A 63,582-nucleotide genomic window follows, 5' to 3' on the forward strand; every position below is an offset into this window, starting at 1 on the left:
CCTCGGTCAAGACTAGAAGATCACCGGACGGCTGAAGTCAACAGGAAGACGTACGGTCAGAAATCAGGAGAAGCAGACAAAAGATAGAAGACAACATCATCAAGGTTAGTCCTTCGGTCCCAGTAAATTTACACCGTAACAACAGTCGATGTCAATGTGTTTGATCCTTTCATGAAAGATAAGATTATAACTAATATGAAGAGTAACATGATTGTCCCATATAAGTGTTATTCGAGTGACATCTTCAAATTGTAACTCTCTAAGCAAACAAGCTCACAAGTGGCTAAGGTCATAACTCTATATTATGCTTTTACACTAGATCTTGTCACAACACTCTATTTCTTGCTTTTCCAAGAGATCAATTTACTACCAATGGAGATACAATATTCGGATGTAGACCTTCTATCAGAAGGAGATCCCGCCCAATCAACATCTGAATAACAAACCATTCTTGTATGGTTATTAGAACCATATAACAATACTTTTTCATAAGATCGTTTAATGTACTTTAATATATGAATAATTGCATTCCAATGATCTTCACATGAGGAATTAAGGAATTGACTTACCACATTAACTGCAAAAGAAACGTCAGTACGGGTAACTGTAAGATAATTCAATTTTCCAATTAGTCTTCTATATTTCTCGAGGTCTGACATATGCTTCCCTGTTTTGGTAGAAGTTTAGTATTAGGATTCATGGGTATGTTAACAAATTTTGAATTCATCAACCTAGTTTCCCCCAAAATATTCATTGCATACTTCCTTTGAGATATAACAATACCATTGTTGGATTGTTCCACCTCAATACCTAAGAAATATCTAAGTTTACCAAGATCTTTGTGTAGGGAGGTTCAACAATCACACATACACATAAGTCTCCACATTTGATAAGATATTGTCCGCTTTAGGCCAAGCCTTCACGAATTTACTTTTGGTACCATTCCAAAAGGCCTCTTACCAATGAAGGTATCTTATGTGTATATAAACTCATGTCTATCTCTTATTTTTTCTGATGTGGGACTTTGTTTGTACCCAACATCCTCCCCTCAAACAAAGGACCACCTCCACCTCCCCTACAGCGGAAGTCTTTTCTTATCCTCGAGTACACCATGGTCAACACTTCTCTCTCACAATCCATGGTCAAACACTGAGCACCTCTTGCTCTCCACCTCTCATGATTCACTTCNAGGCTATCGGCCACTGGCCCACCTTCCAAGGCTTCACCCGATCATAGAGGGACGTAATCGTCTGAGCCCGGTCACCAGACCTGAACCATGGGCTCTGATACCATTTGTAGGGAGGTTCTACACTCACACATACACATAGATTTCCACATTTGATAAGATATTGTCCGCTTTGGGTCAAGCCCTTACGGATTTGCTTTTGGTATCACTCCAAAAGGCCTCTTATCAATGAAGGTATCTTATGTGCATATAAACCCATATATATCTCTTATTTTTTTCTGATGTGAGACTTTGTTTGTACCCAACACTTTGGTTTGAAAATGGTTGCAAAAATGTTGTTTAATCTGAGGGATGTCATGACTATAACTGCCTGTAAGAATGAAGTCATCTACATGTACTATCAAGTAGACACAATTAACACTCGAGTGACAGTAAAAGATTGAATGGTCTGCCCCACACTAAGTCATACCAAATTATTGAACATCGTTACTAAATTTTCTAAACCAGGTCCTAGGAGACTATTTTAAGCCATATAAGAATTTGCGAAGAAGACATACCAACTTAGAAGACTCCCATTGAGCAATAAATCCTAGAGGTTGCTGCATATAAATATTTCTTGCAAATCTCCGTTGAAGAATGCATTTTTGGCATCCAATTGATAAAAAGGCCATTATTGAAGAGCCACCATGACTATAAATAAACGAACACATGTCATCTTTGCCATTGGAGAAAAGTATCATCATAATCCAACCCAAAAATTTATGTGTAATCTTTGGTCACAAGACGAGCTTTGAGGTGATCAATATTCTAGATGATAATGGGACAAGCTCCCAAGTTCCAATATTTTGAAAAGCACTTAGTTCATCTAGTATGACCTGATGCCAACTAAGATGGGTTAAGGCATCAATAACAAATTTTGGGATGGTTACAGAAGAAATAGATGAAAGGTAGGTATAAAAAGGTGAAAACAATCTATGATAACTTAAAGCAATATAACATGGAGAGAGATTATGGGTAAAACGTATACCTTTTCGGAGGATAATTGGAAAGATAAACTCAGTTGTCGGAATCGAAGGAGACAAAGTAATTGACACTTGAGTTGAGTCACTTGGTGGTTGTTGGAAAACATCGGGTGGACTAGGTACAATTGGAGGAGCACAAATAATAGGAATATTGGTAGTATTAGGAAAAGACATATCAAAAGAAGAATGATCCTTAAAATAAAAGGAAGACTCATTGAAGGTGATATCTACAAAAATAAAACAATGATTAAGAGAAGGAGAAAAACACATATATCCTTTCTTTGATCTAGTAAAGCCTAAAAAACACATTTGTGTGATCGAGGAGCTAACTTATCAAGACTTAGATTAAAATTATGAACAAAACATGTAGACCTAAAAACTTTTAGAAGTAAGGGGTGAAGGGGTTCATGAGGAAATAAAATCGGATGAGGTATTTTATTATCTAAAACAGAAGAGGGCATACAATTAATGAAATAACATGTAGCAAGAAGAATAACATCACCCTAAAAATATTGAGGAATGTTACCATGAATTAAAAGAGTACGGGTTGTTTCAACAATATATCTATTTTTATGCCCAACCACCCTATTTTGTTGAGGTGTATAAGCATATGAAGTTTGATGGAAAATACCATGAGAAGCCATACATTATTTAAAAGAATGGGAATATTAACCGTTCCAACAATGGATAAAAAAATATTAACAAAAAAACAAAAAAATATTAACAGTTCCAACACCATGAACTAAAACTCTAGATCTATCAGTCATTGTAATATAAGGTAAAGGATTCAGAGAGCATAAAGAAGAAAATAAAGATTTGTTACCAGTAATGTGATATGTGGCTTTTGAGTCAAGAACCCAAGAGCCAAGAGAATAAGATAGAGTCAGACCCAAAAAAGATGTACCTGATGCACAGTGAAACTAGAATGTTGTTGATCCTTATACCATTTGAGAAATTTACTGAAAATAATAAAGTTGTTGATAATATAAAATGAAAAAGGATCCCTAATAGATGATTGTGAGGAAGGAGCAGTATGAACAATAACAACAGATCTAGGAGGACGACCATGTAATGTTGTCAATCTTGTGGCCAAGCTTGCCACAATGGTCACACTTGACACGTCCTTTTCCTGACTTGCGAGAATGATTGCAATCATGATGTTGGTATGCCAACATAGAGAAAACATGTGTATCATTGATGACTTTACTAAGTATATGCAAAAGAGTGGAACAAGTAGAAGTCAAAGTGGGAACAACGTTTGAACCCAAAGTTTGATCACGAATATGAGAATATTCATCAGCAGGGTTGTGCAATGCCAATAACATGAAGAACTTTGACCGTTGCTCTATTTCTTGAGTAGGAGTAGAGGCAGGAGACAATAATTCATTAAATTCATGAAAAAGAGCATGAATTTTATCCATATAATCATCCATAGAGTCTTGATGCCGAAGGGTAAGAACATTGAAAATATTATGACAAATACCATAAAGACGTTGAGTATTATTGGTGCATAATAATTTGGTGTGTTCCGAGATTTCAAAACATGTTTCGTAGGAATGAAAAATTTATTTTAAAGAAGAGTGAAGGGTTTTGAAAACAATACATAACTGAGCATCAATTTTCAACCAACAGGTAACCGTAGTGGAATCAATAGCTGCATATATGGAAGCGAGCATGTCTGGACTTCGATGGTAGCGACTCAAAGGTGTGGTGGTCGCTTGGCTGAGACGAGCAAAATTGTGATCGCCGGTTGAAATTGATGCTTTGGTGATGGTGACAACGACAATGACGAACATTTTTCCAAAGAACCTTAGACTCTATATACCTTATTAAGAGGTAGACTTTAAGTCTAACTCAAATCCACAAACCAACTTGTAAAATGAAATTTGTATCCACTTATATATTTTAAATTGATTTTATCTCCAATCAATGTCTAACTTTCAAAACATGTAAACAAAACCCTGTTCATCACAAACAAATCACGCTCAAACCCACTGTTGATCATATGGTTGAAAAGGATGGTATTCATAGATTCACTGTCTTTTGTGTTTTACAAAGTTAAAATACGTGGTAAGGGTTGCTATAGGCTCTATATTATCATATCAGTGGTGTCTAAAACTATCCGGTACATGTATTTGTCTAACAACAATGTTATAGTAAAAAACATCAAGTCCTCAAGTACAAGCAATCCAATGAATTTAGAAAGAATAATTGCTTGGATTAATGGTTGGGAATTTTGAATTCATGTCCTTTTTTGTGTTGCTACGGTTTTGATATAGACTTTAATCAATGGACCGGAGTTGAGAACATTAACTAATACAATTTTGATTTTAATTTATGAAAAAGCATAGTACACAGCAGCCAATGATATCACAGAATAAAAAACCACAGAATGCACAGAAAATGTTGCACCAATGCGAGAACTTTGGAAACAACGTCAATGTTCACACGTGGTTCATGTTGTTGCAACTGTATGTAGAGGTTAACGACCAAACCTACCTGGGCGGAAACTTCAATGTTTCTGACGCAGACTCCTTCCAAATCTCACTTTTTGCAATTCTTCACATTTGCATCCATGTTCAAGTTCCCTTCCTCACTACGAGGAATTGGGGGCACTCATTCTAATCCTCCCTCCTTGTTCACAACATTTGCTATTGCCTATGGAAAATGCACTTTCTCTTCACAGATCCCAAACCCCACTTATGGGTTCTTCATCTCCTGGGAACCTTTCTTCTTTGGGGCGTTGCTTTGCCTCAAAGGAAAGAGATCGGTGTCACCTGTTTTCCTGGATATGTTGTTCCTCCATGGAACGAAGGCTGAGACCAAAACCAAAGAAAGGGGGCCATGTTGAAAGACAAGTCACAGTTTTGGAGGATACCCCGATCTGGAAACCGTCCTCTTCTGCGATTTGTCGTCAGATAGAGCAGTTGGTTTTGTGTAATAGGTACCGGGAGGCAATGGAGTTGTTTGAAATTTTGGAAGTTGGACATAATGGTTTTGATGTGGGTGGTAGCACCTATGATGCTTTGGTGAGTGCTTGTGTCGGTTTGAGATCGATTAGAGATGTTAAGAGGGTGTATAATTATATGATCAACAGTGAGTTTGAGCCTGATTTGTTTGTGATGAATAGGATATTGTTTATGCATGTCAGATGTGGTCTCATGCTCGATGCACGAAAGCTGTTTGAGGAAATGCCTGAGAGAGATTCGGCTTCGTGGATGACCATGATTGGTGGACTTGTAGACTCTGGGGATTTCTCTGAAGCTTTTAGGTTGTTTCTGTGTATGTGGGAAGAGATTAATGACGGAGGATCTCGCACGTTTGTCACCATGATTCGGGCATCGGCTGGATTGGGTCTTGTTCAAGTTGGAAGGCAAATTCATGCATGTGCTTTGAAAAGAGGGGTCGGTAATGATAATTTTGTGTCTTGTACACTGATTGACATGTACAGTAAGTGTGGTAGCATCGACGATGCTCATTGTGTATTTGATCAAATGCCAGAGAAGACAACTGTAGGATGGAATTCCATTATTGCTAGCTATGCTCTTCATGGTTATAGTGAGGAAGCTCTTAGTTTATACTATGGCATGCGAGATAGCGGAGCTACAATAGATCACTTTACTATTTCAATTGTGATAAGAATTTGTGCGAGATTGGCGTCATTGGAACATGCAAAACAAGCTCATGCTGCTTTAGTTCGCCATGGTTATGGCACTGATATAGTGGCAAACACTGCACTTATTGACTTCTATAGCAAATGGGGTAGGATGCAGGATGCCCAGCATGTTTTCAACAGGATGCGCTGCAAGAATGTCATATCTTGGAACGCATTGATTGGCGGATATGGTAACCACGGTCAAGGAGAAGAGGCTGTAAAAATGTTCGAGCGGATGCTTCAAGAAGGGATGATTCCTAACCATATCACTTTCCTTGCTGTCTTATCTGCGTGTAGCTATTCAGGTTTATCAGAAAGAGGTTGGGAGATTTTTTACTCTATGAGCAGAGATCACAAGGTTAAGCCCAGAGCAATGCATTATGCATGTATGATTGAACTATTAGGTCGGGAGGGCTTATTAGACGAGGCTTATGCACTAATAAGAAGTGCTCCTTTCAAGCCAACGACAAACATGTGGGCAGCATTGTTGACAGCTTGCAGAATGAACGAGAATCTACAGCTGGGGAAGTTGGCTGCTGAAAAGCTTTACGGGATGGAGCCGGAGAAGCTGTGTAATTATGTAGTACTTCTGAACCTATACAACAGTTCTGGTAAATTGAAGGAAGCTGCAGGTGTTTTACAGACCTTAAAGAGGAAGGGTTTAAGAATGCTTTCAGCATGTAGCTGGATTGAAGTCAAGAAACAACCTTATGTCTTCCTTTGTGGAGACAAATCTCACTCCCAAACAAAGGAAATTTATGATAAGGTAGACAGCCTGATGGTTGAAATATCTAGGTATGGTTATGCTGTGGAGAATGAAACTTTGCTTCCTGATGTGGATGAAGAGGAGCAGCGTATACTAAAATACCACAGTGAAAAGCTGGCTATAGCTTTTGGACTTATCAACACTCCATACTGGACACCTTTGCAAATCACTCAGGGCCATCGTGTGTGTGGTGATTGTCATAATGCAATTAAACTTATAGCCAAGGTTACAGGGCGGGAAATAGTGATAAGAGATGCTAGTAGATTTCACCATTTTAGAAACGGTAGTTGTTCATGTGGCGATTATTGGTGATAACAAAATTTTATCATTCACGTTACAGTCCTATACACTGAGTAGCTTGTTGTTAGCTCATCTTAGCCTCACATTTACTTAGGATACAACTATAATACATGTAATTTATTATGTGATCAGTTAATAAAAGTCCTATCTCTTTGTTGCACTTTAGACTTGCTTGTCATGTTTAATTTGTGTTTGTTACTGCCTTGGTTTGCTGAGGACTGACTAGCTGAAGTTTGCCTGATTTCGCTTTTGTTATTGGATAACATCTTTAAACTCATAAAAACTTAAAATAAACTCAATATTTTGTAGTGTTATATCTGTTGATGCCACAAATTGCATCCTTGCACATATAAAACAACATTACATTGGGCATTTAATAGACTATTCTGAGTGCTTAATCGATTTTAAGTATTGACAGATTCTATCGGTCGCCACAAAAATTTAATGTCGTCAGTTTAAAGTCATTTAACAATTTAGGAGGATTAACGTAATATTTTTTCTTTTTATGGACTAAAAATCCGTATTTCTGGAACATAAATAAAATCGAGTGTAGTACTTAAGAGCCCAGAGGAAAAAAAATGAAAGAGTTTAGTGAAAGAAAGATAACAGTCTAAAGCTTGATGTACTATTTTCTTTGCTTATTTTTGTTTTTGTTTGTCAGGATTGAGATTATGGGTTAAGAAAATCGTGCGTTGCTCAAGTGCACCGATCCAATGGATCTTTGTGAAAGAAAGTTCCTCACATTTACATGTGTCAAGAAAAAAAAAAAACTCAGACCAAGTTACTTTTGTTTACTTCATCAGTACGTCTAGAGAGTTATTATTCCTATTAAAAGAACAATAGGTACAATTGCTTTACCTTGGTTTGTGCTGAAATCTATGTCTCTGTACCAAAACCAGGATACAAAAGAAAATTTATTTGCAAAAATCAATACATCTTGATATACCAATTAATTTTTAAACATAAATGCGAATAGCTGATTACAAAATTACAGATCTAAACAGGTTGATGAACAGGATAAACTGATTTCGGCTTCTACATTAGGCCATTAACTGGTGATGTGCTAAAAACTGGTGACTCTTTGTTGTTAGCTGCATCATTGCCACTGCTCTTTCTTCGAGGCTTAGCCTCTCCAAGCATCATAATGACATCCCTCATGGTTGGTCTGTCCTTGGGGAGCTTGGCAGTGCACAGAATTGCTATTCTTAGAACTAAAAGCATCTCTTCTACAACATGCCTGCTATTTCCTACACTGGGGTCTAATGCTTCTTCCAGTGATTTGTTGTCTCTAATCTTCATTCTAATCCACTCTACAATGTCTATTGACTCTCCAAAGTCTGGATCTAAAGGCCTCTTTCCCGTGAGAAGCTCCAACAAAACTACTCCATAACTGTAAACATCAATCTTTTCATCTACCTTCAAGGCATATCCATATTCTGCCAAATAGTAAATCATAGAAATGTCATGAATTTGTACATCTAAGGTGGAGAAAATATGAAAGCAGACAATCTTCACAGATATAAACATTTCATGACATGCTAATTGAAAGATACTTTCTCTAATGTGTACGCTACATGTCCTGTTTGATCTAAAGTGGCTTGGAAGCTAATGTAGCTATGAACTGATAAAGTAAGATGTATAGAACTAATAACTCACCAGGGGCAATATAACCATAAGATCCCGCAACCATGGAGACTGTTTCATTCTTCTGGATCATCATCTTGGCCAAACCAAAATCTGCTATCCGTGCCTCAAGATTTGCATCAAGCAATATATTGTTTGACTTGATGTCTCGATGGATAACGGGAGGATGACAGTCATGATGAAGATAAGCAAGTCCTTGAGCAACTCCTAGAGCTATGTTGTACCGTGAAACCCAGTCTACAAGCAATCTTGTTGCTTGTCTACCGTGCAAGGCTTCTCCTAGGTTGCCATTGTGCATGAATTCATAAACTATCATCACATCAATGTCATTATGAAGAAATCCTAATAGTCTAACAATGTTTCTATGCCTTAGTCTCCCCAAAAGATTCACCTCCCCCACAAGGTCATCACTACTTCCAACTTCAATATCAGTTCCTGATCTCCACAATTTTTTCACTGCCACAACTGTGTTTGATTGCGGTACCTCAGCCTTATAAACAATCCCAGTGGCTCCCATTCCAATCACATTTGTTTCCTTGATGCAAGCTAGAATCTCAGTACTAGTAAAACCAAGCCTCTGAAATGCCATCAATCTCCAGGGCCATCCTTTGCTACCCTTGTAAAATCTTTCTCGGAAGCAAAACCCATCAGTGTACCATCTTATGTACAAAGATCTAGCAACCACAATCGCTATCCCAATAACTAAGATTGATGATATTCCAGTGATCCATGCTGTAATCATATGCTTTGTGCGCAAGCTTCGTTCCCTTGAAGAGTATGCAGAGTTTTGGTCACATGGAGGGAGGACACCACCACATAGGCCAACATTGCCGACAAGGTCATTTGGGTTTACAGTTCTTAGTATTCCGTTCGCTGGGACTGGGCCTTCTAGCTTATTGTATGAGACGTTGAGTGCTTCAAGAGCTGGAGAAATTCCAAAGCTTTCAGGTATTTGGCCTGTCAGAGAATTGTTGGAAAGGTCAACCATGGCCAATGAAGGCATCTTAGCTAATGATTTTGGGATTTCACCAGTCAATTGGTTGTTTTGGAGGTTCAAATTTACCAACTTCTGACAAGAAGCAATGCTTGCTGGAATGCTTCCAGATAGATGATTTGATGAGAGATCAAGAACTGCAAGTGATGGACAGTCCTGGAATTGGTCTGGGATTTCTCCTTCCAAGTTGTTGTTGGAGACCATGAAAGCTTGCAGGTTTGGAATGGAAAGGACGGTGGAGGGAAGAGAAGAATGGAGTTTGTTTCTTGAGAGATCAATGAAGGAAAGGGATGTGGAAGAAGCAATGTCATCAGGAATTCCACCAGAAAGACTATTGTTAGCCAATTCTAACCTTTGAAGCTTCCCAAGCTTGCCAAGACCCACAGGAACTGTCCCAGAAAGAAAATTGTTGTGAACTCGAACACGTACAAGTGAAAAGCACGTTGATAGGCTTGATGGAATTGGACCAGAGAAAGCATTGTTGAATAGTATAAGTTTGGTGAGATTGCCCTGGCTGCAAAGAGTTTCTGGAATCTCTCCAGAGAATGAATTGGATGACACATCTAACCATTGCAATGGTGAATTCTTGCCAAGGTTACTAGGCAATGGCCCTGACAAGGAATTGTTCCATAGCTCAAGTACCTCCAGTTGTGGCAAATCTCCAAAGCCAAGAGGCACAGGACCAGACAACTGGTTGCCCATCAAGTTCAGAAGTTTTAAATTCTTCAGCTGACTTATTTCAGCCGGAATTTTTCCTGACAACATGTTATCAGAAAGATCCAGCAACTGCAAAGAAGTCATATTGCCAATTGCTGCTGGAATTCTGTCTTCAAAATTGTTGTTGTAAAAGAAAACCGTATTCAATAACTTGAGCTTTCCCAATACACTTGGAATCTCACCACCAAGATTGGCCACTGCTAAATCAAGATACTTAAGATTGGTGAGGTTGCCAAACTCTTCTGGAATGACACCTTCAAATTCATTATATCCAAGGATCATATACTCCAGTGATGAAAGTTGTCCCAGCTCTCCAGGAATTTTACCAGTGAGATTGTTCCCTGATAGACCAAGGAACTTCAACTTATGCAAGTTACTGAACGATTTTGGAATTGACCCTTCAAAAAAACTGCCTCTGAGATCAAGCATCTCTAAGGAAGAGGCATTTCCAAGATCCTCAGGAAGAGAACCTGAGAATTCATTGCTGGATGCATTTAAGGTCATCAGTCTCCATGCTCTTCCAAGGCCTAATGGAAAGTCACCATTGAAGAAATTTTGGCTGACATCAAGTTTGTTAAGTGTGGTGAGATTGGCTAAGGATTTTGGCAATGGTGATGAAAAAGCATTGCAACACAAGTTGAGAGAGGTAAGACTTTTAAGTCTCTGTATAACATCGGATACTGTACCACTGAGATTCTTGTGGGACAGATCAAGCTCCTCTACGGCTCCAGCTGAGTTGCATTTGATGCCAGTCCAGCTACAATGAAATGCATCCTTTACCGGTGCTTTGTCATGCAGTTTCCAATCCCGAAGAGTGTTCAATGGATCAATGAGACATGCTTTCATGGAAAGCAAAGTCGACACTTCATCATTTACAGCAGCAGAAAAACCATAGGAGGAACAACCAATGTAGCAAAAGAAGATGAAAAGCTGGATTTTCATTTGGTTCTTGATCTTCTTCATGCTGTTTGATTAATGGCTCACTTGTCCATCATTTGCATTCTTGTGAAACGAGGCAGAGAGTAATATGTGCAGTTTGTGAGAAGTGGTTGAAAGAAGAACAGCATATGCATGTGATTCTGTATATTATATGACCAATAAATAAACTAGAACAGTAGTTTCGGTTTAAGAACTAGTCAGGTTTATGAAGTGGTATTTCAAAGAAGCTAGCAGTGTGCGACAGTGCATGTAAAGACAGGTGAAGCTTTGGATCTATTAGAAGTTTATCCGACATAAAACATGGGAGAATATGGCTCTTAATGCTGTTTAAGTTTCTACTTCTTCCTCTATTGCTTATCCTTGTCAATTTCAAGAGGGATAATGCAGTTAATTTTTTTATTTAAAAATGTTTATCTCTTGTTTGTTTATTAGGAATTCCTTTTACAGTAATCAAATTCTTGCTAACAAGATTGTGAGCGAAGGAATGTGAGAATTTAAAATCTTCTCCAAATAATAGATCAGAATACTAATCCACAATGGCCTTAAGATTTTATATTTCTTTTCTGGCAGTTAATGTTAATAAATGTAATCATAATAATTACTGACCCCATCTCAGAGTTACTTTTCAAATTAAACTATCCGAACACTAGATCTTACAGCTTCACAAATATAGACATCAGCTCCACAATCTATACTTGAGATCAACCAGATGCGGGAAACGAGAAAAAGTGAGGTAAAAATATACAAGAATATGACAACCACATTAACACAGTACTACAGTGTTAAAGTGTTAAAGGGAACTTTATTTTCAGACAATAAGCATTGTCTAAAGCATCTTTCTCAGTACATTAAATAGAACTTTTTTGTTAAGCCGCTTTAAGTGTGTTTCATACTATGAGTGTGAAAATGCACTTTCAAGTTCGAGCTGATTGAAGGGTAACTTGTAAGTATGACAAAGATTCAGAAATGATGCATTAGTGGGCCAACTAACATATGGTTAATGTAGGATCCACCAAAGAACATTGATGTACTTGTGATTATCTTAACATCAAATTCCAAACCAGTCATGTGATGATGAGAATAGCTTTTAACAGAGAGAAAAATCATGTCCCTGTATATTTTTTTAAGTCCACTAGTAAGGGCTAGAAAGAAAAAAAGACACACGGGTGGGAAAGGGAGAAGATGAAAATAAAAAAAATAAAATATAAAGATCTGAAACACCACCCATCATGCACTTGATGGTTTTAGGCTCATCAATGTTAATTATTCATTATGATTTTGATGAGGGAATCTTTCCATGTTATAAGGTGAAAGGAACTTGAAAATAAGACAAGTTCTACCACCCATTAACTTAAAAAAATTAAAAAGAATGGGCCACAAAAATAGTGCATAGCTTGTACACTCAATTGACCATTGGTGAAATAGTAGAAGCCTGTGCATATGCACCAGAATAAATCCTGAATTGCATCCGGGAATTAATGGTCCTTGTTTTGTCTAGACTTTAGGGTAGGTTTGTTTATTTGATTTTTTATTTTACAAAACAGAAATCAGTCCTTTAGATGAAGAAATGAACAAGTGTTAGATGAAGATAGGAACATGTTCATAATAATGAAGAATAAAGAAAAGAGGAGAATTTGCAAACAGAAGAAAATGGGAGAAAAGTGGAACTCTTGATCAATCATGGTCTGAGCCTACCAACTGCCACTTCTGATATAAAATATATATTTCTTCTTTTCCTTTCTCTCTTTCAATATTCACATGCACACATGGTGTGGACTGCTATAACAAGAAATTAATTTAGTGGCAATGTTTCTGCTCTTCCTATTGCTTAGATCACATCTGATGCTGAGACAGATGGAAGTCATGTGAAATAGCAGCTTCCTAGTGAAGTACATCGTTCCTTATTATTGGAGAGAGACAGATGAGAACTTCAAACATTTTTAACTAAAAAACTGTTTCTGTTGAATTGGTCTGATGATTAATGCATCTAACATTTCTATGGTTAGAAGTGAAAAACTTAGATTACTTGTGTCCAAATGCCTTGGTGACAAGGAAAACCAGAACCAGCTTTCAGCATTTAATAAAAAAATCAAAAGAAAAAGAGAACCATTTTGCAGACAGCCAAGAGATGCCACAATGGGATCATGCTGCTCCTAATTGCACATGCAGCACGTGCATGTGACGTGGCTCAGACTTTAATTGCTTTGGAAAATCATTCCTAGGTTTTACTTTGGTTGATCAAAACCAAGAATTTGGGTTTTGGGCTTCCATTATACCAAGAACCCTCAATGCAAACCAGCTTCCAATTTCAATTTTCCAGTTATGGAGTTTCAAAGTTTTGATTTTTATTCATCTCATATAAAAATGCTCAATTTTGCAGTATTCTATCAGTGGAAAATACTTGAAAATCTGGTGTACTCTTGTGATTGGGTAATTCTACTCATTGAATTCAAAATAATCTTAAGTATTATTTAATACACTATTCAAACAAATATGGTTTAAAGCCGATGGAAAAAGGCCAAAAGTATAGGATTTGCTGTAACTTCAATTAAAATCTTCATCAACAAAAAAATTAATTGAGATCTTTTCTGATCGAATAAAATCTCAGTTTGTAATAAAAACGAAACAATATAAATGATAAAAAATGTAAATTTTGATGATAGAGAATTTCATTAAAGGATTCAATTCAAAGTCTCCCTAAAACATCCATTCCCCACTTATGATAACAAAAAAAAATATTTATATAATTTATTTAGTTTAAAGGCTATTTAGGAAAAAAAAAGTTAATATTTCTAGTCCAAATCAGATATTTATATGTTATGGGTGGAAATAATCAAAAGCCAAATGCTTAAACTTTAGGTTAGGTTTATGGATAAAAATGATAATTTAAATTTAGCTCATTTATTTATGAGTCAAAGGTAAAGCTTGAATTTGAGTTGACTAAAATCAATATGAAACTTAGATTTTATTCATTTAACAAATTCATGACCAAATTATATGTTCTCATTTTTTTTCCCTTTGAATAAATTTTATTTATTAGCTTAGTTAAAAAAAATTAGTTGATAATAAGTCATGAATTTCTTTTAAAAGATTTATTTGTTTCAAAAGAAATCCTACATCAAACTGATTATGTTTATATTCTCCAAAAAATTTGAAGTGTTAAAAAAAATACTAACACATCTTAGCATAGCTAAAGCTCTCTCACGTTTCTATCCCCCACATTCTTAACAAATTTTTGGTAGTGTTGTTATCAAAAACGTTGTTTATTTATTTTATTCGCTTTTATCTCCAATTAACTGAAATAAAACATTTTAAACATAATAAGACATCACATTTTTATAATCTTAATATTTCTTTTTTATATCCTTGTATCCATTTACTTTACAATTTTTTATAATTTTAACAAGACATCAAATTTTCATAATCTTAATATTTTTTTTCTATTGTATATGTTATAACATCTTATTTTAATAATATAAAAATTATTAAAATAAAACCCTATATAATTGATGATATGCTTAGTTCTTCTATTTACTCTTTATCTTTGTTAACTATTATTACATACAAAATCCATTACCGCTATCATACATTTATCATACATATATGTATTTATAATACAATTTCAATATCACATTTAAAATAATAAAAAAATATAATTTGATTACTGTTCAACACCAAAAATTCTGCCTAATAAAATTCTAATAAGGTGTCCCTAGAAGAACTCATCCAGTGTCAGTTATCATCATCTTCAACGCCGGCTAATTCTATGGACACCTAATAAAGACACCACTAGAGTTCCAATGATTTAATTCGAATTTCTTACACTAATAGCCCTAAGTGATACCCAATGGCGCCAAGTCAATGAGATGGTGTCTCCTAACAAGAAAATCCCTCTCCATATACATAATCTTCCTTTTTGAAATTTTAATTGAATAATTGGGACCCCCTTGAGATAATCTCCACTCAATAAACTTACAATTACTTAAAATTATATAATCTTATCTTAAATTCATAATTAAAGACATTTCAAACCAAAGACAAAAAAAATCACATTCTTTCAACATTAAACAAAATTTACCAATATAATTGCTATAACAAATTAAACACATAAGAAGGTTCAAAACACCTTTAATTTTATATGATACTCTATCTATCTACACATAAATATTACAACAATAATCACCACGTATCATCATGATCATTGATTAGCATATACTCATGAATAACTCAAAAAGTACAAGTAAAAAATAACACCCACATAAAAGACTAAATACTTTATAATTTAGTTTACAAATAAAATGTAATTTTATTTAATAGTTTAAAAACCAAAAAAAAATATATATTTAACTCAATAAAAATCAATAATAAATTATTTGTAACCACCTATACAAATATACCTTATTTTATATTCATACTTTTGTCTTTTAATTATTTTTTTAAAACCTCAAAACTATCTTGTTTTTACATATAAAAAAAGAAAAAAAAAAGTAATGATAAACTATTCATCCACTACAAATTTACTACTCCGCAGTTTCATTACACTTAAAATTTTTCCTTTACGTAACTATGTAATCTATATTATTTTTTTAATTTTTTATAATCATAAATTATAAATCAAATATGAAAAATAATAATACGTATGATTTTAATTAAATAAATATGTAAAAGTAAAATTGATATGAATACTAATTTTAACTCAGATAAAAAACTGTTTTCCGCTAGTTTAATTAAAAAATATAATGATTTGTTTTCTTCATACATACTTTAAGAAATAAAAAATAAATAAAACGATTTTTTTCATAAATTAAATTAAAATTCAAAACCTGATTGATTTTAGACAAATTAGTTCCCATATAGACTGATTTCAATCTATAAATGAATACATTTATTTTTTTTTCCTATTTTTTAAAAGATTTTTCTTTTTCAAATATGCGCACACATTCCATGATTTTGTATACTTTTATAACATTTATTGTTTTTAAAACATAACAACAATGATTTATAATTAATTCAAAAGTTTTTCTTTTGTTTTCTATTACATTTTTTCTGCTGTAGGAACGTAAATTAATTCTTTTACATTATTATAACTGATCTCTCTTATGATAAGTTGGCCAAGATTGTAAAGTTTATTTCAGCTTTAAATTAAAAGTACACTGTAAATGAGATTCCATATAATAAAAATAAAACATTATGTTTTTTTATCTTATTTATATATATATATATATATATATATATATTTACAAAATAATATGCGTCATAATGAAATCTACAAAATTTAAATCAAATTAAAAGATGTTAAAATGAATCTCCTACACACAAAAACACAATCATTTTCCAAAATTCCAAATTTTGTTTCATCAACCGAATGGCTGTCTTTGTTACACATATACCATACATACTTTGTTCTGTCAATACCCACACAACACAATGATACTTCTCTCTTCCATTTATAATCACAATTCATCAATGGCAGCTTCTTTCCATTCCCTCACATTCTTCTCCTCACTTTCATCTTCAGGTACATTTATCTATCTCCACTAACTGCATTCTTTTTTAAAGGATTTTTCATTACCGTTTCATTACATTCATGCCTTTGATAAAATTCACAATTTTGAATGTTTTCGGACTTTTGAAGTAGTATTCTGCTTACATGGTCTGATGATGTTCGTGGCTAACATGATAATGTTGTGTTTCCAGTCCCACCTATGATTTTTCGTCACAGTAGCACACACTCTTCATTCAATGGCCAATCTGTGAACCTGCCACGTTTGAGGTTATCCAAGCTAAAGCAAAATCCTCCGAAACACTTGCCTGCCATGATGATGGCCAAACCAACCATACAGTTCATTAGGGGAACTGATGAACAGACAATACCAGATGTGAAGCTAACTACATCACGTGATGGAACAAATGGTATGGCCATCTTCAACTTTGATCAACCCTCAGTTTTTGATTCATCTCGTGAAGTTGCTGATATCACTGGTTTATACATGATTGATGAGGAAGGGGTTCTTCAGTCTGTGGATGTGAGTGCTAAGTTTGTCAATGGAAAGCCCTCAGGAATTGAAGCCAAGTATGTGATGCGGACTCCAAAGGATTGGGACAGATTCATGAGATTTATGGAACGATATTCTGATGCAAAGGGTTTGCAGTTCATTAAAAAATAAGTTAATATGGAATACCTTCTGCCTTCTACCCTTTGTCATGTTAATTTTTTACGTTAATTCTGATTCAGAAAACATGTAAAGATGAGAGTTTTGACTAAATCTTGGCACAACCAATTTATTTAGCATTTATAAATGGGCTTACTCTTAAAGATTCCTATCGAGTTTTTTGTACTAAAACTCGTAACACCAACTTCAGTATAAATTCTGCAATCATAAATAAACCTATTGAACCAATAATCATAATGATTACTCCACAAGAGAAACTTAATAATCTGCTACTTTGACTTCCAAGTCACTGCCACAGGGCTTCTGACCCTGTTGGAACCATTTTGGGAGTGTACCCATGTTAAATTCCCTTCTGCATAGGTCACCAAACCATCACCTTTTTTAACCCTTTTTCTCGATATAAACCATACCCTGTAAGCCAAGCTTTGATTCACTTGCTTAAATACAAGCCGCTTGGGTTTTACTATCACTTTTACTCCCTCAGGTGCCTTGACCTCCACTGAGTAGACGGAGTTTGCATTTCCCACATTTGTTAGTCTCCTGATGAACATCTTTCTCCTCTCCCCAGCCTTAAATATCACTGAGAATGAGGGATAGTTAAGGCTGAAGCCTCTATTCATCTTCAAGACTCCATTGCAACTCACATTTCTGTGTGTGATGCTGAATATTTCTGACTTTGTGTATCCAAGGCTGCAAAGGTGGATGATATAATCATCTGGCCTGATGTCATACACAAGTCCAGGGTTCAATGCTCTCTGTGGATTCACATGTCCAGCTCCCATGTCAAAAACTCCTGCTGGTTGGTTTTCATCAAGAATAGGCCTTCCGGTGTGGTCGGTTACCTCGGCTGTTGTCATGATTGCAGATTTGATGGCTGCAGGGCTCCAACTCGGGTGAACCGAGCGAATGAGAGCAGCAATTCCACTAACATGAGGGCATGCCATTGAGGTACCAGACATGACAGAGAAGTTAACTCTTCTAGAATCTTCTGGAAGGCCTGTAGGACCAAGATTCTGAGGCCATGCAGCAATGATGTTCACTCCTGGAGCTATAACATCTGGTTTGAGGATTGAAGGGTTTGTATAACTTGGTCCTCTAGCTGAAAATCTTGCCACTGCTGGAGCTCTAGACTTCCCTATCACAGTTCCTCCAAATTCAATCCTTGCAAGAGGCCTTCTTGTGGAGTTTATGTAATCTTTCAAGGTAACTGCTTCATCAAATCCAATCAAAGTTGCAGGCAAGACATGAACATCAACTGAATCCTCTCCCAAGTTTATCTCCGTGTTGGCGAGGATCATAGCAACACCACCAGCCTCCTTCACCACTTGCCCCTTCTCTGCTCTTCCGTTCACGCCTCGATCGCAGACTACCATTTTGCCTTTAACTTTGTCCCTTGGAAGAGACCCTCTGAGGCAAAATTGACTCTCGGTGTCCCCTTCAGACAGATAAACCAGTTCAAGTTCTTTTCCATTGCTCATCGGATGGTTCAGTGGGTACATGGACTCTCCATAGAGCATTTGTCCATTTCCCATGCGAACTGTGGCTGGGAATTTCCTGTCTAGTGTGCTTGCACCGATGGTGGCAATCCAAGGAGCCTCATTGGCAACAGACATTGCCGTAGGACCATTGTTTCCCGCCGCACATATCACCGAAATCCCATGCTCCATTGCTCTAAAGCTTCCAATGGCAATGTTATCATCATATAGAGGCGTAGAGAAGCCACCTAGAGACAAGGAGAGAATGTCCACCCCATCTCTGATTGCCACATCCATTGCAGCCATGATGTCTGAGTTATAGCAGCCATTGAACCAGCAGACTTTGTACACCGCAATGTGGGCACCAGGAGCCATTCCTCTTGCCACGCCAGAGGCGTAACCAAAGACACTCGCCAAAGGCACAGGCACTCCTCCAGCAGTGGACGAAGTGTGTGTACCATGTCCAGAGGAGTCTCTTGGAGAGAGATATTCCGGAATTCTAAAAGGTGACACTGAAGAATGACCTTTGGTGAAGTACCTTGCACCAATAAGTTTCCTGTTACAATTGGAAGAGTTAAAGGCCTTCCCAGCTTGGCATATACCCTTCCATTTCTTGGGAACTGGGGGCATTCCTTGATCATTGAAGCTGGGACTCTCAGGCCAAACTCCAGTATCAAGCACCCCAATTATGGTTCCACGGCCGAAACCAGATTGGTACCAAGCATTTTCTCTAGCAGGGTTCAGTCCCAAGAACTTGTAAGAGTAAGTGGTCTGCAGCGGGAGCATGGTATCAGGCCTAATTGAGATAACATCAGGCAAGCTCTTGAGGCACTCAAGCTCAGACTCGGTTAACTGAGCTGCAAAACCGTCCATGGCGGAACGGTAAGAGTAGAGAAGGCGCGAAGAAGGGTCGTCATCGGAGGAAAGGGTTTGGTGGATGAATGAAAGGTGCCATTTGAGCTTGGAGGTGAAAGAAGAGCTGGTGATCCCATGAGGGTGTAGCTGAACTATGTAAGTTCGAAGCGTTTCTGCGTTGATGAGGGGGAGAGTGAAGAGGAAAAAGAGTTGAATTTTGGAATTGGATTCCATTGGGTGTTGTAGTACGAGGTTGTGTTGTTGTTGGTTGGTTGTTGATGCATGATATTGTGGAGGGGTATTTGAAGGTGCTGAGAAGAATTCAAAAGTGGAGAAGGTAAGCGTTGTTGATAGAAAGCTCGTGAAATATGAGAGCTCTTCATCACGAGGATCCTTTGTTGAGAGAGAACTCCCAAACTGAATTTGACTGAGAATTGGAGCCCAAAGCTCGCTGTAAGTGTCACGAGATGTTTTACTTCCCTTTAATAGGAAAAACAAAAACTAAGTAGCCGTTTCTTTCAAATTCTCTCAATTCCATCTTACCAAAATCATTTATTAAACTTTTATGCTTTAGATTTGTTAATTTGGCTCCTTCTCTTCACTCTCTCGTGCTGCCTGTATTAAAGTTCATCAATAAATATACCATAATTCTCCACTTTAATCATTTTCTTATTTCGCTATTTATTCTCTTTCATGTATAAAAATAACTTAGAATCTTTATAAAACAATTTAATCCTATTTTCTTTTCAATTATAAAACAACTTATTTATATGGGATTCGATAAACACTCATTTTTATTTTACTCAACGGTGTAAGAGCCTGAAAAATAATAAGGCTATTGAGCCTTATGTTGAGGCAGTCAACCCATAAGCTAAGGACCCATAACCTTAGGAAGGAGTTTTCTAAAAAATCAGACTCTCTCCATTTGCCAATTTTCCCTTCTCTCTCTAAAAACAGAAACCCTTCTCCTAAATAATAACTCTGCCTTCTCTCTAAAATATTCCAACGTTGAACCGTTTGAATTTTGAATCGAAGGTGCCTAAACGATCGCGGTGGCATGGGCTTCACTTTGAACCGAACAATTTCTTGTTCCGATAAGTCGCTTTCCCCCTTTTTCTTCAACAGTCTCGAACCTAGGGCATGCAACTTTGCTAGTTTCATTTTCCTCATGTGTTTTTCCTTCCATTCTCCGCCTATTCGAGTTCTAAGAGCTGTGTTCTATCACCAATTTGGTGATTTGTAGGTTCTATAATTTCAACGCTGAGTGAGTTCCTGTTAGGGCGTTTTTAATTAACTGCTCTTTGAGAAAACCAGGTAAGGGGAGCTCATTATTTTGTGTGAATTTATTTTATAAAATATATGCATGTTAAATTTGAAAGTGATGTACTGTTTGATCTGCATTTTCTCATTGTTTTATATATATATATATATATATATATATATATATATATATATATATATATATATATATATATATATATATTGAGTATCAACTGGACTGTGAGAATGATGAACCTGTAATTGATTGTCTACGACGTGTTTTGATGAACTTGATTGTGGTAATTTGGACTGTTAAGGAATGTATGTAGTGGTTATATTTTGGGTTCTGCATTGATGGAAGAAATGCTTTCTCTTAGTGTAGGAGGGTGCCTCCTTCATTCACAAAGGTTGCTGCTCCTTTTCATTTTTACTAGAATTTTATATTAGAAAATCTTGTCAGGTAAAAGATTGGGTTTTGAAGGTTTAAATGGTGCGGATTCGTGAGAGAGGTGATAGAAGGAAAGTTTTATCTTTATTTAATGCTATAAAATTTGGTGCAGAGATGTGTGTGCTGTGAAAGTAGAAAAAAAAAGAAAGAAGTTAAGAGTGCAGGAGATGGTTACGGGTGAAGGGAGAAATTATAGTGGAGAGAGATAAGGATTTTGAGTGGAAGGAAGAAAGTTAGAGATGATGGTGTGTGTGGGTGTGGTTAGAGAGAATGAAAGAAAGAAGAGGAAGGATGAGGGTTAGGAGGGGCGGGTTGGATGTGTGTGAGAGTGTGTAAATAAAATGATGGGTTTCATTTACGTGACAGAGAGAAAAAAAAAAGGGGTTTGTTTAATGTGAGAAAATAGAAGGAAGATGGGTTGTGTGGAACCAAGTAAGTAGTGGTGTGTTGGAGTAGGTAGCAGCAACTAACACAAAGAAAAGAGAAGTAGAATGAAAAATAGAGGAATTATTGATTTAGGAATTGTTTTGTTAATTTAGAACAAGGAAAGTTTGGTTAAGTACTTTTGTTTTACTAGGTTTTTGTAACTTTTATTTGGTCTGAAAGTCCAATGAAATATCTTAAATTTATATTAATGTTATCAAATAATATTTTTTAATCATGAAATGGTAGGTTAATTCTTGTAATGAATTTTTGTAAAATATTAGTATAATAGGTGGCATGCATAATATAATAATGTTATTAAATAATTGTTATCATGAAGTGATATATATACTTGGTAGTAAGTATTCTATGCTTTTAATTAAACTATTTACGTTATTTCTTTTGGTTTTTATTTTTATTTCTATATAAAGATAGAAGAAACTTAGATTCATTATGATGATAGGAAACATTGAGAATTATGCACAGTAATTTTATGGAAAAGGGCGAGTGATTATTAGAATTTAAATGGGTTTAGAAACATAAGGTTGTAGAAAAGAATTAATAGGTGCAGCACCAAATTCTTTGATATGGTAAATTCAGTGTGGGTTCCATTTTGAATTGGAAGAATAAGTAAAATTTAGAAAGATTTATTAGGTGTCGATATTAAGATTAAAGATGATGTGAAACANTAACTTNTATTTTTATGAAGGTAATNTATAAGTTTTATTTTTATTGGATCCGTGAGGTCCACTTGTAATNTTATGAAGTNTGTTTTACTGGATATGGCCCTACCCTTTTAACTTCATCCTGTATGTTGGTCATGATTAAAAAATATGGGGTTTGAAATATGAGTTCAAGGTTATTCGTGGTGTGCATTAAAGTACCGAATCTCTTGGTGAGATTCTTAGTGTTTTAGAATGAAAGTAGGAGCTCAGTCTTGGGGGTCTTCTTGACACTCCAATGGTCTTTCTTCTCACGTAGAGAGGACTGAACCATGTGGTGAGGAGTAGCAGGAGGTCTTAGTCTTGGAGGCTTCCATCATGCTCCAGGGCGCGGAACAGACTAACCTCGTGAGTGGCAGGGCGGGGGAGCCCAAGGCGGGGGAGTCTAAGTATCACAAGCCACCACGGGTGCATGGCCCGCCATAGCTCGACTATCATTCTAAAGTCCGGACGAGTCAAGTCTAGAAGATAATATGTTAGGATTTGTGTTGTATATATTGTCTTGCTTGTATATACTTTACTTGGGTTGAATCCAGTATGTTCATGTTGGTATAATTGCATGNTTTTTATATAATTAGCTCACCCTTGCATTTGTTTGTGTTTGTGCCATGTTGTATGTGTTTTCGTTTGCGATGATCATCCACTTGGATGGGAGCAGATGACGAGGAAGTTACTTTGGAGNGAGCCTTGGAAGGAAACAGAGATGTTGCANCTTAGTTCTTTAGGCCTTGTTATTTTGATCTCAATTTATTCTGAAGAACTTTATCATGTTTTTAAAGTTTTAAATTCCTAGTGTTTTTACAAGAGGTCTATGATACTCCAATTCTAGATTCTTGTACTGTTTAAGGATGACTGTAAACACCTCCATTATTCTCTAACTGCTTTCAAATATTATACATGATGACGTCTTATTTATATATTTCTTTTCTATATAATTGGGACGTCACAAATGGGACTTCACTAGTGGTCCATCATATACAAAGTTTATAAATAAAAATATAAAATATTTGAAAAATAAGATATAATAAGTTCTAAATTAATGTACATTCTTCAATGCACGAAGAAATTGCTGCTAATTAGTATCTCTGTCTCCTAACACCACGTAAATGGTATGATAAATTCTAGAGCCGTCAAAATGAATCACAATTCGCGAGTAAATCTGGCTCACCATGGGTTCAGGCCGGGTTGGGTTTGAAAATATTAAATTTTTTTTATGCGGATCAGATTTCAACTCGACTCATTTAAACTCGGGTCATGCGGGTTAAACCCGTGGTAGACCGGGTTGGCCCGTCAATCCACCTACCTAATTTTATTTTTTTAATTTATTATTTTATTTATCAAACCCTAAAAAGTAAAATACTCTCTTCACTCACTGTGTATACCAAAAAAGTAACATCTACTCTCACAAATCACTCTCACAACTTGCTTTCATTTACGGTGCTGTTACTCTCACTTGTGTAATGAAATTCTTTAAGGAGCAAATTTTTTGTATATTTTTTGTGTTTATTTTTGGATGACATTTGGATTATATTGTACTTTTTATTATTATTTTGAATTGTCTTTAGTTTAACATCATTTTGAGAGTGAAATTTGTTTAAATTTGAATATAGAAAGTTTGTAATTTTTTTATTTAAAAAAACTCTAATTAAATGGGCTAGTGAGTCAACCCGTTTACCCACCAACTCGTGGTGGGTCGAGTCGGGTTTAGATTTTTCTGGCTCGCTAATAGATGAGCTGGGCTGAGTTGACTCACTAAGTGATCAATCCGTGGTGGGCCGGACCGGATCGAGCCGAATTACCTGTTTTGACAACTCTAATAAATTCTGATGTTTCAATATAGATATAAATTTATCAAAAAATTAATTAAGTGTAATTGATAAATGCCATATGACTCATTTCCTAGCAGTGCACATTACACTAAGAAGGTTGTATCATTTTCAACAACTATAAGCTCTACATATGTGTTTTAAAGTAAAAGAGTATATGAAGAATCTCACATACTTCAAACACTTGTTCTTCAAAGTGATGTAAAGGTTAACTTCTATTTTATTATAAATTTGAAAGCGAAAAAGGAGATATGTTAATTTCGGTGGAAAAGAAGAAAAAGAAGGTGCAGAAAAAATCGGACTTTATTGTTCAGTTTTCAAAAATTAGCAGAAGGAAAGTATTATCTATCTTTTTCACAACACTCTATCACTCATCATTATCATTTAATCTCTAAGAACATTATTCAATGTTTTTCATAATTTAACGTTTTAAAGCTTTATTATTATTTTAAGTCTTAACTTTCTTTTGATTTTATTGTTGGGGAACGTTAACCAATGCCCTAAGAACAAGGAATACTTAATAATCCTTCATTCCAATATATTTATGTTGAAACATAAAATAATTAATTTTATTAATTAAAATAATATAAATTTATATAAAAGATTTTTTAAAGATAAAAATATTTTTTTTATGTCTATTATTGTTTTTTAAAAAAACAAGCACTTTTGAAATGTGAAAACTTGAAACATTTAAGAGATACAGTTTTTAATTTCTGCTAAAAATTCTCTTTAAAATTTTTAGTCTTTCCCAAAATTTTCAATTTTTTGTAATGAAAAGATTGTTTTTATGAAATCTGAGAAAAAGAAAATGTTGGGGGGCACAGGTGACAGCAGAAGAATGACTGAATGTTTGTCTCAATAAAATAACAAAAACTTAATTTTTGAGCTCATTTTTTGTCTGAAAGACCACTGCATCATTCTCACGTTTCTCTCTTCTTGGACCAGCATACTCTCCTTCCATTCCAAAAATCTAACCAACAAATTCTTGATCAGAAGCTTCTTAGGCCATCTAGGCTTCAAAGGCGACATTCTTACCGATCCTTTTTCTGTTCTTTTACTGGTGAGTTATTTCCCTTTTTCCATATACCTATTAAGTTGTGTTCATGCCAATTCATCTTGTTGCATGTTACGATCTCTGCATTTTCTCTCAAATTCTAGCTCCTATCATGTCCTAAAGACTAATTCTATCTCCAATTTGGGGATTTATAGGTGCTGTTAATTTTTCTAGAGTGTCTTTGGATTTCCTCTTGAGTTTGGCTGCTGGAAATTTAAGGTAAGGGAAGCTTGGGTGTTTTTTGTTTCTGTTCTAGAATTTGGGGTTTATGTTATTCAAACATGATATGTATGTTGGTTAGGTTAGGTAAACATTTCAATTGATGCATGTCTGAATTGAGTGGTGAAATTGTTCTGTTTAATTGAATTGATATAATCTGATATATTAGAACCTATGTGCTTGATGAATGTAATTTTGTAGCTCTGACTGTCCGATTGGGAAAATGGTTTGATGTTGATTGTGAGTGGCTGAATGAAGTTAAGTTAGTGGAATTAAGTTATCAGATCAGTATTTCAAGGAAAATTAGGTGTTTAGGGTCTTGTTAGATGAACCAAGGTAGTCAAACTGAGAAATAGGTATACCAGGTTGTGTGAGTTGGTTTAGGTAGTTCATACAAGTCAATTGTGACCTATTAGAGACACTAAAATGGTCAGAAATAGTTTTCAAAGGGTAAATTAGAATTTGAATCTCTAAGTAAATGAAATTGAAGTTATTAGATCTAAATTGATGCATAATTACTAGAGATTGATGTTAGGAGTGTGTGTGAACCTTTAGACAAGTTTAATTCCACCTATACTTCGAATTTTGAGTGTTAGAAATTCACCAAATGACCTAGAGTAAGTTTTGGGTGTGTGAGTTCCTCAAATCTGCAGAATTTCGCGCTGCAGATTATGCAGAGTCGCCTAGCGCACTCTGTGCGCTCTGCAAAGGCTTGCTGGCAGCAAAAATGCGCTCAGCGCACCCCAGAGTGTGCGCTGAGCGAATTATGTGTGACAGATTGAATATTTTTTATGTTTTTTACGTTCTGGGAATTTCGGACGTCCGTTATAGACGTTCTTTAGGTCGTTTTGGGGGTTTTGGACCCTTCCGGAACTGTTGGTGATGGTTTCAAAGTCATTTTCTTTGTCTAAGTATGAGTTACGGAGTTTTGGATTGTTTAGTGATTCTTCTTGGACTGTTATGATATGCTAATAACATATCTCTTTGGTCTTTAAAGATTTTTTAGTGATAGCTTGAAATGTGAAAACTTGAAACATTTAAGAGATACAGTTTTTATTTTCTGCTAAAAGTTCTCTTTAAAATTTTTAGTCTTTCCCAAAATTTTCAATTTTTCTGTAATGAAAAGATTGTTTTCTCTGTTAATTTAATCCTTTTGATGTTTAATTATATTTTAACTTTTAGCAACATCAAAATGAAAGACAAAATATTAAGAAAATAAGAGAAACGATACAATAACGTTAAAATATTTTTATTATTTATCTCTTAAAATTATTTTATTATTTATCTCTCTTTTTTTTGTGTATATATTAAATAAATTATCATTTTCATATGTATAACACTTACAAATATTTTTATCCTCTATAAAACTGCAACAATGATTATTGAGATCAGAATTCATTTAATATCACAGTTAATTATGAACTTTTGTAAAATTTAATGTTTATTAATTATTATTAACAAGTGTCCTATCTGAATGTATATTTATATTTTTTTGTTGTTATTTATCCATATTGCTAGCCATGCTTTTTCCGAATTCCTCTTATATATTTCTGTAAAAGATTTCTGGATGGTATATATTTGGTTATCCGATGCATAACACTGCCTGATATCTATGGTTGAGGAATAGGTGAATAGAAGCTTCATGATGCAGAAACTAGTTGTGGTTTAGGAATCAGGAAAACAATACTCATATGAAGGCAGGCTACAAAAACCATTGATAAGCGTAAATAATAAAAGACTAAACAGATTGATGGATGATATTAATGCAGAAGTGACCTCGTGCATTACATCAGATGTCGTGCTGCCAAATGCCAAGAGTGTGGTACATCCCATGCCATGCCATGCCAGAGCTCCCAACTGAAAAACAGAGTCATGCATGTTTCTTTCATTCAACTCCTTTGTGTATACCTGCATGTGTATCCAGCTGATTGGCTTCCTGGGTCTTGTGGAGACACTGACAAAACGAAAATCCAGAAACTAGTAAAGCAACAAAAACTCATTCTTCTTGTTTTCAGTGTCAGGTTCCCTCAACAAATCAGAATTTCCATATTTACTACCTACAAGAATCCCCCTTGTAGCAGTGTTTCAGTAAGAAAGACTGAATTGTCATCCACTCATTATTTTCAAGTCCTCTACCTCCTGCTATGGTAGTCTCACTTTTCTTCATGTAGAAAATTTTAACACAATAACAACCTTTATTGTTTTCTATAACTTTCAAATTATTTGTGACCTTTGAGAGAATATAAAAGAATAAATAAATGGAATTCAAATTTCATTTATTAAATATTAAAGAGCCAAATCAAACATTTGACATCAAATACATATTATATTATTGATCATACAAACGAAATAACTTATTGATTGTGATTTTAGGCAATAATGTTTCTTTGCATAGCCTTTTATAATCACTTTCCCCGCACAACTTCTCTTCTATCTTGCCTCATTGCACAGTCATACTGAACAGAGTGAAGGACATTCAGACATATACAAGCTAGCAGAGTTTTCTAAAATTAAAAAGACGCCAAATGCTATGGAATGCCATGCAAGTAAATTCACCACAGTAATGAAATCCCAAGTCCTAGATAATTTCAGTGAGAAATCTATGCCAATTTCCCTTTTTTTGTACATTCACAACTAAGGAAATCAGAATACTCTCATCTGTCAACTGAATTAAAGAGTAGATTTCATTGTGCGCCCAATTTTTGTTTCTAATTCTGAATAAAACAATAAGGGATCAGAAACAAGAGTTATTCAAATCAGAATCAACAAGTAACCGTAGTTTTCATTAGACGCATGCTTTATCGGGCCATGCAATTAACCAATCAAACAGATGAAGGCCTCAAACAGTATATTAATACCACCCAATATGTTTGCATCATTTAGCTAAAAAAAAAATAGACAAACAACTGCTAAAATATAGCATGCGTAACCACAATCCAAATAAGGCCACTAACAATGTAGGCAACTCTGATAATGCAGCTGCCAAATGATATTATCATTCATTGAACACTTCCGCTCACTGATAACCATAATTTTGTTTATATTTCCTATATGAATCAAGGGGGGAAAATATAAAATAACAAAGAAATTATTAATTTAGGAAAATACATCTAGAAATACATAAGACAGATATCAGGAAAAAAAAATCTATATAACAAAACTGTAGAAAGCAGCGAATATCTCTCCATGCTAGTGGTTTTCAACGAGAAAGCCTGCTCAGTAAACTCAGGTACATGCTCTGGAGTAGGATCGTAGCAACAAGCCAGCAATTATTTTATAGCTTTAATTCTTCCCTAATTCAGGGAAACCATTTGAGTCAGTAATAAAACACATCTAAGAACCTACAGATGCAATTTTTACCTCCCCTGCCTGAATCAAGAAGTATCCCTTTGCTCATTTTTCCAAGAATTCTTTGCAGCCTCAGAAGACAAATCACTGGAATCCGCATTTCCATCCTTGGGTTTAGAAAAGAAGGGATCCCATTCATGAGGTCCAACCTCGCGCTGTCCCGCATCCAACAACGCATACTTCCAACTATTCTCCTCAATGAAATTATCATCGGTGCGACCTTCCATGATGTCCTTCCTCAAATTGGTAACCTTGTCAATCACAGCCTGCACCGAAACATCAAACGCATCCTTAAGAGTCTCAAGTTTGGATCGAGGATCCGCGTACACCAATCTAGGGATCAAACTAATGACCTCCTCTCTCATGATCCTGACTTCCTCCTCGGGAATCTGTCTAAGCCTCTCTTCTATACTGACATTCCTCTTCCGAATATCGTCCTCCGGAATGAACACCGAATACTTAGTATAATTCTTGGGAAGGTGCCAAGTGTATTGAGTGTAAGCCGAACCCGGATGAAAAAACACAGGTATACACCCAGCTAGCATTGAATCAAAAGCAGATCGTCGGGTATAGGAATCCCCTTGAGGCTGAAGGCAGAAAAGTGACCCTTGAAACATCTGCATTATGCTACTGGGGGAATGACACTTACTCTCCCCAAAATCACACTCCAGCAACTTACCCACCTTGGATCTCTTACACTGATCAATAATCTGCCCCCGAATCGATTTCGGGTTATCCGGACGTGGAGCCCCGGCGAAAGAAAACAACCACTTCCTCTCCAACCTCCGCATCCTCTCCTGCCAAATGAACACATCATCATCCTTAGCAGGGTGAAAATAGGTGGGATAAGGAATCCCAAAATCATTCGCATTCCAGGGACTCGACTCCACCACAAGCATGGACATGTTCCGCGCCGCAGGTAGAAACAAAAGCCTGTTCCCCCAATCCGATTCGTCCTCAGTGAGTCTTCTAAAATCCCACGTGATCCTCCCCGCCACGAGAAAATGGTCCCTCCCGTTCATGATCTTCCACTCGGGCCTCCTCACAAGCCAGTCAACGAGATCAAGCGACGCAGAGTCTCTGACGGATATGTTATAGCCCCAGAGGTAGCGGGCGATGTCGAAGCCGGCGTAGAAGGGGACGAAGAATGCAGCGGCAAGGGAAGGGTCCTGAGTGAGGCAGTCGTACTGTTTCATCCGGTTGCTGAAGATGACGTCAACGACGAACTGATTGGTAGCGTACCAGCCGGTGTCAGAGAAGACGCCCTTAACGTTTTCCAAGGGGGGGCCGAGGCCGGCGTTGGTAGTGAACTTGCACATGTTGGTCCAGAGGGAAAGCGTTCTGCACTTCTTCAACATGTCCTCGTTGAAGCGGGAGGGGAGGTCATGGACGTAGATGTAGCGGCCTCCACACCTGTCGGACTTGTTGAGGGCGGTCTGGAGGGCACGTGCGAAGGGAAAGGAGGGTGGCGGAGGGGCTTCGGTTAGGGTTTGGGAGCCGAGGCTTTTGCGAGGTTGCTGAAAGGTGACGGTGATAGGGGTTAGTTTGGGGGATTGGTTTCCGAGAACGGCGAAGTGGAAGTAGAGGAGGAGGAACCAGAAGAATGCGGAGAGTGTTGCCAGGAAGCAGATGCGGGAATTAGGGTTCCTGGCGGAGGGTTTCTCCATCTGGTCAGGGAGAATGGCCGCCACAGGGCGCCGTCTCATTGGACTCCGAATCCGATTCCGGTGGAACTCCGGCCGCTCATCGAAACCCTACGGAGGATAAGAGATGTGAATGTGGATGAAATCAGAGCATTGAGGAATGCATATTGGACTATATCTATGGCGGATTGAGATGAAAGGAAAAAAAAAGTTCAGAGTTTTAAGAAATGGAGAGTTTGGAGATCAACAACGTGCGCTGGTAGCAACTGTCGCGTGTCGGTGCCTTCGTATGTTCCTCTAACACACAAATCCCGTCACGTGTCGGTTTCCCCAAAACTATTTACTCTCTTTACTAATTTTATTATTTTTTATTACCTATATATATTTAATTAACAGTGATGATTGATAAAAAATAAATAAATAGCTGGTTTATTACTTTTAAAATGAATTATTGGGTGGTAGTTGTAATTACTGGTTCAGTTAATAATAATTGTAACTATTGAAATATTAATGACTGTATATATTTCCATAATTACTGATTCACTAGCTATGCTGTTGGGATTGAAGTCATGATTCAACACACTCTGTTGGACTCATTTTTAAATGGAAATTTTGATTCAAAAGTAACTTTTGTCATTAACATTTATATTTTGGTATTATCAGTGGAAGAATTGTTAGAGCGGGGTTTATAAAAGTAGTTAACACTTGATTACATTTGACTTGTAAATAAATTGTAAAATCTTGAAAGAGTGGAAATCTAGGAGAAAGAATATAGAACAAGAAAAAAAAAATAGTTCATTTTGTTTTATTCTACGTTTGGAATGGTAAAAGGAGAGAATGGGATGCTGGAAAATATAATTTGATTTTATTATTTACGGTAAAAAAATAGAAGAGTAGAAGTACAATTTTATAAATGATATTTTATTGTTTTATTATTGAAAATTGCATTATAAATAGGAAAAAAATAGTTAATAGAATTTCATCTTATAAATTTAAACTATTCTCTTTTATTTCTTTTGATTTTTAACTCTTTTATTCATCTTTTTATAAACCAGAAAGATATTATTATAGGAGTACTAATTTATAACAGAAGAATTTCATATGCAATAATAAAAAGTATGATTGGAGTAAGTTTATTTTTGTTTTTTTTTTCTTTTGAATTATTTTGATTTTTGTCTGTATGTAATATTTTTGCGATTACATGTGGATAAAAGAATTCAAGATGAATGTTTGTAGGTAATTATTAAAATATGATTAAATAATAGATTTAATATTTTTTTTTATATAAAGCATTTGTGAGAGTTAGAACTTTTGAAACATAATAAGTGAAACTTAGTTTAAATAAGAAAAAATTGTTATTTTGTAGTAGTTTTTGATTGAACGAGTGTATAGCAGAAATGTTGTCATCACGTTTTGTATTGTAGGAAATGTAGCACGTTAATTTGATTGGTGTAAATTGAGTTTAAAAAAATGATATTCAAAAGTTTACATGGCTGTTAGTTATTTTGGTTTGACATGGATATATCATTTTGATTAATTGGTTTTATATGAAGATATTTTTGAACTAAACTACAATGTTTTTAATATGAGAAAGAAGTAAAATTGTACAAATAGACTAATTGATGATTTCATATATCAATATAGTTTCTTAAATTATGTAAACTTATTGATGAGCCAACCAATTATTTGACAAGAATGAAATATTTGATTTTCAGAAATTTATAAAGGATTTATTAGCTGGGCAAGTATATTGGAAATAACTTCCAAGGATTTAGGTCTTTTAAACAAGTGATATCGGAAATATTTTATGAAAATCCAATGAGCTTAGAGTGTATGGATAGTTAGTTAAGTTTTGGTATAGTTAGATAAATTTACGTGATTTTGCTTCTAGTGTTCGATAGTTAGGTAAATCGAAATTTTTTCACTGAGTAAAAATAAATTAATGAAAATTTAATTATTACAAAAGAAACTAGTCATTGAACAAATCAAGATCCATTAAATAAGGGTTCTCATTAAGCAAACTTAAGTTTTTGAGAAATTCAAAACTTTATCACATCAAACAAGCTTGTATACCAATGAAACGAGATTACATAATTTTAAGTATGAAATAAAATATTGAGTGTATCTGAAGCTTAGAGTTTTGTCAAAAATCTGGATATGTGTGGTCAAGTAAAGTTTAAGTGTTTTACCAAAATCGACTGTTGAATGTTATTTGATATGTACATGTGATTTATGTGAATGTAGTTATTTTCAAGAATAAATACTATATTAAGCTATTTTTAGGATATGAGAATTTAGAAAATGATGTCATTCTCACTTTATTAAGATTGAATTTTGTAATCTTCACTCACACTCTTTCCAAGAAAACTTCCTGAAAGGTCACTCATCCCATAATTACTCTAGGCTAAGCACGCTTAACCATGGAGTTCTTAAGAGTTAGGCTACCGACCGACAACTTACAGGGATTGCTGACTGCCCCCACACATAAACACGAGACTTTCCAGTGTGCTTTGTCCTCACTCACACACTTTCCAAGAAAACTTTCCGAAAGGTCACCCATCCCATAATTACTCTAGGCTAAGCACGCTTAACCATGGAGTTCTTAAGAGTTAGGCTACCGAAAAACAAATGCATTTGTTGATATGAGTAGCCAAATCAATTCCTTTAAGCTATCCTTCAACTGTATAGTCGCATACCTATACAGTCTCTAGATCCCTCTCATTCCGATGTATGTTCAATTCGTTCACGTGCCCCTTCCACTAGAAGTCTGCCAGGAGTCGCTCATTGTCCATGCCTCTTGCACCAATGACCACTCCCCATCCTCGTCAGTGTCCGGGTGTCACAAATTTAATGCCAGTTTGAGATCTAAACATGTAAAACTCTTGCTTTAGATTTTTTAAAAAATTGTCACTATTTTTTTTAATACTAATATATCTTTATTATATTAATTATAAAATTATGTTTTAATTAAATTATTATGAGTTACAATTAATTTTTACAATAAATTGTTTATTAATAAAAGGACTTTGTTCTTAAATTTATCATAGATTTCTCAAAATTATAATATATTTTAACATATAATTTTATTAGTAAATAATAAAGTTTCATTTTTAAGTTTGTTTTAGATTTCTCAAACTTTGAATCGTTCCTAAATTCACATAACAAAAGATATAGTGGTGAGAGTTGATAAATATTTTTATAATATGAAAGAAATAATTTGAGAAAAATTTGTCTCATACATAAAAGAAAGTTATCTTATTACTTGAGAAAGATTTGATTTTTGAAAAAATAATTACGTGAAAAGGAAGGTTATATATATTTTAAGGGTGTTACAAAATATATTTAATATATATTTCTTAAAACATAAAACATTTTATTATTTCATTATAATTATTTAATTTTAATAAAATTTGACATAAATAATAATAATAATAATAATAATATGAAATTATAATTTAATTGTTAAATTGATAAATTTACTTTTTATATTAAATTTTTTATGATATAATATTTTAATAAAAATTATGTCGTTATAATTTGATGTAATGTCTACTAAAATTGAACTATCTTTTTAAACATTTCAGAGAAGAAAAGCAAACATCAATCATTATTAGAATTATCAAACTAAATAATCATGAAGTAAATCTTTTTGGATTAGATTGGTCTTGAAACTAAAAGCTTTAAACTAATTATTATATAAAAAAAAAAATCAACTTATATATAACTTAATGTTGAAAATGTAAGTGTGAGTCTAAGTTCCACATGTAGAATACTATATAAAGATGAAAGACCCAACAGTGGTATCACGCAGGCTCAGACGAATATAATGATCCTATCCTGATAAAAGGTTCCAAGTAAGTGTGTCCCGTTAAGATGAACAACGATACTTCTGATGAACAGAAAACTTTATTGACTTGTATTACAAGTTACATACCCATAATAACCCAACTTACTATGTTTTAAACTTTTATGTTACTTATTTAGTATTTTATTAAATATTTCAATTTTTATGTTGTTTAAAAAATTTATTTACTGATTATTAAAGTTTAATTTTGTAAAGTGTAAAACTTTAAATTCCAATACCTTTATATATATTGATTAATTAGTCTTTTTGTTCAATACTTTCGATTTTTATATTGTTTATTCAAAAATTGGTGGGAAGTAATTTTCTATTTTTGTGAGAATTTTTTTCATATAAGAATTGATTTTATGTAAAAGTTTACTTTTAAATTTTTGGTGGTCAAATCAACCCACCATGGACCAACAACCTATACCAACATTTTTAAACCTAGGAAAAATAAGTTATATTTACATGACATGTTTATTAAGTGGGTAAATGTACAACTAACCCAATAAATTTAGACATACTCACTTTACAAATCTTAATCATATAAATGTAATTAAATCACTTTAGCCAACGACAGATATATTTATTAGAATTCATAATTTTACTGATTGATTAATGTACAAATGGAAAAATGACAAATGCAAAAATAAGTTTTGATGTTTGCTAAACTAAAAATAGTAAAAATAGATAAACAAAAATAAAAATAATTTCGTAGGTTTGAAAAGGAAAAGAAAAGAGAGAATAATTTTGAAAATCGTAAATTTTTCTTATATTATATTATAGTATAGTATATATTTATGTGGTTTGTTACGCGTATGTCTGTTGTTCAGTTGGTACGTTTTAACAATGTGTACTAGATTATAGTAGAAAAAAATACCCTCATTTATCATATATTCTAAGTTTTAAGGTCAATAAATATTTAAATAATTTTCATTCTCAAAACTAAAAAAAAAAAAGAAACCCCAAACCGTTACTCACCTCCCTCATTCCTCTCAACCCTTTCTCTTTCATCTCTCTCACTCACTCCAACATCATTTTCTCTGTCATCCCTACTGTTGTCCCAATTGAAAAAAAATAAGAAACCCTTTGTCATCAGAGATATTTTCTCTCTCATCTCAACATTTTCTCTGTCATCACTCCAACATTCCTTTTTCTCATCTCAACCCAATTGAAGATGGTGGTGGTAATTTGAATTAGAGATATTTTTTAAAAATTGAAAAAGTTTACTCTTTTAAAATCATTATATATTTATCAATGTGTGTAAAATGAATATAAACTATGTCACTTTATGTTACTCTTTCCAAATCTCAAAGGTAAAAAATGATTTTACTGTTTTTTATCTTGCACAATGGTTAAAGTTTATTCTAAAGGCCTGTAGAAGTTGATTCAGTGCTAAAAAAGGGACATAAGGAAATTAAAGAAATAGGTATAGAAGAGTTCCCTAGGAGTACAATTCTTTTAATTCTAGGTTGTAATCTTACATCACGTATCCCATACCAATGGAGAAAGGAAAAAGAAACACTTTGTGTAAAGGGAAAAGGACAACAAAGGGAAATATCTTATTCTTTAAAAATATAATGAAATGTGGTGTAGATGTGTAAATAATGTATGAAAANTTAATTGATTTATGAAGGTTTTATTTACATGATTTAATTTAAAAATGAAATTTAATAATAATAAGAAGGGAAAATATATAACACATCCTCCAAATGAACGAACAGACATTTATTTACATGATTTAATTTAAAAATGAAATTTAATAATAATAAGAAGGGAAAATATATAACACATCCTCCAAATGAACGAACAGAACAAGAGTAACAAATTACGATGTCACGGGTTGTTGTGTATGGTTGAGGGAGAGTATGGAGACAAGAGAGAAACAAATTGGATAAGTAAGGAAGGTGGATTAGGGTTAGGCAAGGGTTTCTGAATTTTTTTTTTCAATTGGGGCAACAGTAGGGATGACAGAGAAAATGTTGGAGTGAGAGAGATGAAAGAGAAAGGGTTGAGAAGAATGAGAAAGGTGAGTAAAGGTTTGAGGTTTTTTTTAGTTTTGAGAATGAAAATTATTTAAATATCCTTGACTTTAAAACTTAGAATCCATGATAAATGAGGGTATTTTTGTCTACTATAATCTGGTACACAATGTTAAAACGTATTAACTTAAAAATAGGCGTACGCGTCTTAACAAACCCCTGTATTTATTATTATATATTTTCTTGATTTTTTTTATTTCTTTATAACTAAATACGATTTACTTTTACTTATTTTCAGTTATTTTACCTATTTTTCATTTTCTCCATCTGCTATTTCTTCTTTAAACAGGAAAATAATTTTAGCACTTATAATTTTAATTATAGAACATTTATAAGATTAAAAAAATAAGCAACAATACAATACTGTAACACAGCAATAAGATATCATCTTTGTTATCGTAGACATGAAGAAGCAAATAATATTTCGCACAGATTAAAGAAAAATTTAATTACACTAAGACTTATTAATCATTTAATATTCTTAGAGCAAAAAGTTTTCGTGACAAATTGTCAGAAAACGTAACATGGTATTTAAAAGAATAAACAAATAAACTTCGTTCTTATTTTCTTTTATACCAAAAATATTGTTTAATACATTTAAACTTTTTACATTTTAATAATATTTTTATTTAGTTTTTATTTTCTTCTTTTTAAAAAAATATAAAAAATTTATATTTTATGAGAATTCTACTTTTATACTTTATATCAAATTAATATAAAAACATGTTATTAGTAACATTTTTTATAGTAGAAAGATAATATGACATACATTAATATTCATTTAACATATTTAACAACGATAACAATGATTTTAAAAAAATGAATTTTTGTAGTGTTTAAAAAAAAATATCAAATAAATAAAAAAATTTATATATGTTAAACTATCATTTTTCTTATAAATAACAAAATTAAAATAAATTAACTCGTCAATCTATCCTATATGGTCGTACGAAGACCAGAAAAGAGAATCAGTCACAACCACTTTCCCATAAATTATTAGGTTAAAGTCCGCTTACTCCACTAATCGCTCCCAAAAATCTACAATTATTACAAATAGACACATCAAAAGTGACACGTGTCAACTAATAATGCCTTTAATTGCGCCATAATTATAATTTTATTTCGTAAAAGAGAGAAAACAAAAGTTCATATTACATCTGAAAATTTTTAAAAAAATAAGGAGAATTATGAGTATTTGATTTAGTCCATAAAGTGATTGAATTTTAATTTACTTATTTTTTATTTTGGGGTTCGAGAAAGAAACTTGAAAACCACATTTATTTATGAACACATGTTTATGTCTTCTCCTGTTTACATAACAGTGGTTGTGAATTACGTGCATTCATCAACCACCAATTTCATCTTCAAGTGGGTTACCACTACCCAAATATTTAATGTTTAACGTATAAATAAATAGGAATACATGGATTATTTTTAATAAAAAATATTCATCATACACCATTTTTTTATGCAAGAAAAAATAGATGTATATGTTAATTATGATTGAAAGCGGCATCCAGAATTTGTTAATTGTGATTTCCAACATTCTTAAAGTTGACCTTGACATACATGAAAGGAACAACAAAAGTCAAACATGAAGACATGATTAGCAGTGTGATATAATGCCCCAGAAAAATCCAACACCTCAAGATGAATTTATAGCATACCTAGTTAGTTAGAACACAATAATGATGAATCTAGTTGAGAATATAAGCACCAAGAGAAACATAAGAACCAAAAAGTTTATCATGCAAAGGCAAAATCCAAAATTCTTGTTCGATGTGGGAGTTCCTCTGTCAACCTTCAAGTTTTCAAAGTATAAACTAATTCCTGGATCTCTCATCCTTACCTGGCTACCGTGCAACACCGAATTTGAGACACCTTGAACATTGTTGTTCACGTAAATGTTGATGCAACAGCAATCCTTTGGGTCAACCTTTGTGCTTCTATGGTGAATGTGCATCGTGGCTCCCACGTTTTTTCCATCAAGGTTGATGTATTCAAAGGAGTCATTCTTCAACTTTGACTCCATCGGAGAGTCATCAGTTGTTCAAGAGTCTGAGAATTGATTGCTGCTGTGCTGTCGGATGTCTTTCATTTTTCAGTTTTCTCAAAGTTTAAGATTGGATCCCAAGGTTTCCTATTGCTGAAGGAACCCAATGTTCGACATCCTAGAATTACTTGAAGTACACTCTAAGTGGAAAATAAGAAGAATCTTATGCATTCCAGAAAATTTTGTTTTGAAAATGTTATTTCGGAAATTTCAGAAATTCTATTCAGGAGTTAATAATTTGGAAGTCAGTTTTACAAAGATGAAATGATTATTTTAAAATGTTAATAGGGTGCAAGAAGAAATTGATGGGGTGCAAAGAAGCAATTGATTAAGTCAAATAAGGGCCGAATGACTAGAGAGAGACCCCATGTATAAATTACTACTAGTGTCAAATCTCGATTGATTAGCTTTTTAATCATGCAGAGTGATAATTAAAAAAAATTATGGAAGTTATTTCTTAATATGACATAATATAGAGAATGTATATTAGTTTATGGCTAATTAGGTCACGATTGAATCATAGGGAAATTGGTTCAAATCTTGAACATGGCTATTGCTTCCTCCATCTCACAATTCCTAACTGCACTCCCACAATTACAAGAAAAATTTAACTGTAATGTCTTGTTTACTTGAATAGATTTAAAAGAGAGTAATTGAATGGATTTAAAAAGATTTGAACATAATTTTTTTTTGTTTATTTGAATGGATTTGGAGATAAGTGAAAATGAATTTGGAAGTAAATTTTTTTAATCTGTTACATAAATTAAATCATATACTAATTTTTAGAAACTTTACTTCTAAATCCAACTTCCGAATCTACTCAAAAAAACAATAAAAAATCCTCTCAAATCCACTCAATTACTCTTTTCCAAATCTCTTCAAGTGAACAAAATATAAAAAAATGAATAAAAAATATGAAAAAAAAAACTTTTTGAAATATATATCTCGGAAAGTTTTTTTCCAAAACATATTTAACGTAAAAATGCCCTGAAAAATCTCATTCTAAAAAACTTATTCTAGAATACATTCCAAAAATTATTTTTTGAAAATATTATTCTAGAAATTAAAATTTTGTTTCAAAACGTATTTGTTTGAAACATGTAACCCGAAAAGTTACTTTCATGGAAGATAAAATGGGCATGTTGAAATTTGACGGGTGCACGAAAAAGTATATGAAAGTACTGTATTAGTAACAAAAATTAAAAAAAAGATAATGATATGAAAACATTTTAACATTCTCTCATGTCTTTATTTATGATTATCATTATTTATTGTAAAATAATTATTTTACCAATCATATAATGAAACGTATATAATATTAAAATATTTTCAAAAAAATATCATCAAAATATCATTATCTGAGAAAATTAAAAGAAGAAAATTAAGAAAAATTTTAGAAAAGAGAAGTGCTATAACATTTAGGGAGGAGATGGATACGAGCTTAATTCTAAACTTGACTAAGAAAATTGTGGAATACAGAAAACTAGATTAAACTCTACAGTTCTCTCTCTAAGAGTGCAAGATCCTAGTGCCTCATTCTACAAACTACTTCGTTGCTTTCCTGTAATCACAGATACTTTTATTGTGTTACAAAGCATGCTAACCATGCATGAATTTCTCAATTCTAAGGGTAAGAATCAAACAAATTTCTGCCAGTGGGGTGCTTGATTGATGAGGCACAAACCTCTCCTTTTTATTTTGTTTGTTTCCGTCTCGTGGCTATGCATGCCCGGAATGCAACAGTGGCATGCAAGGTGGCATCAATTCCTGCTTCAACTTTTGAACTCTCTTAAAGACACCACATTAAGAAACTATTAACAGATTCCATTTGATTTAAAATTCTGGGATACCACTCGAACGTGATGAATACTCAGTCACCAATTTCAGAAACATGGAAGACTTATCCTCTAATAATCTTGTAGGTGTATCATACTCTGCAACTCGACCTGCAAAAGTATCCAAAGGATAATTTCAGAAGCACACACTAAAAAACCATAATGCAGTTTTTATATAAAAAGAGAAGAAAAAGGATACAGGTCATGCAGAAGTACAAGACATTATGCTTTTATACGCACCATCACTTAGCACAAGAACTTGATCACTGTCGATCACAGTAGGTATACGATGTGCAATGGTGCACACAGTGCAGGCCTTGAATTCACTTCGGATGATCTTCTGAATAAGATTATCTGTGGCGGTATCAACTGATGCTGTTGCTTCATCCAGTACTAGTATTCTTGACTGCTGCAGCAGTGCTCGGCCCAGAGCAACAAGTTGTCGCTGTCCTACACTCCAATTATCTCCATTTTCTAGAACTGCAGATTTCAAAGTATTTGTTAAGTTTGCTACTTGTGACTAAACACTATTTTTTTCTTTTTAAGGGGTGAGGAAGGAAGGATACTGTAGCTTTTCATTTGTCTTTTGGGCACCTACCTGGTGTATCAAGCTGTTGTCCTTTGTCACGGATGACCTCTCCAAGCTGAGACTTGTCAAGTGCCTGAGAAAAATTAAAACCCAATGGTCACTGTTAAGTATCCTCATATAGAAACACAAGAAACAAGGGAAACATTACTGTTTTCTATATTCAGTAATTCTGAGTTCATACAATTCAGAATAAAGAACCAAAATCAGAGAGAATGCAAGTCTATCTGCCCTCCGAAAGTTCCCAGGTCCCCTCACTCCCTTTATTCCCTCTCTCCTCTAATGAAAAGATACCCCCATGATTTCACACCTTCCACATCAGGCATTCTGTTATTTCAGAATCAAGGACGGGTGCATGTGGGCCCCCAAGTGATGGGTTTCCACTTCTTCCTCTCATAAACCTGGTGGATTTTCCTCCTCCGCCCTTGCACTCCTTCTCCTTTGTTTGTATCAACACCTACCCCTTGAAAATTCACCTTGTCCTCAAGGTGAAGTTCAGGAAACGATTCCATCATCTTGTTGTGCAGAGGTTTCCACGAATTTTCACAAGCTGGAAGACTCTTCAACTTCACTAACACTTCCATGGTTTGTTCTGTTTCTCCTCCGACTGCTAAGACTTCTTCTGGTTGAACTTCGAGCTCCAAGTCTTCAGTCACAAAAGGGGATAGTTGCTGGACAACAATGTCATCAGCCACCCTTGGTTTCAATAATGACACATGAAACATAGGGTGAACTCCGCTCCAATTCTTTCCATGATCTCATAAGGACCGTAGTACCTTGGGTTGAGCTTTTGATTACTCTCTTAGCCAATTTCTTCAACTTATAGGGATGTATTTAAACTATACCATCCCACTTTATACTCCACTTCCATTCTATTTTTTTAGCTTCCTGTCTCATCCTATCATGAGCTTGCACCAATTGGTCCTGTAAAAGCGCAAGTATTTCATTTCTCTCCAACATTCCAGCCACCTCTTTCATAAGGGTTGCTGGTACATCACCTCGAACTACTAGAGGAGTGTCTCTTCCATATAAAGCCTTGAATGGCGTCAGCTTAGTGGACTCATGATAGGTTGTATTGTACCAAAATTCAGCTCAATCGAGCCATTTAAGTCACTGTTTGGGTCTCACTCCTATCATGCACATCATATATGTTTTTAAGACAGCAATTCACCACTTCAGTTTGTTCGTCTGTTTGTAGATGATAGGCAGAATTGAACTTTAATTTGATTCCTGCTAACTTGAATAACTCAGTCCAGAAAGAGCTCATGAAGACCTTGTCCCTATCTTACACAATCAACTAAGGAAACCTGTGAAGCTTTACCACTTCCTTGAGGAACAGCTTAACAACTTCCTTGGCTGTGTAAGGATGTGTCCGGGAAAGGAAGTGGGCATATTTAGTGAAATGATCTACTATGACCATCCTTGCCACCGGATTTTGGTAACCCTCCAATAAAATACATGGAGATATGTGAGCAAATCTGTTTTGGAAACAGGTAGGGGTTGCAGCAGCCTTGCAGGGCTGAGGGTTTGATACTTGTTTCTTTGACATACCTCACATTTCTTCACGTACTTTTGTATGTTCTTTCGCAATCCGTCCCAAAAAAGAAAACCTTGAGATTCTTTTATAAGTTCTAAAGAAACCTGAATGCCCTCCTACAGCTGAATCATGAAATTCCCTCAGGATTGAATTGATTTTAAGGGACCCCTTTGGAATAACCAGCCGACCTTGATAGTACAACCTGCCCTGGTTTGTGTTATACCCTGGATGCTCTCCATTCTTCACTGCTAGGTCTTGGATTATCTGCTTCAACCTTTCATCCAGCTTAATTTCTGCCTGAAGATCTTCCCACTCCAAGAATTTGACTGTGTGGATGGCTGCATATTGCATTCTTCTAGAAAGGACATCAGCTGCTATATTTTCTTTCCTGCTTTAATTTTGAAGTCATACCCAAGCAACTTGGAGATCCACTTATTTTGTTCCTCCCCCATCAGCCTTTGACCCTTAAGATCGTCATAACTTCTCTGATCAGTATGGATTATGAAATGCCTCCCCAGTAGGTAATGTCTCCATTGCTGTACAGCCATGACCACTGCCATCAATTCTTTTTCATAAACTGACTTGTTCAAATTCCTGTCAGAGTGTTTGGCTCATGTACTAGTTGTCCTCCTTGCAATAAAATTGCACCGAGGCCGTGATTGGGGAGGAACAAAATAAGTGTCATGGTTGTCTTTAGCTGTTCAAAAGCTTTTTGACCTGGTGCATCCCACTGAAAGCTGTCTTTCTTCAGCTGTTGAGTCAAGGGCCATCTTCCCATACCACTCGACAAACTTTCTATAATATCCTGTGAGGCCGAGAAAATCTCTCAATCCTCTCACATCTTTAGGAATTGGCCAATCTACCATAGCCATTATCTTGTTAGGATCAGCAGCCACTCCTTGACCCGACACATTATGGCCTAAATACTCAATACTCCTTCCAAAAGGGCATTTCTTTTTGTTCACCACCAGACTGTGTTGCCCTTAGAGCATCCAGCACCCGTCGCACATGCTCATGATGACAATCTACACTCTTGCTTAATCTTCTTCCCTCATTCGTACTTGGTGATACCACAATTTTAGATCCAGCTTAGTAAAGATCTTACCTCCTCCTAGTTCATCCAACAACTCATTTATGATGGGTATGGGGAACTTGTCTAGTAAGGTGAGCTTGTTTAAGGCCCTGCCGACACAAAACCACCATCCTCCATCTTTCTTCTTCACTAAAATAATTGGAGTACTATAAGGGCTGGTGTGGGTCGTATCGTATTATTCCTGCTACCAACATTTCTTGCACAAACTTTTCAATTTCAGTCTTTTGATAATAAGTATTTCATCACAGAGTTGGTCTGCTCTAGGCTCAACAACTGCTCGTTGTATTTCATCAGAGTTGGTCTGCTGTAGGCTCAACAACGGGCCAAAAGGAATTTGTACCAGCCCTGGTTGAAGGTGACGAATTAATGCATCTTTAAACTCCTCCCAACTGGTCGTTTGACTCTACTCTATCCATCATTGATACCAACTTAAAGCCTTATCTTCCAATGCTATCACTGCAGTATCCAATTTTTCATCATCTTCTACTAGATTGAGTTTGAAATACCTTTCCGCCCGTACTATCCAGCCATAAGCATTATCTCCTAGAAATATAGGAATTTGAAGTTTTTCCCCTCCAAAATCGCATGAGGATTCATGGCTACTAATTCATGTCGTGTGGCTAGCATTGTCTTCACTCTCAAATTCATCATCAGTGGCATTGGACGTCGCCTCCCTTTTGTGCAAAGGACGGTTGTGAGGCCACCCCCTTCGTGACCTGCTGTGAGAGATGATAAGATTTTTCAAATCCACCAGTTGTTGCTCAAATCCGTCTATGTGCTGCTCCATTGCTCAACGAGTCAGTACCCCACTCCCAAAAGCGAGTGATCCGATACCAATTGTTAAGTATCCTCATATAGAAACACAAGAAACAAGGAGAAAATACTGTTTTCTATATTCAGTAATTCTGAGTTCATATAATTCAGAATAAAGAACCAAAATCAGAGAGAACGTAAGTCGCTCTGCCCTCCGAAAGTTCCCAGGTCTTCCTCCTTTTTTTCTCCATGTAATTCTCCCCTCACTCCCTTTATTCCCTCTCTCCTCTAACGAAAAGATACCCCCATGATCTCACACCTGCCACATCAGCCATTCTGTTATTTCAGAATCAAGGACGTGTGCATGTGGGCCCCCAAGTGATGGGTTTCCACTTCTTCCTCTCATAAACCTATTGGATTTTCCTACTCTGCCCTTGCACTCCCTCTTCATTCGTATCAGTCACATGACGCACAAAGTGCTATTCAAACAGCCATAATTTTAAAAAATCCAGAATTACAGTCTATTTTCTTATGCTATAACTTTTGCTTAGGAGTAAAGGTATAAAGTGGTTTATTGGATTTGTAGTATGATATTAATAAGGCTAAACTTTTGATCTTCCAAATTAGGCACTGAAAATACTTTTCAATCAAGGACAAGTAATAAAGTACCGAAGTTTGATTAGTCCCTATTTCTTTTGATACCACATTCAGCTCGAATGGAGGACTACTTTTGGCATATGTTGTGAGTTTTCTTCCTTATCCAGGGAAGGTACATATGTAGAGTAAGTTTGATAGGTATGACGATAGTGGAGGCTCTGCTTGGTTTGCTTTTTGTGGGGGGTTTTTGAAGAAGTTTACTGCATAGACTACTTCTAAACCAAATATTGAAGAGTTTTTCTTTATATTATTGACTTCATGTTCTCATTTTCCCCTTTATCAATATCTATTTTCTGTTTTATCTATTTGCATGTATATCCTGAACTCCGTGTTATTCGTTAGTCCTGCCTTATTAACAATATTTCCATTTCTCTTATAATGATTTGACTGTACTATACATAGATATCCAAAACTGAACACAAGTAAACTTTATAAGCAGTTTTCTGAACAGATAGTACAGGCTGTGCAATTAAAGCATGGAGTTATGAAATAATACCAACCTCCCAAATCTCTTTATCTGAGTGCTCCTCAAGAGGATCAAGATTGCCTCTGATGGTCCCTTCAAATAAAGTTGGATCTTGTGGGATAATACTGAGATGGCTGCGAAGATCATGAAGGCCAATCTCAGAAATATTTATGTTGTCAATAAGGATACTTCCACTTGTTGGCTCAATCAATCGAAATAGTGCCTGAATTAAAGTAGATTTTCCGCTGCCAGTACGTCCAACTATTCCGATCTTCTTTCCACCAGGAAATGTGCATGTTACTCCATGAAGCACCAAAGGAAGGTTCTCCTTGTAACGGACCTTCAAAAGAGACAGTGTAAGGATAAGAGAAGTGGAGATCCAGTACTCGTGATGGGACAAGGCCAATTGCAGCACAAAAATCATAATAAAGATATCAATGTAACATGTCTAAAAACTAGGATTAGATACTGTACATAAAGAGACATCATACTATTCATCAAGAAATAAACCATAAATATTTGACTAGAAAAAAAGAAGACAAAAAGCATAAATGTGAAGCTGAGCTTGGAACCTTCAAATCAATTATTTCGATTGTCCCATTTTCTGGCCATGAGGATGGAGGGCGAGAATCTTCAATTATAGTGGGTGCTTCGCTAGGAATTTGGCTGTACTGATATATTCTCTCGATGGATATAATTTTATTTTCAAGTTTGCAAAAGCTGAGTATCCACCGTGATAAGCGTGCATTTAAATTTAGTCCATATGTCACAGCAAGTCCAGCCATGCCTATAGAGGAAAGGTAACAGCAATGAGAACAGAATAATATTCCATTATCGCATTCAGCATCCTGTATAACCAGCACTTGTGAAATTAAATCTAGTTTTTAAAAGCACTTACTGGGGTCTATACTTCCTCGAGGAAAACTCACAACCAATACCATGCAGAAAGCAAATACAAAGGTTGACAGTAACTCCATCCGCAGGCAAAGCCACTCAATTGCAGACAGACTACAAAAGAATGGTCGTGCAAAACAATCAAGAAGATAGAGGTTCCGCTTCATGAACCTTTTTTCTTGTCCAAAACCTCTGATGGTGGATGCTCCAGCAATTGACTCACCAAAAAGATGTATAATTGGAGACTTCTGGATGCTAACAATACGAACCAGTTCCCTGGAGGATGCCATGTAGTATTTCTGCAATGGAATTGGTTGTTGGCTAGACTAAATTAAAACATAGGGTGATATACAAACATTTAAATAATGCAATGAGATTGGAGAATTACTAGAACTTTTTGACAATGTACCCTCTCTTTTACTTGGAATAAAATTCTCACTTCTCTCAAAAAGAAAGCAGTTTTTTTTTTCTTTTATGCAAATGTTCTGGAAGAGCAGTTAGAAAGATTTTAAGCTGGACAAATTCTAATTACCTGCATCCACAAACAAGCAACAGCCATTGGGACAACTAACAGTAAAACTTGCCACGTAACTTCTGTCATTACCCCAACAATACCAATAAGTTGTATTGTTGTTGAAGCAAACCCGCCAAGTCTAAAAGGAATGTCAAGATCCACAACACTTTGATCAATTGATACCTGGTGGGATAAAGGTGACACATTATAATTATCTACACCAAACAGATAGAGATGCAATAAAAAAAATAAAATAGAAGATGAGGACAAAAGAGAACTTACCCTATTCAAGATCCTTCCAGCCGGTGTAGAGTCAAAGAAAGACATTGGTGCATGGAAAACACTTCTAAGCATTTTCAAAAATAGCTTCTGTGCAGCTGCAAGGCCAAATGTAGCCACCAGAACAGCCCTTACAAATATAAACCATGAGCTGCCAAAAGCAAGGGCCATGTATACAAGAAGAAGAACGGAGGGAGTTACTTTGGGCAGGTCTCCTTCTGTTTGAGGGTTAGCCCAAGCCATCCACCAATTGCTAGCAATCTGAAGGAACTGAAACAATGCTTGTGCAATGATTATGAGAGGAATTAACAAGCCTTTATATGCGGCTGCCATGTATGACAAGTAGACCTTCATGCTGACTCTGCCTCTAATCCTCTCTTCTTCCTGAACAAGCTGTTTCTTTCTCGATCGCTTTGCTTTCTTCTTCTCCTTAATTGCTTTTTGATCTGAAGTAGAAGCTCCTTCTTGCACTTCCTTTGCCAAACTGTCTATATCATTTGCAGAACATATGGATTTCTTACTGGTCATAACAGATGCTTCCAGAGATAAATTTTCATCTGAATCTTCAGAGGAGTGAACAGGGATATCCATAGCCTCTATGGCTTCATGGTGGGCTGAAACCAGTGTATTAAAATCTGTTCCTGCTTGTAAAAGATCGTCATACTTTCCTGCCTGTATGATGCAGCCTTCTTTAAGCACCTTCAAGAATAGAAAAATAAATTTAGAAAAAAATCATCTTAACATCATCATATAAGTTCTTTTCGGTACTTAAAACCTTGTTAAGAGAAGAAAAAACAGAAACTTCATATAACATGAAACATTTGAATAGGATTCTTCCTACAAAAAAGCTTCCAAGCGCTAATTGCACTAGTTGCAATGGGGCACTACCATAATTATACTATAAGAGAAATTACAGCAAAATGTGATGTGTGTAGAAAACAGGAGTCAAGTGCACTTTGTTATGAAGGATTTTGTTATAATATATATTAAGCTTTCACTTAATTGTAGTCATACTGAAACCATCCTTTCTTGAAATGTCAAAGCTTTTGCTATTGCAAATTTGATTGGGAATATGAACGTAACAACTCATGGGATTGGTTATAGGATAGAGATAACATAAGTTGGACAGGCATGGAAACCGATAGGCTCACAATAGAAAACTTGAATCGAGTACTTCAAATAATAAACAAACAAGAGCACCCACAAAAGGGTTTCATTGAAAGGGAAAAGGGGTCCAATATTTCAGAAAAGGAAAAGAAGGTCGTCAAATTTTGAAGGACGCGGTAAAAAAAGGTCGTGTGAGTCAGATTGTTATTTGTTTTAAGTAAAATAACTTCGGTCATGGGATTTAATTGCATCAGTGGAGGATATTTAATTATTCCTAGTGTCAATGGATTTTACCCTATACATGTTATTTTTTAGAAGAAATTTGTTAGCAAGTTATGACTTGCCTTTCTTTTAAAAACACCAAAACGTGTAACTTGCAAAATATTCCTTCCATAAAGAAGCGAGTAGGTGTACAAACTGACTTCATGTAAATTAAGAGAGAACTATAATGAAAAACGGGACATCAAGAGGAAAACCTCACTTTGACATACCAGAGGGCATCTTAAAAACTGAATCCTGAATCGTGCATCATGCAGGGAATACACAATTCAAAATTTAAGTGTGAAATAAAGCATTATCATAAACTTGGCCTCTTATTGCATGATGCCCGAATGTGCCCGAAAAAATTGTACAACACAGCCATACCAGTATCAAATCAGCCGCCGGAAGAAATTCAACTTGATGCGTCACATAAATGACTGTTTTATCTGCTAGTGCTGTCAATATATAATCCTGCGGTACCATGTCAAAGGGTAAGCCATATTCACAATTTTAAACAGTACTATCAACTGCGTGCTAAGGAAAACTAACCCTGAACAAGTCAGATCCAGTGTGAGCGTCAACTGCACTGAAGGGATCATCAAGAAGATAAATATCAGCATCTTGGTAGAGTGCTCGTGCAAGCTGAACCCGCTGCTTCTGGCCACCACTCAGGTTTATACCTCTATCACCGATAATTGTCTGATCACCGTGTGAGAAAAGTTCTAGGTCCTTTTTCAGTGAACAAGCTTGAAGAACATTCTTGTACTTTGCTTTGTCCATTGGGCTTCCAAAGAGGATATTTTCTTCTATAGTTCCTGATTGTATCCATGCTGATTGGGAGACATATGCAGAAGATCCACACACTCTGACCTGAAAAATAAATGAATGCATTTTGTAAAAAGTGTGAAAAATTACAAAGATTAAAATGTCAACGGACAGATTAATAGAATAAAGAGGGAATCAAAAGCTCAAGGGCACCAACATACTTCCCCAGAAGTCTTAGGAATTTCTCCAAGGATGCAAGACAGAAAGCTTGATTTCCCAGAACCAACCATGCCACAAACAGCCACGCGCATCCGTTTTTCAACTTTCATACTTATCCCTGATAGAGTAGGTCTGGAAGATGAAAGGTCCCAACAGAAGACACCATCCTTAATTTCTATAGCAATGTTAGTGATGCCTTGTGGCAAGGAAATAGTTGCATCTTCCTGCAATTCTTCCTCCAGAAGGAAGCCAGATAACCGATCAAGAGAAACTTTTGTTTGAGCCATTGTTGACACCAAGTCTGGAAAATTCCTCAAAGGTTCTTGCAGGATCCTGAAAGTAGCCAGAGCAGAAAGTACACCCCCAGCAGTCAGCTGACCACCCAACAATATGCAAGTACCAAAAGTGACTGCTGAAACAAAAATCGGAGAGCTCCAGAATATAAAAGTTATGAAAGCCTGAGAATAGAGGGCTTTCCGAAGCCACTTGAATTCTACTCCACGCATATCCTCCAGTTTCACTCTATATCTGTCTTCCCAAGCTTGAAGTTTGAGAATCCTCATATTCCTCAGGCACTCAGATGTTTTTCTCATCCTCTCATCCTTAGCAGCCATTAATCTGTCTTGATAATCTTCTTGGATCCTGGCCACGGGAACAGTGACGACAATGGAAATTATTGTAGCAATCAGCGTTGCAATAGAGGCAATTCCAACATTCTTATACAAAATTGCCAGGGCAAGAACAATCTGGAGAGGAAGCATCCACATGTCATGGAGATACCAAGAGTAGTCCCCAACCCTCTGAACATCAATAGCCATGTAGTTAACAATTTCCCCACTTGTGTGACTTTGCTTGGCCAAGCTTGATATCCTTAAACCCTTTCGATATACCATTGCAGTTAGAGCCGACCTAACATGCATACCCATGATGTCCACCCCTAGATACCACTGCCTGGTGGTCATGGTCTCCACAAGCTTAGCCGCAAAGAATATCCCTGCAAGAACATACCCCTCATGTGGGAAAATCTCTTTGCCAACTAAGAAATCAACAAAATAACTTATCATGTATGGACCAACGTACGAAACTAGAGTGGTTACACCAGCAAATATGGCATTACAAGCCGCCTCCTTCCAAAATGACTTGAGAAGCGCCCATGCTAACGAAGGCTGCCCGGATGATGAGGTTTCTGCCTTCAATTTCTCCCAATTAGAATTCACAAGCTTATAGTTTGTTTTGGATCGGTCATTAGGTGCAACAAGGGGAATGTCCTTAAGCTCAAGAGGTCTTTTTGCACCGATGGAAAGAAGGGGATTCAACCAAGACAAAGTGGCCAAGCTAAAAAGTCCAGCATCATTATAGGGAGTAACCTTAAGACAGCCCGGTTCTTCCTCAACAAGCAATGGTTGTTGCTCATCAGAAGTCCTACATATCTTTACACCAGTAACACCCCTGATTGCAACAATACACAAAAAGCCAAGAGCAGGAGTGACCGCAAAATTCGCCACAACATGAGAACGCAGGTGCTTGGAACCTTCCATCCAAACCCCTCTCCCATCAACGTACAAACCACACAAACAAACAACAAATAACACAAACCACCAAACTCTGAGCAAATTTGGAAACCTCTCACGCGCCTTGAACTTGCACTGCAAAGCCGAGAAGCAAAGAGCAACCCAAGCTAAACCCTGCACTAGAGGCACAGAAAGAAGAGCCAAACCCAAATCCTCATCCCTTTCTCTAATCAAGGCAAACCCATCAAACCCCACCACCAAAACTTGCACCAACAAAACATAGAAACAAGACAACACCGACAACTTGAACCACGTTCCAATCCGAACGTCACGTGTTTCTAAATCAACACTATCAAGGCCGCGGCTGGCATTGCCGGTTCCATTGTCCTTACCAAATCTAACTCCACCCCCTAAACAAACAACCACCCTCCTCGCCAAAAGAACGAAAACAAACACAATAAACAGTGTCAAGTTGGCACAGATTGCCACCACTTCCACCCAAGGCAATCCAAGGATCGCACTCCAAAGACTCTCAAACGATCCAGAAGAAGAAGAATAAGAAAACGACGTCGGAGAAGAGATTCCAATTTCATCGACGGCCATTGCAGTGTGAAGCAAAACGTGGATTCGGAAGAGAGAGTCGGTGATGATTGAGAAGTTTCTAAACTTGTGATGATGTCATCGAAACGTGAGTGATTGAAAAAAGGGCATTTCACCATCTGGTGGCAGATTCTGCAGACACATTGTAGCGCAAACAAAGATAATTTCGTCAGCACGGAACCCGAAGAGAAACAGAGGAATATCATACAAAAACAGCAGAACCTCTTAGTTCTCAAACATTCCAAATTCAGACAGGGACAACAAAAATGGGAATCGAGAATCTGATAGACGAAGAGAAAGAAAAAAAACAACAAAAAAAAGACCTGGGTTGGTCTCAGAAATCGCTTGTGATCTTCGAAAAGCTACAACCTTTGAAGAATATCGCACCTGGGTGAGAAGATAAATAGAAGACCTCGGCAATACAGAGAACGACAAGGACAGTGACGGTGAAGATAATGATTAAGATAGAAGGAACAGCTACGAAATAAGTACAACAATGTCTTACGGAGAGAGAGACAGAGAGAGAAGTGAATCTCTCTCTTCTGCTCTCTTTAATATTCTGTTATTTTCCCTTTTAACTATGCTTCCCTCTCTGTGTGAATGATGCTGGCAATCATAAAAGTGCCGTGCGAGAATGAACAACTTTTGTTTTCTATTTTAGGTTTCAGAAAATGGAAGATTTGGTGTTTAGCTCAATCAAAATGGAAATCCTTTTTCGCTTTAATAGGAATCCTGTTATACAGATTTTAGCTCACAGTCACTCAGGCCTCCATACCTATCAACTTATATACTACTCTGTCTTTCATTATTTTAACAATATTACAAATTATAACAAAATTATATTTTCACCACTCATTTACTACAATTTCATTACTTTTTTTATTTTTAACTGATTTACCATCTTTGATACACCAGATATTTACTATTTATAATCGTTTAACAAGATTTTTTCTTTTTTTTGCCTGTAATTAAAAATCAAAATTAGACATTCTTTAAATATGTGAGAAAAAGATTCGCTCTCTGTGTAGTTTATTGAAAGAGTGCAATGAATAAAAAACACTAGCCAATGGTCTTGAGATTGGAGCACTTCTTTTTAAAAATACCACTTTTAGGTACCTATTTTTCTTAGTGGTGTGTCTGTGATGTTCATCTAGTGCTTTCTTTTTTAAGAAAAATAAAATTTTTAATAATGTGGTGATATTTTTGTAATAATAATACTTTAATAATAATATTTTATCATGATCGATTTAAAATTATTTTATAATAATAATAATAAATATTAATATATATCAATTATATAGTATTAAAATATTATTAATAAAATGTTGTCAAAATATTATTATCTTGTACGAACGTAATAATGTCGTTTTCGTTTCTTATTACTATATTTAAATAATTTTACACATTATTTGACATTATTAAATAATTGTTGTTATTTTCTGTATTTAAATGATTTCAAATTATTTTTTTTTATTTCATATATTCAGTTTAAAAAAAATTAAATTTATTTATAAAAGATATGTTTTGATTCATTACTGAAATTAAAACTTTGGTTTAATGTGCTTTTTATTTTCAAACATATCTCTTTTTTTTGTCTCACGAAAATAAGATATGTACGTTAAATTGAGATGACGTCGTTAAGAAGAGTATATTGACCGTATAGTTTTTTATTACATGGCATTGAAAATATGATTGAATTGTATTTTTTTAATTTTTGAATTAAAAAATGAAATATATGTATATTTCATTTTTTAATTCAAAAATTAAAAAAATACAATTCAGTCATTAATGCCACGTAATAAAAAACTACACTGTTAACATACCCTTTTTAACAGCATTGGAAAGATCCTATTTAGTTCAATTTGACAAGAATAAGAACTCAATTGAAACATGAAAAAGAAAAAGACTATTTGAAATTCTGGACAAAAATAAAAACTTCTTCAGACATTAAACGTAAAACTTTTTGTTTTCTATCAGTTATAGATATACTTCGATTAAAAAGTGAAATAAAAATTTTAAAAAAATCGAAATTAAATCTCATCCTTGTATGGTAAATATAGTAAATAGGAGAGAATATGAAGAACGTTTTGTGTTTAGTTTTTTCTACATAAAGACCATTACAAGTTGATGCACGTTTTTTACATGTTAGATTCACATTTTTGTCTTGATTTTTAGGTCATGATCAGCATGTCAGAGTTTCTACCCTTTTCATATAATTACTTCTCATGTTTTTCTATACCATTTTGTAATTGAATTACATATCAATTGTTATTTTTAAATACTTTTAATTAAATATTTAAGATGGATTATAAAAATTCTCTAATAATTTTATTTGAAGATATATGAAGCCTCCAAATAGAGTTACGTGAAAAATGATTGTTTCCTTTTACACCTTGAACTTTATGAAAAGAAATTGGATTTTTGCTTTGCTTTTTTGAGGATTTGAGAGTTGGTAGAACTTTTGAGGAATAATATCCATAAGTAATTATTATCATCATATATAAAGCTGGTGATTTCACATCAAATCATAATAAATGATTTTGGAAAATTTAAAATAATATTTAAATTAGGAAAAAATCTATACAAAATTTTGTTTTTTATGAATAAAGTTAATTTTTTAATAATATATTAATAAAAACTATTTTTTATTAATATAAGAAACAGTGAAATTCATAATTCATGTCAGAAGTATGAAGTTACTTTCGAAATCTAAAAAACTTACTGATTAATCACATTATAATGTATAAATAGAATATAAGTAAATGTGTGAGGTTGAGCAAAATGTAAATTATTAATTAATATAACATTAATAATTTTAAATGTATCTTAATTTCATTTTATGTTATCATGTTACGTGTAACCAAACTTTTATTTAACCACTTACAAACATCAAATATCTAATTCAAAATTCCTGAATATAAAAGATATTTTAAAGATTTTACACAAACTAAAAATATAAAATATAAAAGAGTAGAATGCAATATGTTACTAATCAACTTCTATTTCTTATTGTATATTTGACCGGAGGAAAAAAAAAAGAGAAATTTAAAATAATTTAATTAGTTAAAATTTATTTTGTTTTATGTTATTATCAAATAATTAAAAAATTATTCTATATATTTATACTTACATTTTCTACTGTCCGAGCAATGACAGCTAATTCTGACATGTTATAAATTCTCATTTATATTATATTTATTGGTAAAAACTCGTATTGAGAATTACTATCTTTTTTATTAATCTTATTTACATTTTCAAAAAAATGATTACTTTTTATATAATCTCATCTACAGTTTCTAAATATGGTAGAAGAAAATCTGAGTGCAACTTACTCTTTAAAACGAGTGTTAATTCTTTAAAACAAAGGTTCATAATTTCTGTTGATTGATTTTCTTATAAATATCTAAAGCATTTTTTTGTATGATAAAATCAATTATTTCTTATATCAATCAATTCCCTTAAAGAGAAAATGATAAATTCAATTACATGAATTACATTATTTCATGATGATTGTTATCATTGATTTTATTTTTCACTTTTGTATTTTGTCAATTTATTCATATTACGCGAGTCCATTAAAGAAACTAAATAATGACCTGTAAAAACGAAGATAACTTATAGAAAAGGACAAAGCTAAAATCATATTTCAAAATATGAATATGGCAATACATCTTTTTAATATTTATTTTACGAGCAACACGCTATTACTTTATTAAGAATTAAATAAACTGGTAAAAAGAGTAAAGAAAATTGATAATAAAATACATGTAAAAAAGGTAAATAGTAAAAATGAGTAGGGTGAATTTTACATGTACATCAAATGTAATTAGAATTCAGAAAAAATGTTAGGAAGATGCATGAATGAATAAACTATAGTTAGGTTATTTTTTTTCCTATATGGCTGTAATAATTCCATTGACTTTAATGAAGACTTTTTCAGCTTATGGACCCATCTTATTGCACATGATTGTGAAGTTTATCCAGAAAAGGCAAAAGGACAGTAATAATTAATAATATGAAAAGTTTGCCTCAAAAGTGAAATCTTTTGAATGTGATCACTTCGATTAATAACTATATAAATGAATAAGTAATAAGATATTTGGAATTGAGTGTAAATTTGACATTTTCATTAATTATATCCTTTTATAATTTCTTTTAATCTCTCCTTTTATATCTTTTTTATTTTTTCTTAGAAAATCATCAATCATAATTTTTCTTCCTTATAAGAAATATTTGTTGACATGGTTAAATTTTCTTATATTTATTTGATATCATTTTTATTTATCTTTTACTCATTTAAAAAAATATAAAAATTTACACTTTTTAACTATTTTAGTTTTATATATGTGTAAAAGTATGATTTAATACTTATTATTCTAAACCTATTAAAAGAGATATTGATGTTTTATTAAAAGGGTTTTACTATAAAATTATACATGATTCTTTTTAATTCAACCTACCTATTTACCTTTTTATTTTGTCCCATTTGAGGAAAAAACATTTTAAAATTGATAGTAACAAATATTTTATATTAAGCTAAACCATACTTTCAAAACTACTAAACCTAACCTAAAAGTACAAGTCTTTAATTAGTAATATAAACAAACTTCCACCTTAAATGTTTAAACAAATCAAGCTAAGTTCTTTTCTTTTTTTATGAAACTCATCTACCCCTATCTCTCACTTTCTCAACCAACAGTATAACCTAACATTTATTAAAGCTAAACTTTATAAATAAACAGTTAAAATTATTTATTTTTTAATATATTGAATAAGATTGGAGAGTGAAAAATGTGATAAATTTCCAATAATGGTAGGATATGTGTTAGGAGATTATTGCTAATGTTTCTCCAATGTATGTGTAATGTTAAATGACTATGTATTCACCAAACACAGAAATTTATTTTTGCATCATTTAGTTTGGGAAATAATTTGAAGTTTTAACTAAACATTCAAAAAGAGAAGTTTGTCACTCACTGATAGAGTTATAGACAACTCCATTATGATTTTCTCTTGGAAAAATTCCTTTAGTTTACTAAAAAATAAAAAATAAATCATCACATGATAGCTTCAATTACATCTTAGAAAAGAAGAGGATCCACCCAACATTCTAACCTAACATATGTTTTCACCCATCTAACCTAATAATTACAGAACCTAATATTTTTCATTTTATAAAGTAGATATTTAATTTTTATTTAGTTTTTAAAAATAAATATTTCGATATTATATTTAGTTTTATGAAAAAAAAAATATTTTTAAAACAATATTATTTGGTTTGGTAAAATTAGTGTTGATTTTCTTTATTGGTTTTGTTAAATAATATTCTTATTATAAATTATCTTTATTTTAATGCATTTTTATGGAATAAATATTTGAAATTATTTTTTTGAAATAATATTTTCTTTTATATGTACATATTTAAAATTTTTTATTTTGGATATGATTTTTTTTCTTTTATAAATAAAAACTAAAATAATAAATTTATGTCTAAAATAATACGATGGCCCAAACTCCTACGGGAGGCAGCAGTGGGNAATTTTCCGCAATGGGCGAAAGCCTGACGGAGTAATGCCGTGTGAAGGTAGAAGGTTTCCGGGTCATGAACTTCTTTTCCTGGAGAATAAGCAATGACGATATCCGGAGAATAAGCATCGGCTAACTCTGTGCCAGCAGTCGCGGTAAGACAAAGGATGCAAGCGTTATCCGGAATGATTGGGCTTAAAGCGTCTGTAGGTGACTTTTTAAGTTTATCGTCAAATCTCAAAACTCAACCCTGAACAGGCCATAAAATAAATTACAAATAAAATTTAACAGAACTCACACGCACGCGTTTGTCTACACGCTTCCACTCAACCACACACGCACATCCACGCACGCATCCACACACATGCACTCCCACACATACGTACACACATGCACACATCATCCACACACTCACACACGTGTGTACCCACACACATCCACCCCACCTACACACATATATGTGCATGTGCGTGCACACACATAAAAACACTCATCAAAATATTATAATTATAGATAACATAATGTAATTTAAAAATATAACGTTAAAAACCATCCCATTAAACACCTATAATTATAAAATAACGTTTTATCAAGTAATTACAATTATAAAATAAATAAAATTAAAAATAATGAATGTTTTCTTTCTTTCATCTTAGTCATGACAATGACATATTAAAATTAATACTAAAAATTATTTTGAGAGGGAAAAATTTCTTAGAATATATTCTACTCATTCTTTTGATTGTCACGCTACTAAAAGAAAATCATCTTACCCATCATAAAAACAATCGCTAAATAATAAAATTGATCATGAATATTTTTAGCCATAAAAAATAAATAGTGATGAAAACTCTGGTCACAAAACAATTGGCCACTGATTTCAAAAATAGTGGCTAAACAACCATCAAAATTATAATCAATCACTAAAAATTTGGTCACCTTAATTTAGTAAATAAAATTTCGTTCTTTAATTTGGTCGCTAATAAGAATGAATATTAATTTAATAAAATGATTTTCGAAAGTCACAAATAGATACATCTTTTAATTTAATTAAAATAGTATGGATAATTAAATTAAAGGCTGCATCAGTGACAAAATTGATGGCTAAAGTAGTGACTAAATCAGTGAAAATAATAATAAAGTCCAAATATAATATTGTAGTAAAAAGTAGTGTAATACATGCTCCAATATAAAACCAAAATCAAAATGAAATTAGTTCTAAATCCATGTACAAATTTTAAAATCATCATACAATTAAAATTAACCAATGTTCATGTGAATTACCATCACTAAAACGACTTATTACATCATCAACAGGCGTAATACATAATTACTGAAAAACAAATAAAAGAAAGTAAAACGACTATTATAGAAACACGAGAAATTTTCTACGTATATTTTAATTCTAACAGGTGAAGTTAATTTAAAATTAAAAAAATGAAAAATAAAATAAAATCATTTTTAAATACAATAAAAAATAAAAAAAGAAAAATCGATTCATATCAGTTGAACCTTGAAGGATTGAATTGACTTTGGCTAGTTAAGAAATAAGTGAAAGATTTGACGCGTAGGTCCATGATAAGGTCGTAGATATGAACAGAGATAGATCATTTAAGAGACGAGATTGTTCATAATTTTGGGGCTCTGTCACCCTTCAGTGGGGTACAATAATAAATAATTAGATGGAATGCTTCATATAAAATGTTAAATAATAAATAGAATAATAATATTCTTAAGACTAAATATGTTATATATAAGTAATATGAATTCAAAGATAAGTTCAAAATAATAAAACTAATAATACAAAGTGAAAATAAAAAAAGCTAGACTCGTAATACTTTAAATTAGAACGTTAAAATAATTCAAACATTTGACAAATATAAGCTAATTAATATAATATTCAAAGCTAATATATCTTAAATATTTAATTATGAAGAAGATTTGGACTTCACGCGAAAACAAATAAAGTCAATTATTTATCAATTATACTAATAAACAAGACATCAAGCGAGCAACTCGATTTGATTGAGATTCTTTTTTTTCTTTTTATCGATAATGACATTCCACTGCCAAACATGCCTATTATTTTTGGCACAATCGATAATGAGAAAAATTAGATGTTTATCCATTTACGTTTGTCTCCTTGAAAGTATGAGAATTGAGAAAACAGTCCCTCAATTAGAGATAAATGAAGAAAAAAACAACTAAATTGATTTTTTTTTATGACCAGAACAACCTTATATATCTCAGTATAAAATATGTATAAAGAAATGAATAATATATATATTATAAAATAAAACAACAGGTCCCATGGTCTAGTGGTTAGGACATTGGACTCTGAATCCAGTAACCCGAGTTCAAATCTCGGTGGGACCTTATATTTTAATGTTTTAAAATAAAAATTTTTCTTTTTTTCAAATATTAAGTTTTTATCTTTCATGAAAATATAGTCCTATAATAAATTCATTAAGGTCATATCTCATAGAAATATGTACCCATATGATTGAGAAGCTTTGCATTCACTTCACATTAATGGTGAGTTTGAAATTTCAGAGATAACAGGTAGCAGAAAATTTCTTAGGTTGGTACGGACGTAAACAGTTCAGTACTCACCTATTTAACTTACTAGGTCCCAACAAAATTAAATGCTTATTATTTTCCTTTTTTTATTATCAAAAAATAAGGTTGAACATCCTAGAAGAGTCTTTCTAGCATATGGGATGCTGTTTTATGATGTCCATAGTCTTCCAGAAGGAATAACTTCAGTCTGTTGTATGTATATCATAACATGTCATGTTGTATGTTCAAATTATAATAATGAGTTATATTATGCATATAATTGAGTGTTTCAATCATTTAAATTAGGACAAATAACATTGAGATATCAATGGAAAACTTCCCATTAATTTCGACTAAAAAGGGCTTTAGAAAGTTTCATAGAAAAAATAAAATCAATGGTATTCCCAAATAAAGCCCCTACCAATATCAATTGAGGAATATTGACTTGTGTTGAAAATAAATATATTGACAACAATGATTACAAACAATCACAATGGATTTAACATGAAAAAAATAATTATCTTGATATTGAACTGACAATGTTTAGACTGGACTTATACAGGAGAGAAAATATTGAAATAAAATACACAAATTTAAAAGAGAAAAGATTATTAAAAAAATTAAATTATTAATTTTAAATAAACATTATAATGATATAAATTTAATTAATTAAATTACTCTTTTAAATTTTATTTTATTTAAATTTTTTATACTAAAATCACGTTTTTTTCAAAAAAAAACATTTTTAAATTTTTCATGAAAATAAAATATTATTTTAAAAAATTTCATCCATACACCTATTTTAAAAACTTAAAAAATAGAATATTAATGTTGATAAATATTTTAAAATAATGAGACTGAATATTTTAATGTTGAAATAATTCAATAATATAAATAGAATTTCATAAATACGTTTCATTATCTAAAACATTCATAATTTTTTTAAAACTTGTTCTCTAAATTCCTTTCTCCCCTTTCTATGACTCATGACTCTTGACTCATCTATTTTAACGATCATGAAGTATTAAGAGATCTTGGCGATGAATTCTTCATTCTCTACCGATCGATTTTTCTGATAGAACAAGTAAGTTTTTATTCATTTTTCTTTAATTCCTGGTTTAAGACACATGCAACTAGAATTTTTCTACTCTATTTTTCTAGCTCTTTGTCGATTTGTGGTCCTAAGGACTTAGTTTGATCATAATACCGTGGTCTGTAGGCATTTTTAGAGTTTCCCAAGTTAAGATAATGATAACACGCTATATAGAATTGTGGTAATTTTCATCCTTGGGTAAGGAAAGCTAGTGATTGTCTTTAATTGTATTATGAAATACGAAATGATAGTTGTTAGTATGTGAGGTTAATGTATGTTGGTTTGTTATGCTTGAAATGATTGTTTTAGTATTAAGTGTGTTTGGATGAATGTGTTTGGTTGAATGATGCTTGTTGACATTGATGATTCTTCTTAGACTTGATTGTTATCATGAATGTTGTTGTTGTGAAGTTTAGTGATATCAAATTTGTTGTAATGTTGAGAAGAAATGATTAGGCAGAATTATAGGTCACTTTTTTGTCTAAAAAGGAGATTTTGATAGGCGAGTTTTAAAAGTAACGGTAAAAGGGGAGAAATTGTATTTTGGGATATGTTGTATGCTCATTTGAAACTTATTTGAGCTTTGAGTTAATATAAATTCAATATATAAATGGGTGGTAGTTAATAGGTTGGTTTTGGAAGGTTTAGGTCCAATTTTAGTGGTTTTGACTAGTGAGATCCTAAAGTAGTAGGTTTGTGCTAAAGTAAAGGGTTTGAGGTATGTTATTGGATAGTTATAAAGGCCACTGAGGCTAAAAATAGAGGTTTTCACTCTTCTGGTGCGACATTTAGCGGCAATCAACGGAGCCTGAGCGTTAATGTGAGGAATGACACTCAGTGGCGAGGATGTGTCGCTTGGTACTAGTGTCCTTTGCTTTCACTCTTTGCTATTTCATTCTTTGGCTTTTGTGGTTTCTCTTAAGGGTTGGTTGATAAATAATGACATGTTTAATATGTTTTATGAAATGTTATTAAGGATTATGAATGATGTTAAGGTATGTATCAAGGTGTGATTGAATAAGAGTTTCTAAGCAGAAATTTTAAGTGGTTGTTTCAAGTTATGTATGAATGTAGAAACTTAGTCTTGGGGGTTATCCTAATACTCTAATGGTCATTCATTCTCAATTAGAGAGTAGTGATGCATGTGGTGGAAATAACAAGAGATACCAGTCTAGGTGCTCCATTATGGCATAAGACACGAAACAAACTAATCTTGTGTGTGTAATAGGATGAAACCCATTGGTAATGGCTTTGCAGAGCAGTAGAGACTGTCACAAATGCATGATTCGCCATAGCTTGACATTCATACTATATTTGGATGGCCAGGTCTAGGTAAATGTTATGTTTAGGATGCTTGTTTAATTTGGTATGAAATGTGATATATGATGAATTATATTATCTTGAATTTTTTTCTTTTTAACATTAGCTTACCCTTTATGTGTTTGTTTGTTTATGTATGAATAATTTCTTTTTCAACGATCACTTAGTTAGTGTGAGTAAGGGGTGATGAGTTGAGCAAGTTCTGGAAGGCGATGAATGTATATCTAGATTAGAATATATGGTTTTGTATAAATGTATTTTGAGAAACCTTACGTAAATGTTTGGATTCCTTCTCTTTTAGTATTTTAAATATATAATAGACTTAAAGTTATGTTAAATAACTGTACGAATATTTTATGTTTTCTTAAATTTAACTATTACTTTATATTATTTTGTAATAGTTTCATAATAGTATTTATACTATTTAGATGAGATATTACACATACTATAACAATAAACTAAATTTTATCTCTACTTTCTAATTTTCTATAAACTATATATATATATATATATATATATATATATATATATATATATATATATATATATATATATATATATATATATGAGGTTTGCTAATTTACATAGTTGGTACATTTTAGCAAAGTGTACCAAGTTTTAGGTTACAAAAATATCGCTGTTAAAAAAGAAAACAACATTTAAATCCAAGAGTATTTTAATAATTTTAAAATTTAATTTAAAATAAAAACAATAAAAGGTAGTTATTAAAAATCCTGTCCACGAGAGAAGTTATTAATTTTTATTATATATTTTTTAAAATAAAAAATAAAATAAATTGTTTTTTTAACCTATACGAGTTTTATAAACCCAGACGGGTTCTATAAACCCTAAACCCTAGGTAGTTGTTTTTTTAACCCAGATGGGTTTTATAAACCCAGACGGGTTCTATAAACCCTAACCCTAGGTAGTTGTTTTTTTAACCCAAACGAGTTTTATAAACCCATACGGGTTCTACAAACCCATACGAGTTCTATAAACCCTAAACCCTAAACCATTATATTTTTTAAAAGGTAGTTGTTTTTTAAAATAAAAAAATAAAATAAAAGGTAATTGTTTTTTAAAATTAAAAATAAAATAAAAGCTAATAACTTTTCTCGTGGACCAATCACAATTTTTAATGACTACATTTTATTTTTTATTTTAAATTAAATTTTAAAATTATTAAAATACCATTGGATTTAAAGTTGGTTTTCTTTTTTAACAGGAAAATTTTTATAACCTAAAATTTGGTACACTTTGCTAAAATGTATCACCTAAAAAATCTCCTTACGTAAATTAGCATATATATATATATATATATATATATATATATATATATATATATATATATGGGGTTTGCTAACTTGAAAAACAAAAATGTGAATATAAAATGGTAAAT

At 33.7% G+C, this 63,582-nt stretch overlaps 6 protein-coding genes and 1 non-coding gene across 10 annotated transcripts; 3 read left to right on the plus strand and 4 right to left on the minus strand.

Moving 5' to 3' along the window:
- The first annotated feature begins 4,582 nt into the window (after window positions 1–4,582).
- On the plus strand, window positions 4,583–7,089 carry LOC106757250 (pentatricopeptide repeat-containing protein At5g50390, chloroplastic). The gene has a single exon (XM_014639878.2). The coding sequence runs from the start codon at window positions 4,869–4,871 to the stop codon at window positions 6,939–6,941; it is 2,073 nt and encodes a 690-aa protein (XP_014495364.1). The 5' UTR covers window positions 4,583–4,868; the 3' UTR covers window positions 6,942–7,089.
- A 682-nt stretch (window positions 7,090–7,771) lies between these two features.
- On the minus strand, window positions 7,772–11,506 carry LOC106757193 (MDIS1-interacting receptor like kinase 1). The gene is made up of 2 exons (XM_014639810.2): window positions 8,586–11,506; window positions 7,772–8,365 (listed from the first exon to the last, which is right to left on the minus strand). Exons 1-2 carry the CDS (start codon window positions 11,245–11,247, stop codon window positions 7,965–7,967), a joined length of 3,063 nt encoding a protein of 1,020 aa, XP_014495296.1. The 5' UTR covers window positions 11,248–11,506; the 3' UTR covers window positions 7,772–7,964.
- Window positions 11,507–16,526: 5,020 nt separating this feature from the next.
- Window positions 16,527–17,545, plus strand: LOC106758006 (photosystem II reaction center PSB28 protein, chloroplastic). 2 transcript variants are annotated; one of them, XM_022779156.1, is made up of 3 exons: window positions 16,527–16,741; window positions 16,921–17,136; window positions 17,230–17,545. In XM_022779156.1, the coding sequence occupies exons 1-3, from the start codon at window positions 16,651–16,653 to the stop codon at window positions 17,388–17,390; spliced, it is 468 nt and encodes a 155-aa protein (XP_022634877.1). In that variant the 5' UTR covers window positions 16,527–16,650; the 3' UTR covers window positions 17,391–17,545. The 2 variants fall into 2 exon arrangements, with proteins under 2 accessions (XP_022634877.1, XP_014496374.1); XM_014640888.2 differs by having other exon boundaries at window positions 16,531–16,741; window positions 16,921–17,545.
- On the minus strand, window positions 17,492–20,341 carry LOC106758005 (subtilisin-like protease SBT1.2). The gene has a single exon (XM_014640887.2). The coding sequence runs from the start codon at window positions 19,958–19,960 to the stop codon at window positions 17,666–17,668; it is 2,295 nt and encodes a 764-aa protein (XP_014496373.1). The 5' UTR covers window positions 19,961–20,341; the 3' UTR covers window positions 17,492–17,665.
- A 6,980-nt stretch (window positions 20,342–27,321) lies between these two features.
- Window positions 27,322–30,948, minus strand: LOC106757984 (xyloglucan galactosyltransferase MUR3). Of its 2 annotated transcripts, none has more exons than XM_022779157.1 (2): window positions 29,039–30,948; window positions 27,322–27,586 (listed from the first exon to the last, which is right to left on the minus strand). In XM_022779157.1, exon 1 carries the CDS (start codon window positions 30,730–30,732, stop codon window positions 29,053–29,055), a length of 1,680 nt encoding a protein of 559 aa, XP_022634878.1. In that variant the 5' UTR covers window positions 30,733–30,948; the 3' UTR covers window positions 27,322–27,586; window positions 29,039–29,052. The 2 variants fall into 2 exon arrangements, with proteins under 2 accessions (XP_022634878.1, XP_014496344.1); XM_014640858.2 differs by having other exon boundaries at window positions 27,322–27,632.
- A 9,051-nt stretch (window positions 30,949–39,999) lies between these two features.
- Window positions 40,000–52,360, minus strand: LOC106757581 (ABC transporter C family member 5). 2 transcript variants are annotated; one of them, XM_014640265.2, is made up of 12 exons: window positions 52,073–52,360; window positions 49,577–51,817; window positions 49,140–49,460; window positions 48,975–49,061; window positions 47,226–47,921; window positions 46,962–47,126; window positions 46,434–46,728; window positions 46,108–46,322; window positions 45,570–45,875; window positions 41,042–41,105; window positions 40,684–40,923; window positions 40,000–40,554 (listed from the first exon to the last, which is right to left on the minus strand). In XM_014640265.2, exons 2-12 carry the CDS (start codon window positions 51,686–51,688, stop codon window positions 40,442–40,444), a joined length of 4,614 nt encoding a protein of 1,537 aa, XP_014495751.1. In that variant the 5' UTR covers window positions 51,689–51,817; window positions 52,073–52,360; the 3' UTR covers window positions 40,000–40,441. The 2 variants fall into 2 exon arrangements, with proteins under 2 accessions (XP_014495751.1, XP_014495750.1); XM_014640264.2 differs by having other exon boundaries at window positions 52,009–52,360.
- Window positions 52,361–59,515: 7,155 nt separating this feature from the next.
- On the plus strand, window positions 59,516–59,587 carry TRNAQ-CUG. The gene has a single exon. It is a non-coding gene; the product is annotated as a tRNA-Gln (tRNA).
- The last annotated feature ends 3,995 nt before the right edge of the window (window positions 59,588–63,582 follow it).

The sequence above is a fragment of the Vigna radiata genome, chromosome 3 (genome assembly GCF_000741045.1).
Source record: "Vigna radiata var. radiata cultivar VC1973A chromosome 3, Vradiata_ver6, whole genome shotgun sequence".
Lineage (NCBI taxonomy): Eukaryota > Viridiplantae > Streptophyta > Magnoliopsida > Fabales > Fabaceae > Vigna > Vigna radiata.

Bases quoted from the DNA above. Each gene is read 5' to 3' on its own strand.
- LOC106758006 (XM_014640888.2), top strand. From the start codon at position 16,651: ATGATACTTCTCTCTTCCATTTATAATCACAATTCATCAATGGCAGCT. The intron at 16,742-16,920 runs GTACATTTATCT...TTGTGTTTCCAG, and splicing joins CTCCTCACTTTCATCTTCAG to TCCCACCTATGATTTTTCGT.
- LOC106757193 (XM_014639810.2), bottom strand. From the start codon at position 11,247: ATGAAGAAGATCAAGAACCAAATGAAAATCCAGCTTTTCATCTTCTTT. The intron at 8,366-8,585 runs GTGAGTTATTAG...ACTATTTGGCAG, and splicing joins TTATGGTTATATTGCCCCTG to AATATGGATATGCCTTGAAG.
- LOC106757250 (XM_014639878.2), top strand. From the start codon at position 4,869: ATGGAAAATGCACTTTCTCTTCACAGATCCCAAACCCCACTTATGGGT.
- LOC106757581 (XM_014640265.2), bottom strand. From the start codon at position 51,688: ATGGCCGTCGATGAAATTGGAATCTCTTCTCCGACGTCGTTTTCTTAT. The intron at 46,729-46,961 runs GTAATTAGAATT...ATTCCATTGCAG, and splicing joins TTGCTTGTTTGTGGATGCAG to AAATACTACATGGCATCCTC. The intron at 41,106-45,569 runs GTTGGTATTATT...AATTTTTCTCAG, and splicing joins CAGATAAAGAGATTTGGGAG to GCACTTGACAAGTCTCAGCT.
- LOC106757984 (XM_022779157.1), bottom strand. From the start codon at position 30,732: ATGAGACGGCGCCCTGTGGCGGCCATTCTCCCTGACCAGATGGAGAAA.
- LOC106758005 (XM_014640887.2), bottom strand. From the start codon at position 19,960: ATGGAATCCAATTCCAAAATTCAACTCTTTTTCCTCTTCACTCTCCCC.